This window comes from Vitis riparia, chromosome 17, assembly GCF_004353265.1.
Source record: "Vitis riparia cultivar Riparia Gloire de Montpellier isolate 1030 chromosome 17, EGFV_Vit.rip_1.0, whole genome shotgun sequence".
NCBI lineage: Eukaryota > Viridiplantae > Streptophyta > Magnoliopsida > Vitales > Vitaceae > Vitis > Vitis riparia.
This window is the reverse complement of record NC_048447.1, coordinates 9,813,368-9,885,456: the sequence shown is the minus strand read 5'-3', so window position 1 is coordinate 9,885,456 and position 72,089 is coordinate 9,813,368. Positions and strand designations below refer to the sequence as shown.

Sequence of the window (72,089 nt, the reverse complement as noted above, 5' to 3'; positions counted from 1 at the left end):
ATAAGCATTTCTTATCCATGACCCCTTCTTTCCGTATTGATTTTCGTTTGCATGCCCATGTATCTTTACTTTAATATAGCAGATCATTAAAAGTGTTGGCCTTTAGAAGGAGTTTGACACATATTTCTGAAAGATATTCATATATTATCTCTTCATGGACCCAATGAGTGAAAAATAATAATAGATCAAATTATAGCCAAGAATTGAAAAGGGTTTTGGCATAGCCAAGTTCTCATTATTCAAATTACCTTTGGTCATTTTTTGTCTTCATGGGAAATTTATTAGCTCATGATGTCGTGGCAAGTTTAATTTTATTTCTGTTTTATTTATAAATTATTTATTTTATAAATCTAAAAGATATATGTGTTTATGTAATGTAAGGAAATGCTCAAGTTTTAGACGAAAAGTTAAATGTTCTTTCGTCTGGTTTTCTTGGGATGGTTTTCCATAGTTTACTAGTATTTATTTAGTTAATATTTCCTATTCGGTGATATGTTTAAAGCTATTCAATACTTGGTATCATGAAAAAAAGTTGGACAATAGATTTTGTATGGATAATGTAGCAGTGATGAACGGTGCAGGAAAAATCACAAGATTTTGTGATGACAATATGAGACTAGATATTTAGTTTATCAAGAAAAATATTGCAAAAGTGTTACACGACATTTTGAACAACTGTTATGCGCTCAAAATGAATGAAACTAATGATTTCAGATTGCATATTGATGTTTTAAGGGATCCACGAGCATTTTATGAGTAAGATTATTCATATATTAATTTTTATTTATTGTTTTAATTTATATTAATTATTAATTGTTGGTTTCATTTGTTGTACAGTGATGTTTTCACAACCATACATAAGCATCCTTTATTTATAACATCTTCTTGTCGTACCGCTTTTCATTTGCACGCCCACGTATCTCTATTTCAATATAACAGATCATTAAAAGTGTTAGCCTTTAGGAGGACTTTGGCACATATTTTTGAAAGATATCCATGTATTAGCTCTTCATGGACCCAATGGGTGAAAAATAATAATAGACCAAATTATAGCCAAGAATTGAAAGGGGTTTTAGCATGGCTAAGTTCTAATTATTCAAATTACCCTTGGTCATTTTTGGTCTTCATGGGAAAATCTTGTAGCTCATGATGTCGTGGCAAGTTTAAATTATTTCTGTTTTATTTATAAATTAATTTTTTTTAGAAATCTAAAAGATATATGTGTTTATGTAATGTAGGGAAATGCTCAAGTTTTGGACGAAGAGTTAAACCTTCTTTGACCAGGTTTTATTGGGATGGTATTCCATATGCTACTAGTATTTCACATAAATTTTATTAATAGTAAAAGTTGAATACAACATACTTATGCCAATTTTTTTCTTTTTATTAACTTTTCTAACACTTTGAGAGTCTCAATGTGCAATGGATAGATTATGAAAAAAATTACTATATATTTTTTTACGAATGATTGATATTAATGACAGGTTTAACGTTTATAGCACTATCAGCTACTATAATGTCAAACATATTAAAGACAATATATATGAAGCAAAAGAAAAAGGAAATTATTTTAGATTGGTGACTTTGAAAACAGTGCATCCAAATGATAAAGAATTTTGTTCCCATGATATTGCGGAAACTTTGGATGAGCAGTATGTGTTGGCTGACTATCATAGTTATGTTGAATATGGACAACATATAATTGTTTTTGAACACCACATTAGCCTACAAGATTGGATCCAAGAACACCAACTTGTAATCGAATATAGACTTATCCAAGAATTGATATCAATTCTGCGGTATTTTTCTAATAGGAATTTTGTTTACTTTTTAATGTTTTTTTATTTATTTTATACATATTTATTTAGTTAATATTTGCTATGCAGTGACATGTGCAAAGCTATTCAATACTTGGTATCATGAAAGAAGCTGGACGATGGATTTGGTACGGATAATGTAGAAGTGATGAACGATGCAGGGATAATCACATGATTTTGTGATGACAATATGAAACTAGATATTTAGTTTATCAAGAAAAATATTGCACGTGTGTTATAGGACATTTTGAAAAACTATTATGGGCTCGAAATGAATGAAACTAATTATTTCAGATTGCATATTGATGTTTTAAAGGATCCACGAGCATTTCATGAGTAAGATTATTCATATATTAATTTTTATTTATTGTTTGAATTTATATTAATTATTAATTTTTGGTTTCATTTGTTTTATAGTGATGTTTTCATGACCATACATAAGCATCCCTTATTTATGACCCCTTCTTGCCGTACTGTTTTTCGTTTGCATGCCCACGTATCTCTACTTCAATATAGCAGATCATTAAAAGTGTTGGTCGTTAGGAGAACTTTGGCACTTATTTCTGAAAGATATCCATGTATTAGCTCTTCATGGATCCAATGAGTCAAAAATAATAATAGACTAAATTATAACCAAGAATTGAAAAGAGTTTTGGCATAGCCAAGTTCTCATTATTCAAATTACCTTTGGTCATTTTTTGTCTTCATGGGAAATTTATTAGCTCATGATGTCGTGACAAGTTTAATTTTATTTCTGTTTTATTTATAAATTATTTATTTTATAAATCTAAAAGATATATGTGTTTATGTAATGTAAGAAAATGTTCAAGTTTTAGACGAAGAGTTAAACCTTCTTTGGCCTGATTTTCTTGGGATGGTATTCCATATGCTACTAATATTTCACATAAATTTTATTAATAGTAAGAGTTACATACAACATACTTATGCCAAAAAAAAATTATTAACTTTTCTAACACTTTGAGAGTCTCAATGTGTAATGGATAGATTGTGAAAAAAATAACACTATATTTTTTTACGAATAATTGATATTAATGACAAGTTTAACATCAATAGCACTACCAATTACTATAATGTCAGACATATTAAAGCCAATATATATGAAGCAAAAGCAAAAGGAAACTATTTTAGATTGGTGACTTTGAAAACAATGAATCCAATTGACGAAGAATTTAATTTCTATGATATTGCGAAAACTTTGAATAATCAGTATGTGTTGGCTGACTATTATAGTTAAGTAGAATCTAGACCACGTTTAATTTTTTTTTTTAACACCACATCAGCCTACAAGATTGGATCCAACAACACAAACTTGTAATCGGACATAGACTTAACCAATAATTGATATCAATTCTACGATATTTATGTAATAAACATTTTATTTACTTTTTAATGTTTTTTTTTATATATATATTTTTATTTAGTTAATATTTCCTATTCGGTGACATGTTTGAAGCTATTCAATATTTGGTATCATCAAAGAAGCTAGAAGATGGATATGGTATGGATAATGTAGTAGTGGTGAACGATAGAGGGAAAATCACTAGATCATGTGATTACAATATGAGACTAGATCTTTAGTTTATTCAAAATAATATTGCACGTGTATTATACGACATTTTGAACAACTGCTATGGGCTCAAAATCAATCAAACTAATGATTTCAGATTGCTTATTGATGTTATAAGGGATCCATGAGCATTTCATGAGTAAGATTATTGATATATTAATTTTTATTTATTGTTTTAATTTATATTAATTATTAATTGGTTGTTTCATTTGTTGTACAGTGATATTTTCACGATCATACATAAGCGTCCCTTATTTATGACCTCTTCTTACCGTACTGTTTTTCGTTTGCTCGCCCACATATCTCTGCTTCAATATAGCAGATCATCAAAAGTGTTGGCCTTTAGGAAGACTTTGACACATATTTCTGCAAGATATACATGTATTAGCTCTTCATGGTACCAATGGGTGAAAAATAATAATAGACCAAATTATAGCCAAGAATTGAGAAGGGTTTTGGAATGGCCAAGTTCTCTTTATTCAAATTACCCTTGGTCATTTTTTGTCTTCATGGGAAATTTTGTAACTCATGATGCCGTGGAAAGTTTAATTTATTTCTATTTTATTTATACATTTTTTTTATATAAATTTAAAAGATATATGCGTTTATTTAATGTAGGAAAATGCTCGAGTTTTAAACGAAGAGTTAAACCTTCTTTGACTTGGTTTTCTTGGGATGGTATTTCATATGCTACTAGCACTTCACATAAATTTGATTAATAGTAAGTATTACATACAACATACTTATGCTAATTTTTTTTTAAAAAAAAAATTATTAACTTTTCTAACACATTGAGAGTCTTAATGTGTAGTGGATAGATTGTGAAAAAAAAAAGTTACTATATATTTTTTTTTTTTATGAATGATTGATATTAATGACAGGTTTAACGTTCGTAACACTATCAGCTACTATAATGTCAGACATATTAAAGACAATATATATAAAGCTGAAGTAAAAGGAAACTATTCTAGGTTGGTGACTTTGATAACAGTGCATCCAAATGATAGAGAATTTCGTTCCTATGATATTGCGGAAACTTTGGATAAAAAAGTATGTGTTTGCTGGATATCATAGTTAAGTAGAATTTGGACAATGTATAATTATTTTTGAACACCACATCAACCTATAAGATTAAATCCAACAACACCAACTTGTAATCGAACATAAACTTAACCAAGAATTGATATCAATTTTATGATATTTTTGTAATAAACATTTTATTTACTTTTTAATGTTTTTTTATTTTATATATTTTTATTTAGTTAATATTTCCTATTTGGTAACATGTTTGAAGCTATTCAATACTTGGTATCATCAAAGAAGCTGGAAGATGAATTTGGTATGGATAATGTAGCAGTGATGAACGGTACAGGGAAAATCACAAGATTTTGTGATGACAATATGAGACTAGATATTCAGTTTATCAAGAAAAATAATGTGTTACACGACATTTTGAACAACTACTATGGGCTCGAAATGAATGAAACTAATGATTTCATATTACATATTGATGTTTTAAGGAATCCACGAGCATTTCATGAGTAAGATTATTCCTATGTTAATTTTTATTTATTGTTTTAATTTATATTAATTATTAATTGTTGGTTTCATTTGTTGTACAGTGATGTTTTCACGATCATACATAAGCATCCCTTATTTATGACCCCTTCTTGCCGTACTGTTTTTCGTTTGCACGCCCACATATCTCTGCTTCAATATAGCAGATCATTAAAAGTGTTGGCCTTTAAGAGGACTTTGGCACATATTTCTGCAAGATATCCATGTGCTCTTCATGGACCCAATGGGTCAAAAATAATAATAGACCAAATTATAGTCAAGAATTGAAAAGGGTTTTGACATGACCAAGTTCTCATTATTCAAATTACCCTTGGTCATTTTTTTGTTTTCATGAGAAATCTTGTAGCTCATGATGCCTTGACAAGTTTAATTTATTTCTATTTTATTTATACATTATTATTTTTTATAAATCTAAAAGATATATGTGTTTATGTAATGTAAGGAAATGTTCAAGTTTTAAACGAAGAGTTAAACCTTCTTTGGCCTGGTTTTCTTGGGATGATATTCCATATGCTATAGCATTTCACATAAATTTGATTAATAGTAAGTGTTGCATACAACATACTTATGCCAATTTTTATTTTTTTTATTAACTTTTCTAACACTTTGAGAGTCTCTATGTGTAGTGGATAGATTGTGAAAAAAATTACTACATATTTTTTTTACAAATGATTGATATTAATAATAGGTTTAACGTCAATAGCACTATTAGCTACTATAATGTTAGACATATTAAAGATAATATACATGAAGCAAAAGCAAAAGCAAACTATTTTAGTTTGGTGACTTTGAAAATAGTGCATCCAATTGATGAAGAATTTCATTCATATGATATTGCGAAAACTTTGGATAAGCAGTATGTGTTGGCTGGCTATCATAGTTAAATAGAATTTGGACAACATATAATATTTTTTTGAACACCACATCAACTTGCAAGATTGGATTCAACAACACCAACTTGTAATCGGATATAGACTTAACCAAGAATTGATATCAATTCTACGATATTTATGTAATAAACATTTTATTTACTTTTTAATGTTTTATTTTATTTTATATATTTGTATTTAGTTAGTATTTGCTATCTGGTGACATGTTTGAAGCTATTTAATACTTGGTATCATCAAAGAAGCTGTAAGATGGATTTGGTATGGATAATGTAGTAATGGTGAACGATAGAGGGAAAATCACAAGATCATGTGATTACAATATGAGACTAGATCTTCAGTTTATCCAAAATAATATTGCACGTGTATTACACGACATTTTGAACAACTGTTATGGCTCGAAATGAATCAAACTAATGATTTCAGATTGTTTATTGATGTTGTTAGGAACTTGAGACTAATCCAACCTATAGTAATCACCTTAGAGGGGGGGGTTAGCCTCAAATTTCTAACAATTGGTATCAGAGCAAGGCTTCTTATTTAAGACTTAACCGTCTAAGAAGTAATGGCTAATCCATCGAGCTCATCCCACATTGAAAGTTTTTCAACCAACCGACCTCCACTTTTTACGGGAACCGATTATCCCTATTGGAAAACCAAAATGACTTGGTTTCTCCACTTTATTAATCTTGATTTATGGGATGTCATTGAAGATGGTCCCCACATTCCTTCAAAATTAGAAAATGGAGTGATGGTTCCAAAACCTAAGCATGAATGGGATGAACTTGATAGAAAGAAATTTCAATTAAATGCTAAAACCGTTTTTATCTTACATTGTGCTATTGATAGAAATGAATTTAATCGTATTTGACATTGTAAGTTGGCTAAAGAAATTTGGAGACTATTAGAAAACACTTATGAGGGAAACAACTAAGTTAAAGAGTCTAGAATCAATATCCTTGTGCATGATTATGAATTATTTTCTATAAAGGATTTTGAATCTGTTGTTGAGATGTTTTCCAGGTTTCTTGTGATTGTGAATGAACTTGAAGCCTTGGAAAGACCTACACCGAAGTAGAGAAATTCATGAAGATCTTAAGGTCTCTACCAAAGAAATGGGAAACAAAAGTGACGGCTATTCAAGAAGCAAAGGATCTCACCAAACTTTCACTTGAAGAACTCATTGGCTCACTCATGACTTATGAGATAGAATTGTACAATCATCAAATAGTTGAAGAAAATAAGAGAAGTATAGCCTTCATGGCTTTAACAAATGATGATGAAGATGAAGAAAGTGAAAGTGAAAGTGATGAAGACTCTATGGAAGAAGAATGCACAAATGAGGATGCCAACATGTGCTTTATGACTTTGGAAGAACATCAAGATGAGGTAAATTCCAACTCTAACCATTTTGAATTTTAAGATGCACTTCAAGAATTATATTTTGATCTTGAAAAACTTGTTTTCAAAAATATTTCTCTCAAGAAAAAGAATTCTTGTCTTCAAAATGAGCTCAATGAGCATGAAAATTTTGAAAATATTGAGAAGGCAAAAATCTCTTTTGAAAAGGAAAATGAGGAGTTAAAAATTCTCAAATGGCCAAAAGACTTTTGATATGATTTTGACAAATCAAAAAATGCATTTTTGATAAAAAGAGGCTAGCCTACAAGTCTTTCAAAAATCAATTTTTTTTTTTTTTTTTAAAAAGAAAGCCTCTAGTTTTTCACCTTCAACTATTTGCAATTTTTGTGAAAAATGAGGTCACATTAGTAATATTTGTCCCTTAAGAAAATCTCCCCATGTTCTTCAAAACTCTAAATTATTTTGGATTCCAAAGGGAAGAAAGACTAACCCTCTAGGACCCAAAAGGATATGGGTACCAAAGGTTACTAAATTTGTTTTGTAGGGGTCCATACAAGAAGGAAGATATGCTTACCTTGGAAAGAATGCATTGATGATATTGGTAATGGTATCCTTTCTAAAGCTTAATTTGAAATATCATTTTTGCTAACACTTGGTATATTTTGGCATATTAATAATATATCATTTGGTATCACTTTGATAAAATTAGTATATTTGTTAAACCAAGGTTTGGATTAAAAAGAAGATTTTTTACACCTAGGTAAAACTAAATGATCATATGCTTGTATGCCCTAAAAGTGTTATTCAATGCATGTTATATATCTTTTTAAATGCATATGTTCTCCCATATATTTTTTCCAAATCATGTTTTAAATTGGGAATGCTCTAAAGATGAGCAATCTTTTATTTGGAAACTATTCTCAAATGAAAAAGGGGAAGATTCATTTTCATGAGAAATCATATCATGCTTATTGTTTATTTTTTAAAACTCTTGATAACATGTGATTCCTCTTATATACTTTATTGAAACTTTTTGTTGATGACAAAAAGGGAGAGAAGTAATGGTAGGTTGCTAACTTGGGAAGATATTTCAATATTGTTTTAGCAATCCTATTCATATTGATGTTATGTGCTTTATTGGTTATATATGTATGCATCATTTTTAATAATAATGTTTTGCCAAATTGCTAAATGCTCTTTATGCTATTTATGTTTGATTATATCATTTTGAGCATCCTTAATATACTCCTTGAAGTTTCTAAACTTGAAAATTTTCTAAATTCATAGGAGCGTATACTAAGGGGGAGCTTTTTAGCAACCTTGGTTTTGTCATCATAAAAAAGGGGGAGATTGTGAAACCAAAGTTTGGTTAATCTTGATTTTGATGATAACAAAATAAGGTTTATAACTAATGATCATATTTCAAGTGTGATTAGGCAAGACGATTTCCAAGGTGGCAACCATAAAAACAAATCAAGCCAAGGAGAAATCATGAAGAAGAAGATCACCTCAAAGAAAAGAGTTTTTCAAGACCCAAGCTTCATAAGATCTCTTTGTAAGGTTGTTGGTGCACTAGGACTTTCATGCATTTCATTCTTTATTTATGCACCAAAATCATCCAAGAGTAATATTGTTTTAAATATCTTTAGAATTGGATGATTTCATGTTTTCAATTAAAACCTTGTGTTAAATGTTTTTCAAACTTGTGTTTAAAAGGTTTTATGTTGAAAAAGATTGGGTGTTGAGTCAAAAATGGCTCAGCCGGTTGACCGGTTGAGGAATCGGTTGATCGATTGTGCTCATCCAGTTGAGGACCGGTTGAAGGAGGCCAAAAAGTTTCTCTCTCTCCCAATGGCCTTCTCTTTCCGGTCAAGGTAATTCTCTTCCTGGTCGAGGTAATTCTCTTCTCGGTTGAGGACCGATCAAGGTCCGGTTAAGGCCAACGGTCACTTGCCAAGCATTTAATGCTAACGGCTAGTCAACCGGTCGACCCCTAGCTCGACCGGTCGAACCCCTAAATGGCTAGTTTGGTTTTTCTCTTCTATAAAAAGGCTCCAAACTTCATTGTTTAAATAACTTAACCTTCCCAAATCTTTCTTGATTATATTTGAGCCTTGGAAGAGTATTTTTTAGTACACCATTATTTCAAAATTTGCATATCTTTAGTGCACCATTCAATCCTAGTTTTTCTTATATCATTTGAGCTTAAAGTTCTTATGCTAGGATTTTTGAGAGATCATTCATTTTTAAATCTTTGAGAGGAAGTTTCTCAAGTGTGGGGTATCACTTGAGGGGTTGTTCAAGAGTGGGATATTTCTTGAGAAGTGTAAAGGGTGCTTGGAGCCAAAAGTCCAAGATGGTGAATTGAAACCATAATCCAATTGTATTGCTTGAAGGCTTGGTTTGGAAGCCTTGGATTAGTGGAACCTCAAGCTCGGGATTGAAACTAAAGGAGAGTGGATGTAGGTCGGGTTGCGCCGAACCACTATAAACTCTTGTGTTTGCATTCTCTCTTCCCTACTCTTTAATTTATATACAATTGTCTATATATTGATTATTATATACTTGCATATAATTGTCTCTTGCATTCACTTGTTTAAATTTGCGAAAAAAGACCATCACCCTATTCACCCCCCCCCCCCCCCCCCCCCCCCCCCTCCCTCTAGGGTGATTACCATAGGTTGGATTAGTGTCAAATTCCTAACAAATGTTTTAAGGGATCTATGAGCATTTCATGAGTAAGATTATTCATATATTAATTTTCATTTATTGTTTTAATTTATATTAATTATTAATTGTTGGTTTCATTTGTTGTATAATGATGTTTTCACGACCATACATAAGCGTCCCTTATTTATGACCTTTTCTTGCCGTACTGTTTTTCATTTGCTCGCCCACATATCCCTGCTTCAATATAGCAGATCATTAAAAGTGTTGGCCTTTAGGAGGACTTTGACACATATTTCTGCAAGATATACATGTATTAGCTCTTCATGGACCCAATGGGTGAAAAATAATAATAGACCAAATTATAACCAAGAATCAAGAAGGGTTTTAGCATGACTAAGTTCTCATTATTCAAATTACCCTTGGTCATTTTTTGTATTTATGGGAAATCTTGTAGCTCATGATGCCGTGACAAGTTTAATTTATTTCTATTTTATTTTATAAATCTAAAAGATATATGTGTTTATGTAATGTAGGGAAATGCTCAAGTTTTATATGAAAAGTTAAACCTTCTTTATCCGGGTTTTCTTGGAATGGTATTTAATATGCTACTAGCATTTCACATAAATTTGATTAATAGTAAGTGTTGCATACAACATACTTATGCCATTTTTTTTTATTATTATTAATTTTTCTAACACTTTGAGAGTCTCAATGTGCAATGGATAGATTGTGAAAAAAATTACTCTATTTTTTTTACGAATGATTGATATTAATGACAGGTTTAATGTCCGTAACACTATCGGCTATTATAATATTAGACATATTTAAGACAATATCTATGAAGTAGAAGCAAAAATAAAGTAAAACAACTTATTTGATTGAGACTATTGAGACATTTGTGACCAATGAGTCAATTGATTTTGATTAACGTAAGAATCAATCCGTTATTATGATATCTTTTAACACCAATAAGACATTAAAAATGCACCCTCCCAATGTATTTCAATATCGAGGGGCTATCTTTGCTATTTTTTTTTTACTAATAATGATAAGATTAAAGAACTAGAAGTTAAAATGTTGATTAATCATACTTTTCATGCAATTTCCTTGTTATTTTAAAGGATTTTTCACATTTGAATAACTTCAATTAAAATCTAATAGAAATTTTTGGAAAAAAAAAACAAAAAATTTTCAAAGAAGTAATAAATATTTGAAGTTTTGTTTAATAAAATGGACAAATAAACTCACAATAAAATTGTGAAAAGTTGGACAACTACGAGACTCTTCTTATCAGAATGATAAAAGAACACACATGATACCCCAAATGACGAGATACAGAATGATAAATAGTATATAGAATAATAGGAAATAGATGTATAAAATTAAACACACAATAATAAGAATTCATTTTGCCTAAATATATCAAAGAAAATGATTTTCTCATAATCGATTATATTATAAAAATATATATATGAAAAAAAGAAATTAAATATAATTAAAATTAATTAAAAACTTTAGCACTTTTAAATTATTTAATGTTAGAAATAAAATAAGTGAAATGATTTTGAAATAATATATAAAAATAATTTATTAATTTTAAAATTTATTTTTAGTTTTCTTTCACTTTACTTTTTCTTTTTATTTTCTCCCAAATTTTCTGAAAACCAAAAATAGGCTAAGCAAATCCTAGTGTAGCTAAAATGCATAATTTTCTAAGAAAAGGCTCGCGAAAGGGCCATAAACATCATAACTATATAGAGGTGCAAGTGAGGTTGGCCTCCAGCAGGCCCGTTCGTCCAAAACTGAAACCAACCCATGGCCCATCCAAGCCTGATGGTAGCCCACCATTTAATGGGCTTGTCCTGGCCCGCAACAAATGGCCCACTCTTGGGAATCATAGAGCAGTTCAAAAGTTTAACTTCAAGTCCAATTGGGCTGGTTACAAACTTAATCTTCCAAATTTTGGGCATGAGTGATTGGTCTCCCGGGAACCAGCCCAATTACAGGCTCCAAGCTCGAATAAACCAACAAAATGGTTGTAGCCGTTTTACAAAGGGTCTTTAATGGAGGTTTTGGGCACCTCCACCACATTTTAGCCTAGGAGATATTTCAAAATTAAGTGGGTATCCAACTTAATAACAGTGATTTAATAACTTAATTTAAGTCATTAAATAAATTAAATATATTTGGTAAAATAATATAATGATATGACTTAAAATTAAAAACAATTTTAAGTAATAAATAAAAACAATTAACTTATTCTTATATCTATATTTTTATTTTACTTTTTTATCTACATTTACTCTAATTACCTTCACGATCTCTTTTGTTATTCCATGATCTCCGTTGTTATTCAACCTCCCTAGTTATATAATTTATGATGATAAATATGTCAATTTGATGATTTAAAATAAGTTTTAAGTTAATTTTACTAAACAAACTTAATACTTAAAGTAAAAATTAAGTAATAAGTTTTAAATTAATAACTTAAGTATAATTTAACTTAAAGTCAATATAAGTCATTAAATAATAAATATTAAGTTTTACTAAACACCCCTTAATTATCATATTTAGAAATCAATAGTTAAAATTGAGATTTAAGCACATGAATGTTGAGATTCTAAAGGTAGTGTAAATATAGACAATAGTTCTTTTGCGTCATGCTAGGTTGATTTTTATTTTTATTTTTTTTATCTTTTATTTTTTATTCTTGTGTGGCCACCATATAGAATTTGTCTTAACCTTTAGAAAAACATCCTATTTGAATGATTCGAAGAACAATAAATTTCATTTTAAAAGGAAGGATATGATTCCTTCTATCCTTTTTAACCTTATATTGGAAGTTTTCCACCAACTTTTAGGGCATATTTAATACGTATAAATAAGAAGAAGTTAAAATAAGAATAAAGGAGTTTTGGTTTTGGATATAATAAATCTTTGATTCTAATTCTATAAATAGAAAATATAGTAGATTTTTTTATTCTCATTCTCTATTCCCGTAGTCAAAATGTAATCCTTCTAGAACCCAAAATTCATATTTTGAGTGAAGTTAGAAAATTAGAGCCCATCTCCTATTTGCCCACAATGAAATTGAAATTTCAACACATTAATGGCCAATAGATTTCATTACTTCATAAGTTCTTAGTTGTTTCCTCACTGCCCTCCATGTGGGACAGTGAACTTTGAAAATCAAATCATCACCACCCAACTTATATAATTGATTCATCTCTTGATCACTAGTCAAGTTTAAAAAATAAAATCCATTCAACTAGAGAAAATATATATACTAGCTATGGAAGAGGTGTATTTCCTTAGGCTTGCCATGGAAGAATATGACTCAAAATGGTTGATGGGTTTTCATCGTGGGTTCACTTATTATACCATAATATATTTTTTTGATGGGTATCGGAAAATATCACTTATAGGTTGTGTCATGTATATATTTTTTATATTCTAATTTTATCTATTTGTATTTTTATATCTTGATCTTATTTATCCGTATTCTCATTAGATTTCTTTGTATATATTAAACGATCTTGATTTTGAGTTCAATTATTATGGCTTTAATACCTTATCTTTTTCTTTCATTAATTATTTGATAAAATTCTTTGTATATGGAACTTTGTTTTTGAGAGGGATGCTTTTGCATTATTGCTAGTGTCACACCCACATCATATTCCAACTTTGGCTGCTGCCTTCTCAATCATAGGTTATGTAGTTGACTTCCTAGCTTCTAGCTGTTACTGGCTAGCATACCTTGTCCTGTTATCACCCTTTCGGTTGTCTAGCGAGAGTAGGATGTAAAGGGTTGTTAGCCCTCATACAAATCTTTCTTTTTTTAGTCTTAAAAAACCACAATTTTCTTATGTAGTAGCAACTTGATCATCACTCCATCACCCACTCCAAGGACTTTGAGTTTCCATTGCTTGCTCATGTAATTGACCAATGAAGCTTTTGGTATAAATCAATATTAATTTAGCTTTGGTTTTAAAGTAGGGTTGCAAAAATGTTACTCATAATTAATACAAGTATAATGTCGAATGCCATAAAATGATTAATCCTTTCTCACTAATCGACTTTAGAAAAATGAAATTCCACTAATGGAAATGGAGACAACCCACTTAACTTCTTTTGGTGAATCAACATACTCAAGCTCTTTATAAGGTGGGGTTTTAGAAGAGCTAATTATCAAGCAATAACCTCTTAGCTGACAGAGAAAACAGAAGTGCTTCAACCCTTTTATAATGGCAAGGAGAAACATAGACAGCCAAGGAAAGCAACAAAGCCCTCCGCCCACAAAGAAAAGAGGAAACCACAAGCGAAATTCTCCACCATTTCGATAATAGAAACAAATGATTGAAACGGGTTTTGTCGTTTGGTTGTACATGAAAAGGGGAAAAGAAGTTATCTTTGGTGCCTAAGAAATGTGTTTTTCTCTTGTTGGGTTCCTGCTTGGAATTTTCCAGGCCTTTCACTTCCAACAGTCACCCACCATTTGATAACGTCAAGTACTACATGCAAAGACAAACAGCCCTTATGCCTTTTCCCCCATCCTTCTCCATTGATAATATTTCACAATTTGTTTGGATGCTCAAGATGTTTTTAAGAGCATAATTAAGAGTATGCATGCATGAATGCCTTAAAAAGTAGCCAATCAAAGAGTCTACCCTGCCGGCTATAACATATTAGCAATCATATCAAAGGGGTAACAATGATTGATTTTGCTATTATTATTATTATCACTAGCCAATGACTAGTACTATACGCGCGTTCTCTTGAGAATCTATCTTTTCAGCTGAATTATTGACAGAACCACCTCCACTGCATGATGCCTATGCCTATGCCTACCTTCACTCTCTTTGTTCACTTCATCTTCCTTAGTTGACCCGCAAATAATGACTCTGTGAAGTGACGGCCAGCGTATAGTTCTGTTCGAGAAGGACTTCACTGGTTGGATCCATCACAGAATTTTACTAGTAGAAGACAACACAATGAGTGAAAAGTGCTCCATTCAATTTAATCTTATCCATCTACGGAAAGCAATGTTGTTTTTCATTACTTTTGATTCTTTCCAACCTAAACTTCTGTTAGTTGTCCCATGCCCTGGCAGTGATCAACAGCCAGTTGATTTGCTGATTGGGGTATTAGAAAACTCTAAGTTCCAGACAGACGGAGATCTTACCTTCCATCAAAACATGCCTACTTCAATGCATGATTAGGTTTATAAGTAACTGTGGCCTGAATCATAACCGTCCACCTTCCATAGTGTAATTGTTTCTCAGCTTAATAAACCCTAGTAACTTTAAAATATTTCCACCTAAATGAGAGAAACATTGTACCATGCATATATAATATTAATAATTTTTTTCTTTGTCTAACGTGGGATATCATAAACGTCTTCAATGCAAACATGACATTCTCATCATGTCCAATAGGATTATTGGTTCAAACAAACAAACATTTTATGTGGGATCAAACATACTCTCACATCAAAATTGAAAATCGACTCTAATATTATTTATAAAATATGTTTCAATAAATTCTTATGACTTTAAAACGTATATATATAGTTAATAAAAACTCATATATATATAATGTTAGATTTTTCTTTTCCCTATAATATGAGATATCATATAACCTATATAATTAATTCAAAAAACCTCTTTGGTACATTATATGTAGTGAAAACTTTGACAAGTGGCTAACTAATGGCACATGATTCTTGTCTCCAAAGCTCAACCAAAATGAAGGCATTTAAGGCAATTCATTATCAAGGGTGTTGGTGCAAAAGCAATGTCTCGTACCATAATATGGATTCCAAACATTTATGATCTAGTACTATGAGAGAGAACTTAACTGGGTCAACCTTTTGTTATGGCACATAGCTGGTTTACAAGTCAATACTCCTTTGCTGACCTTAAACTCTAGTATTAAATATTTGATTTCAATAGTAGTGATGAAGGTGTAGCTTTCCAACAGCACATGTGGGGTCAAGAAAAAGACTTTATTAGCGAACCTAAACATTGACCTAATATCCACCACTATACTCCAATTTTTTAAGATGTCATCCTTCATAATTTATAATTATATGCACAATCCCCCTACTCAGTACTCCCATGCTTGGTTTCTTGAATGGGTTTCATTGTTTATTGTGCTGCCTCCACTCCCATACTTGTATCTTAAATGGGTTTCATAAAATCACAAAACTTCACAAAAAGTGATGAGGGGACCTTCTTCTCCACCAGCATATATGTATATATAAATAAGAAGTTTGAAAATTAAAGCCACCTATCCCATACACAATCATACAAAGAATAATTACCAACCCTCTCCCACGTTGGGTGTATTAGGTATATATCTATCTTTTTACTTTTTTAGGCTAAGAAAAAGCTCCATTTGCTTGATACGCATGCTGGTTTATCCAAGGATTGGAGCTTACTTTTTAGGGAAGATATGGATTTTCGAACTGATCCCTTCATTACTATAAGTGTCTTTAAAGTTTCTCTCTCTCTATATGACTTGTAGTTGGAAGAATAAGATACTGTAAATCTTTCAAATATCTTGGGAAAGAGTTGAAATCAATACTCCAAGATTGATGAGTTTACCCATATATGAATATATATATATATATATTTCAAGGCCCTTTTTTTCAGGGAGTGCAAGCATTTTATATGGAATGCAGCTCTGTCAACTACCCTGGAAAGACCTAGCTCTTGATCATGGAAAATTTCCATTGAATAATCACAATCATATGAAGGAAAAAGATAATATAATTTAAGTAATTTCTCCATATGAATTATGATCAGAAGCTCTAAGCATAAAATAATCCATGGATATATATATTCTTTAACCCAGCAATTAGCATATGCTCTGAGTGGTGGGGGCATGACCACGAATCCACCATGATCATGCGCATATAAGATGATATCATCTTCCTGTTCCATCTCCTTCATTTGCAGCCACAAATTAAGAGAGGTTGGTTGCTTCTCAAGCATTAATCAGATGCATGTATCAGTGGGGTAAATGTATATATAAATAAAAGTCCAGCATTTAATTCATATATATTATTGGTTTTTTTTTTGCATGTTTCTGTCATCACTTGCAGGCATCCATGAATGTCAACCAGGTTGATTGAAGATATTTTAAGAGAAAAAAAGACTTTGCAGAAGGTGGGTGAATGCCCCATCTCTTTGAAAACTAATATAAGAGTCTCAATCCACTGCCTCCCTTTTAATCAACTCTCTTGACTTTGTTATCAAGGCTAGGGTTCTTTCTCTTAGTTTTGCTCATCTTCAAAGGTCAACGAGGATAAATATAGTTTTTTTTTTTTTTTTAATTGTTCATTATTGCACAGCCCATAACAAGAAATTGAAAGATGACAATGGCTTAAATTCAGGGCAAGAACTCTTATATCTTTCCTCCTATATATATATATATATATATAACGAAACTTTTAAATCTTGTGAATATGTTTTAAAATCGTGAAAACTTATCGAACCAAAATAGATAATATCTACATAATTAGTTAAGAGTGATCCTTACCAATGATATCAAAGTTAATTATCAATCTTGATGTGAGAGTTTGTTTAATTTCACGAGAAATATTTGATTGTTTACTCATACAATCTTATGAGACAAGATAAAAACATTGTATTTGTATAAGATGTGATTGTGATATTTCATATTGACACATTAGATAGACAAAAAAGAAAAAATTGAATCCAAATCAAGAAGGTCATATATCGTAATGACGAGAGGTTATGATATCTCACATCAAATAGAAGAAAAAAGATTTAGATTCAAAGTGAACATTTATAAAATTAAAAGCAAATAAATGAAAAAAATTTAAACCTAAAATGGATAATATCTACACGATTAAGAATGGATCATTTAATATTATAAATGTAAAAGATATATTAAATCAAAACTTCATATCTACACAGTTAAAAATAGATTGTTTAATATTATAAATGTAAAAGATATGTTAAATCAAAACTTCGAGTAACAACCACCCCACATAAATTGAATATGTATCGTGTTTTTATAAATTCAATAATGAGGTAAGGATATTCTTTGTCGGTCGGAAACCTAGTTGCTTTAATAGAATATCTCTTCATTATATTATCTTTTATTTGCCAATCATCACCTTTTGCTTTTCACCACCATTAACTTATCTATCTACCATATAAAAAAACAAATACGACCCAATATTCAAAAGTAAACACATTAGGTTTGATGCATTCATCATTCATTCATATAATAAATGATCTTCAATAGTCAAGGTTGGATCGATCTCTCAAAGATAGAAATGTAATTTAATTTTTTTTGTTCTTTTTAAATGTCTAAGCATGTATTCCCTACTATTCAAGCACGTCATGACATAAGATTTTCTTTTCTTTTTACCTCCAAAATTAAAGATGATGGTGGGAAAAAAATATCCAATGTTTCACCTCTTGAATGCCAGCTCTTCATGACACGTGTCTATTATTAATAAAGATATGTTGTAGAATTAACAATAAGTGCATCATTGTCTGGAATATTTCATGCCTAAGCATGCGTGACTTAATGGATGTAACTTTTTTGAATACATTATGAGATGAAATTTTCCTTTCTTTTTTATCTTTTGAAATTAAAAATTGAAGAGAGTTTAGTTTCGTCACGCTAAGTTATTCTTAAGTTTTTAAGAATAAAAAAAATAGTTTTTTTAACTTAAACTAACATGATTAATTATTTTAAAGTTAATTAAAAAAATCTGATTCCAATTTTGAAAATATAAGTCACAATTAATATATTTTAATGTGGTCTGCACCTCTAATCCATGTCAATCCTAATATTTTTCGATTGGGTTGGTATTTTTCTAATTGAAACCTAACTATAATCCATTCAACTTGAAAAATGGGGTTTGTTATTTTAATTACTTGAAAATATATTATTAAAGTCATTAATGGTATTTCAATCTATTGGTTGTGTTCATAAGTGGTACATATAATTTTGGGTTTTTAAATACTTGAAAGTATAATATTGAATACGTCAACCGTCCTCCAATCTATTGGTTGTACTAGATTAATATTTTAATTACTTGAAAGTATAATATTACAATCGTTAACCGTCTTACGTTGCGTCTTAGTGGCTTTGTTGATATAAAAATGAAGTCACTAAAGAAAAAGAGACACTAACCAATTTAAGTTAGTCAGCTTCCTTACCCATTCTAACTAACAATCATTGAAAATTTCTTTGAGGTAACAAAACCAAAGAAAAAAATTAAATTAAATTAAATTAATGTGGGTGCAATCAGCTCAAACATTAGCTTTAAGCTACCCATATCAGGATTAGTAAAATGAAGATGAATGATATAAGCACTTATAGAGCTAGCTTTATGTTAAAGTTATGGCATCCCAATTTTTATAACTTACCTTTTCAAATACCCCTTTCTCTTTTTATAATAAGCCAAATGATAATTTTTAGTAATAACAATCCACTCACATGTGTGCTCCATTTTTCTATACTAATTACCAAAAGTATGGCACATATCAATGTCATATTACATCCCTCTAAACCCAAATTATATAAAAATATAACCTTTTTTTTTCAATTAACTAAAGTTTGCTACTTTGACATGTTTTTTTTTTAAAGGATTACCTAAAAACTTAAAGTTTTAATTTAAGTTGCCAAATTATAAGTTATGGAGAAAAGTGTGTTCTCAATAGGAACCACACTTTATAAAATTCAAACTTTATACATCTATTTATTTAAAAGTAATTATGATTTTTTTTTTGTGCAGATCAAAGGTAATGTTTGATCATTTGGAAACTAGTTTTTAATAATAGAAAATTATAAATGCATTCAACAAAACTTTATTTGCATCTACCTAAAAGTTAAAATCCTATTAACACATCTAATCCATAATTTTAAAAAATACCCAAAACATTGCTCTTATTATTCTTGCCCTACATTCTTCTCAAACACACTTCCATGTTTTACAAATAATATAGGTGGAAATCTTTTAGGGCTTATTCATATATAATTTTTGACAAAAAAAAAAAAAACTAAAAATGAACTAAAAACATTAAGAAGAATATAGATGTGTTTTAAAAGTGAGAAATCATGAAAAGTTATAATGCAAATGGGGGAGGAATTGGAACCTGTGGTGTCTAATCTTGGAAGATCGGACATATCAACTATGTCTTGGAAAGCCAAATGTAATTGAGAATGTCCTAAGGTTTAGGGTTAAACACCCTTAAGAATGTTTGAAAGTATTGGTTCACACACCCTTAAAAGTGTTTGGAGGTATAAGATCGGACATTCTTAAGAGTTTTCATAGGTATGAGCCTAGACAACTATAAAATGTTGGGTCTTGCGATTCCAAACAATAATCACGAGACCTCTTTTTTCTAACTTGAAAAATGCAATAAAAATATATTAAAAAAATGTATAAAAGTCAAATTTGTGTATTTATAATATCATTAGATATGATTATTTACTTATTCATTAGTGAAAAACACAATCCTCTTACTAAATTTTAAAAGAGTTATGAAAAGATAAGAAGAGAATGACTCAAAAAGAGAAAGTATATGTATTTTTGTGTTGAATGATATTTTAGGAATTTCAATAAAGGTTATTTCTTAAAAAATTTAATTAAAAATATAGATGTAAAGAGACTTGATGAACTTATTTATAATTTTCCTTTAATAATATAAATATTATCTTCGATCATCTTTGATATTAATTTTGACCCATAATTATATAAAATTTGAATTAGTTTTTGAGGCTTCTATTTTGTGATTTGTTTGAAATGAGGGTGTAGAAAGACACTTTTCCCAAAAGTTATACACATGCAGTGTAGTATTTTTTAAATTTCTTTTTAATATTTACAAATGTATGAGAAGTGGGGATTTGGGCGTGAGGCTTTGGATTACAATAGAATAAGGGAGATATGAGATGACACAGAAGCTCCAATCACAAGAAGACAGAATGGATGGCTAGGGTAGGTACTTTGACAAAGGCCAGGCCACTTAGTTTATCTCTCTTCAAAGTAATGTTTTTTCCCAATTTTTTTTCTCTCTCTCTCCACCCCTCTCTTTTTCATTTTTTTTGAGTGTTGGCCAACTTGGGTATATTTTATTTCCAAAAATAAACCATCCACAAACATTTTAATGCAAAAATCTACTTGAAAGGGAAAGTACGGAAAGTGGGATTAGGGTTTAATTCTTACTATAGGATGGAGAATATGCATGCCCATGAGGATGTTCAACATGAAAGTTCGAGATTTTGAGGTTTTTCCTTTCTTTTTTCTTAAGCAATCCAAAAGATTTGGTTAGCTTTTGGTTGAAGACAATTGGGATCTCAAAAGCTTGATCTTTTATTATCTTATGCAATAATGTCAAGCATTAAATACAAAAAAGGAAAGCTTGTTATTGACCTAGCTAGATAATAATATTATCTGTCATTGGCCTCATAATTCATGTTGCTGGCATGAGCCGTTTGATTAGGTTGAGTTGTCCATTGAAGCTCCATGTATTGCTTTCACTTGCAGGCAAAACCTTCTGAATTTGACATAATTACATGAAAAAACCTACTATTGAAAAGGATAGGATGACAGATTTATGTAAGTTATTTGAAAAAAAAAAAAAAAAAACATATTTAACAAATTTTTAATAGAAAATAGTTTTTTAAGAATTTGTTCTGTTTTTTAAAATAAATTTTAGAAAATTTTAATTATTTTGATAATATTTTGAATAACAATTAAATAATAATAATTTTAATATTTTAAACTTTAATTTTGAAAATTATTTTTAAATATCCTTTTGTTTCAAATAAATCCTAGTCTAATCTAAATCTGGTACCTCAGCTGCAATAAAAAGATCTAAAAAAGATCTGCTTAAATTTTCAATTTGTTGCTAACCACCTCATTATTAGGTTTTTGAAATGCTTCTCCTCCAAGTTGAGGAGGGTATGCTGCCCTTTGGAGTACCCAAACAGTGTATAAACTACCCAGTCATTTATAATTTACTTGCAAGAACTGTTGTTTTCCTTTCCATCAAACAAGTAATCACTAGTTCCATGAATTTCATATTCAAAAGGTAAAAATAGATTCAAATCAGTGCCCAAACCCACATAACAGATGTCCTTAAATTCCAAAAATTCATTACCCCATGTCACTGTATTTATAAAAAAAATTATGACCCATATCATTGAATTTATTGTAGATTTAGATTTGAAGAAACTCAATCAATTTTTCTATGCCCCCCTCAATACTTGCTTTTTTAAAGTTGTAGTCCTTTTAACTGTGGAAATTTGCTTTAAATCACCTAAAGGCTAAAACTCAAACCAGATGATGGGTATACAAAGAATGCTGGTGGTTTCGGATTAAGCCTTGGGGTGAGGTGTAGAGTGTAGAAGACATGAGCGGTAATGTAGATGATGAAGTTATTCAAGTATATTTTCCTGAATTTGAGTCATTTTCAGGGCTTTTTTTTTGGTTGAAAATATTGGCCACCTGATTTTCTATCCCATTCAGTTGCATCACTGTTTTTGTCTCTCTCTCTCTCTCTCTCTCTCTCTCTCTCACTCTCCCTCCCTCTGCAACTCCAGCATAGGTAACTGGTAAGTGGTAACAAAGTATACCGAACTCCAAATAATCATCAAGCCAATCACATTTTCACCATTTTCACTATTTTATTTAAATTTCTCCTCTCTCTCTCTCTCTCTCTCTCTCTCTCTCTCACTCTCACTCTCACACACTTGTGGGTTCTTTTTTCTCTTCTTTTCAACCGCAGAGAAAGAGTTATATATGCCTCGTCACCACACACTATCTCATCCACGCGAACAAGCCTTCCATTGCCAGAGTTTGTTTTCGTTAAGATATCAAAAATATCTCTGAATCTCTTGCTTTCATCATTTCTACAGCCTCACAGCCTTTTCTGGGTACATCTTAATCTTCTTGGCCTCTGTGTCTCCTTAGATTTCTGTGCTTTTCTTTAGTCTTTCAGGTCATGTAACTGCTGACTGTTGAACACCTCTGTTCTCTGTGAGCTCTCCAAACTGTTTGTGTTTTTCCTCAAAAGGGTCTTCACTGAATAATGTAATATTGAACAAGCTGTTTTGGTTGGTTTTTTATGTCTTTTTCTGATGCCCATGTGTTCTAAGCTGTTCTAGATCATTCCTATTGAGATTTCAGTCATGGGTTCCCGCTAATTTTGCTGTTCTGAATCTGTGCACTTTGATTTTCAAGGTTTAGGTTGCGTTCAGGTAATGCCCATTTGCTTCAAATTGTTATAGACAATCCTAAATTCAGTTTGTGATAATGGGTCTTCGTTAATTTTTGTGGCTATTACTCTCTGAACCTCACAGCTCTCCCCTTTATCCCCTTTATCGAGGATCTTTATGAGTGATAGCATGTAAAATTAGATCATGTAACTGATCTTGAGGGTTCTGCTGCATTTTATTTTGGCTAGAATAGTCTTGGTAGGAGTTAATTGATGAACAGGAGGCTTTCATGATAGTTTACTAAGAGGGGAAGTGATGGATCTGTGCTTTTTCCAAGTCAACCGCTAGCTGAGATCTGAGGAAATGGGGAATGTCTGTTTATTTCGTTAATCTTGAGGGTGCCAATTCCAAATGAATTCCTTTCGCTAGTACTATTGATTTTTACTCAGATATGGAGTTCAGGTAACTGAGAAAGAATCAGTAGTGCCACACAATTTTGAGTCACATTCATTACTCATTGATTCTTTTGTTCGTTATATCAATACATCCAAAATCATTCTTTATATCTTCCTTTGAAATGTAAAGTTCTTGAATTGTATACATTTATTCATGGACCTCATCAGGGGTCGCTTATACATTGAAAAATAATGAATCAGCATTATTTCTTTCCCGCTTCTCCTTCCAATTCATTGCTGATGAAGAAGTCCTTGTCTTTCTGCCCATAATTTCTGATCACTATCCTCACTGATGCAAATTTAGTTATGGTGTTGGCCTCTCGAGTCTCTTAAATCTGTGTTCAATAGTGTTTTTCGTATCACTTCTCTTGTACCTATCAGTTGTTTGTCAAAGAAAAAAAAATTGTATTCCCTTCCTCACAAGAAAAAAAAATACAAGTGGTCATGGAAGAAACATTTGTTCCCTTCCGTGGAATCAAGAATGATCTCAAAGGAAGAATTTTATGCTACAAGCAAGACTGGACTGGTGGTGTTCGAGCAGGTATCAGGTGGGTGATCCTTCCATTCCTCTTCTCTAATAAGAAATATGGTATTGTCTTGTTGTTATATATTTTGATTCATGGCATGGGATTTGGGATTTACTTATATGAGTTCACTATTACATGGACAATCATCTGAGTCTTAAGAACGGCACTGCTCTATGTCTTTTGCATAATAAAACTATTACAAATATTTAAGTGTTATATTTTCTTTTTCTTGGGGATGTCTTATAAAATCCAGTGTCATTGTTTTTGTATTACTCAGGATTCTGGCTCCAACGACATACATATTCTTTGCTTCAGCAATTCCAGTCATATCTTTTGGGGAGCAGTTGGAAAGATACACAAGTTCGATACCCTTTTAATCACCAATGTTCTCTTACCTTTGCCACTTTGGTTGCATATTTGCTCATATAGGCTTTTCTTTTGGTGATTTGTTACAGATGGAACCTTAACTGCAGTGCAAACCCTTGCATCAACAGCCCTCTGTGGGATCATCCACTCAATTGTTGGAGGACAGCCACTGCTTATACTTGGAGTGGCGGAGCCAACAGTGTTGATGTACACATTTATGTTTAACTTTGCTAAGGACCGGAAGGATTTGGGGCAGGAACTCTTCTTGGCCTGGACAGGATGGTACATGCTGAAACTCGTGGTATTTTGATAAGATTGGGATTATTTTTTTGGTGATGTGGAATAAATTTCTTGACTCTGTTGGCATTCAGGGTTTGTGTATGGACAGCCCTATTGCTCTTTTTGCTGGCCATTCTGGGAGCATGCTCTATAATCAATAGATTCACACGCATTGCTGGTGAATTATTTGGTCTGCTTATTGCAATGCTCTTTATGCAGCAGGCTATTCGGGTGAGTGTGCTTTTATGAGCTTTCATTGTTAGGTTGTAGGATGATTTTGATTGCGGGGAGGACTTGATGCTTCTCAAACAGAACTGAACACTAAATTGACCTCACCATGGGGAAACATTCAGTCCAAGGAGTTTTTTGAGTCATTTTTTTGTGGTGCTAGATTTGAGAACTATATTTTTTCTCCCCTAGAACACATATGAGAAAATTAAATAATATCACAACATACTGCTTTTATAGTACCTTCAATTCTGAATTTCATCCTATAGGGAGTTGTGGAGGAATTTGGAATACCCCAGAGAGAAGATCGTAATCAAACTGCATTCCTGCCCTCTTGGCGCTTTGGCAATGGAATGTTTGCATTGGTTTTGTCCTTTGGCTTACTTCTTACTGCATTAAGGAGCCGTAAGGCTAGATCCTGGCGCTATGGTACAGGTATTTGTTTTTGCATTAAAAACTTTTGAATACTGAGTTAAAAGAATAATTCTCCTTAGTGGCATGTGAAGGATTATGATTTCTAGTTTCTAGCTCACCTCTTGTAATCATAAACTCTTTGTTTTGGGGACTACTTGCTTGTTTCAATCAATTGGGTATCCACTTTCTTGATGCACTCAAGTTTTTGTGGTTGGGAGAACAAATATTCTCTTGTATGTTGGAAGTGTATACTATCAACTGTTCATGTTATTAACTTTTGTCTGTTAAATTTAATTTCAAAATTTTAGGCTGGTTACGGGGGCTTATTGCGGATTATGGAGTCCCATTTATGGTGGTTGTGTGGACTGCTGTATCTTATATACCGGTTAATGATGTTCCAAAAGGGATCCCACGGCGGCTTTTCAGCCCAAATCCATGGTCTCCTGGTGCATACTCAAATTGGACTGTTATCAAGGTGCTTCCAATAGTTAGACTTCCTTCTGAAAAAGAGAGCCTCTTGTTTCTTTCTTTATCACCTTTAAAGACAATTCAGAAGCTCATGCTTGGATAACTTTACAGGAAATGTTGGATGTCCCCCCACTCTACATTGTTGGGGCATTTATTCCAGCAACTATGATTGCTGTGCTGTACTACTTTGATCACAGTGTTGCGTCTCAACTTGCACAGCAAAAGGAGTTCAATCTGAAGAAACCAGCTTCATATCACTATGATCTTCTTCTTTTGGGTTTCTTGGTAGGCTGCTGGTCTGGGAATCTCTGTTTGTCTCCTGTGTAACGTAGTTGAAAGGGCCTTATTCATATTGAACTAGAGCTTTTGACTTTATACTAGTGGAGTTTTTACCTTTTATCTACCTTTCTTTCTCTGATCAGGTCATATTGTGTGGTCTTATTGGCATTCCTCCTTCCAATGGAGTTATTCCACAATCTCCAATGCATACAAAAAGCTTAGCCACTCTGAAACATCAGGTAAATTCTTGTCACACTAGGCACTGAAAGTTTTTCTGCTCAAGTCTTAGTTAGTCAGAATGCTTTTATTCCTAATTTCAAGTTATTCAAGATATAAGATTTTGATTTCTACCAATTCCTTTTTGTCTTGTAACTAAAAGGATTTTGATTTCCACTGATCCCTTTTTGTTTTATAACTAAAACTAAATTTACATCAAAGGACCCAGAGAAGATATCTTGCCCTCTCTATGCTGCACTCTTGTCACATGAGCAGGAACAAGTTCAAGCTAGTCTAAATGAAATTCTTACTCAATGACCCCCTAGCTATCAAGCAATTGCTATACTTCTTTACTGTGCTGTTGTAGGTACAACTGTCAGGCTTTTCTTATATGACCCTGTTTTTGTTTAAAAACTACTCTGCTTTCATCAATGGAGGATATCTTCCTGCCATCTTTATTTCCTGCTTTGAGTATTCCCTTCCCTTTAAGTCTCCTGATTCAATTAGACAAGTACCTTTTATATATCTACTTTTGTTCCATCTGTTTTGATATCTAAAGAGCTAGTACAATTTTTTTCCCCACTGAAATATCAGCTTTTGCGGAATAAGCTCGTATCGACTGTCCGAAAAAGTATGCGTAAAAATGCAAACCTGGGTCAACTGTACAGTAGCATGCAAGAAGCATACAATGAAATGCAGACTCCACTTGTTTATCAAACTCCCCCTGCTCTGGTAAGTTAACCACAAATGACCTTTTATTGTTCCAAATAGCATCTGCTATGTTTTCCCTGGTCGCCTTAACTCTGTGCTTTAAAAGGGACTGAAAGAGTTGAAAGAGTCCACAATCCAACTGGCCTCAAGTACAGGCTTCATTGATGCCCCAGTTGATGAGACGGTCTTTGATGTGGATAAAGATGTAGATGATCTTTTACCGGTTGAAGTCAAAGAACAACGCCTTAGCAATCTGCTTCAGGCAATGATGGTTGGTGCATGCGTTGGTGCCATGCCTGTTCTGAAGAAGATACCAACTTCAGTTCTTTGGGGCTATTTTGCTTTCATGGCGATTGAAAGCTTGCCTGGAAATCAGTTCTGGGAGAGAATTCTGTTACTTTTCACTGCTCCAAGTCGAAGATACAAGTAAGTGTTTGCTGGCATTCATTCAAATGCTGTTATTTCTGTGGTTTCTAGGGCCTGAACTCTTTCCATCCTGTGATCTATACCCGTACTCAAATGCCTCTGCTGTTATCAGGCTTTTTAACTAAAAAAGTAAACTTGTAGTACTGAATCCATGTGATGCATTAGAAAAGAACATACAATGTTCCATACAGGAATTGGATCCTCAGCTCCATGAGCTTCTACCTAATGTTTCTCTTTATTGTTCCCTAGTTTTGTCGGTAACCTAAAATTCAGTTGGAATGAATTTATAATAATATACACCCAATACTTGATTTCTGATTTGAGCATATATAAATTTTATGTTTTACTTAATTCTTAAGAGACTATATTTTTATAAATGACTAAAAATGTTATCACCTTGTATAATTATCATTTTTAGAAGAACTAGACAATCTAATCCCTCTTTATCATACCTGACAGGGTGTTGGAGGAGTGTCATGCAACATTTGTTGAGACTGTGCCATTTAAAGCAATTGCCACCTTCACCTTGTTCCAGACGGCCTACTTGCTTGTGTGTTTTGGTATAACATGGATCCCAATAGCTGGGGTCCTTTTCCCAATGATGATCATGCTTCTCGTTCCAGTACGGCAATATTTGCTCCCCAAGTTTTTCAAAGGAGTCCATCTTCAAGAACTGGATGCAGCGGAATATGAAGAAGCCCCTGCCATGACTTTCAACATGTCATGTGAAGTAAGTCTCTGAACCCTTCATTTCTGCTTGGCACCTAGCAATGTTTTAGGTATTTCTATTTAATTGTAGAACTGGTGAACTTGGGTGTAAAAGAAGTTAACTAGTGAGCATCGCCAAATTCAGCTCTAATTTAGGTATTATTTGGGTGTAAATTAATTTATGCATGTCTTAACATTCTTATTAGATTAGATATCCAAATTTGGTTTGATGACAGAACACATTCATGGGACTTGAATATTTGTGATCTTTGCAAAAATTTTAAGAATTGTAGTTGCCAACATGGCTCAGAATACCCCTGGGCCTTGGCTCAGGTGTCAAGGAATGGGGTGGGATTTGCCTAAGTACAAGGTTTGAATCTCTTGATATTCTTGTATGTGTACAGATAGGAGAAAAAAAAAACAAAAAAAGAAAAAAGTAAAGGCAGAAAGAAAAAAGAACAACTCAGATCATAGCCTTAATCGGTAGCTAAGCCAATTTGTGCTTGTTTTCTGAAGCTTCTCTTATAATGTTTTATATACTTGACAGGATCAGGATCCTCAAGCAAGAACTACCCACATTGATAGTGGGGAAATTCTTGATGAACTGATCACAAGAAGCCGTGGTGAGATCCGTCATACACAGAGCCCAAAAGTAACAAGCTCGTCCCCTGCCTCACTAGGGGATATGAAACCTGCATATAGCCCTAGGCTATCACAGAGGGCATACAGCCCACGCTTGAATGAGTTGAGGGCAGAACAGAGCCCCAGATTGACTGGAAAGGGAGTCGAGCTGAAAGAAACTCCCAGTCCTAGGCCATCTATCCTTGGGAAAAGTCCTCATGGTTCGTCTTCAAGCTAAAACTGTAAATTTATTATTCTGGTGAGTCTACTTATCAGTGGTGCTCGAGAGGTCTTTGTTTTAAGTTCATGTAACCAAGTGTGTTTCTTTCTGCTTCTAACCTGTCATGATAATGTGGATTGTTTGTCAGTAACGCTTTCCTGTATCTCCTAAAGAGACTGGGCAGAGGACACGATTATGATAGTGGAAAATGTGTTTATTATACTTAACATATTCCCATGATCTTTTTATTTCTACTTAAGTTTGTGATTTTAGAATAATGGCTAAGAAAAAACTGAAGAGAAAATCAATGCGAGCATGCTAGTTCAAATATGCAATAAACAACTACTTCTATTGTATTACATGTTATTTTTTATCTTGAGTTTGAGTAAGATGACATCATGGTAGTAAGAAAGCGACCAGTAGGTAGACCGTTCTTGGTTGTTTACCATTATATCCTCCGTGAACTGATGGATTCTTTTGCTTCTATGAAAAGTGGCATATGTTGTTTGCACCTAAGTTTGAGTGACATATGTTGTTTACACCTAAGTTTGAGTGAATAAACAGGGTATGCATACTAGGAGTTGGTGTGTACTTTTTGTCTCTGGTTTAGATTCTTTTGTTCGTGCCATTATCGAGCCTTTCTTTCTTGATTGGGGTGAAAGATGTTAAGCTCATGGGTTAGATTGCAGTCTTGAAATTGAAGAATAATTGGACCCTACATATGCTTGTACTTTTCCATGTCTGATCTGCACCCTCCTGTTGAAGATAGACCCCAACCCCTTTACCTGAATCTCCCTGCAGCAACTTTTGGAAGGCTCATGGTTTTAGGATGTAAGTGGAGAATCCCTCCTTTTTCTGATACACAGCATTAGCAAAGGGACTAGTGAACTTTTCCTTATGATGCTCTTTCTTGCTTGCTTACCCATAAAATGGTGGGACTCTGTCAAAACTCTTTATTTCTCATTGTCAACAATGTCTAATCCCATGTCAGGTAGCTGGAAACTGTTTCCAAACCATTCCCACAGAATCACCCTCAAGATTGTTCCATTGTGGGTTCATTTCCTAATTAGATAAACTAGTAGTTTGATATTTAGGATTCCTTATGAACCTGATTATGAAGTATATCACCATGGTTGGAGCTCAGAGAGATAGACCTTCACTGTAAAAAGAAAAGGGTGATTCAGATGGAGAGAGAGTAGTGGAAAAGGGGTGATTCACAGGGATGGAAGAGGGCTGGTAGGACTCAATACAATTGTGAGTCATCTCATAACTCATAAGCAAGGGGTGCAGAAACTAGTGGAATTCATACAATTGCTTCCACTATTATCTTTTAGATTCTAGTACCATGGGGCCCAAGTGGTGGCACTCTTGTATATTTTCAGAAGAGGATCAAAATATTTGGTGGCCTCTTTGGTTTTTAAAGGTGGGGTGTTGATTGAGATTGGCAACCACTTTGGGACCCAATGCTCCAATTTTGTTCTACCTAAATCCCCAATCCAATTAAACATAATGCTCCTAGTGGGTACTTTGGATTGTGATGGTGCCCTTGTCATCATTTTTTATTGCTTCATACTTTGAGCATTAAAATTAGGGGTAGAGTGTATAAACATTTTTTCTAAAAGCAAATACACAATAATTTTTATTAAGGAAAACATATAAGAAACTACATTCCTTGTATATCATCTTAGTTCATTTAAAAAAAAAACACTATATTAATGAAAAACAAATGAGATACAAAATTTTCACCATGAAAAAAAAAGGATAAAAAGACAAATAAAGAAACTTTTAAAGAGTAAGAGGTCAAAATTTAAGGTATCTTTGGAATTTGTTTTTCAAAATAGTTTTTTGCTTGTGAAAATTAAAAAATTATAAAAACATATTCAATAACCAAAAATAGAAAATAGTGTAGGCATAAATTTCGTGAAGTCTTGCAATGTAAGCAAAACAATAGAAGAATATGCGGAACAAACATTTATTAAAATTAATAATTGTGGGAAATAATCTCAATGTTAATATTTTTTAGAAAAAAATATTTTTCTTTTGATTCTTTCGCTTTGATCACGATTTGAAAGTAGACAACAAAAGTGTTTTCTTGATTTTGAAAGTCAATTGAGGGTTTATAATGACTTATTCTTGAATAATTTTGTTAAAAAATGAAGAATATATGTATAATTTTTTTGCGATTTCTCAGATTTGTAAAGAGATTTTATGAAGTCTTTTCTTCTTTATGAAGTCTATTTTCCCATGCATAATTGTTTTTGCCGATTCCTAGAAGTTCCCTTAGGAAGTTACCCTTAGATGAAATTAGATAATTAAATTTGGAATCTCCTAAAATTTAGTTGTTTAATTCAAAGAATTTGGTTTCTTGATTTTAGTAACATGTCTTTTTCATTAAGAAAATTTATTAACAAGAGGATATTTAATTCATAAAAAATTTATTTTTAATTCTCTTTTGATTTCAATTAGAAAATTTTATTTTATTTGCAAGATCAAATTTTGTAACCTTCTCAATTTTGCCACCGGTCACTTTTTAAATATATGTCATATATGGAATGTGTGTGACTCACTACTTGGCGAGCCCAAATTTTGTTGAATTGGGAACCACAATTTTGAAGACCATTTTAGTAATAATTTAATTCACTAAAAATTTTGATGTCTACAAATAACATTGAAAATCATATATGTTTTTAAAAAGATAAAATAAAATATTTTTCAAGGACATATTTAGTTGTTTTCAAACTCTTTTCAAAAAGGGTTTTTAAAGAATATATAGAAGATAATTGAAAATAAAATATTGTAAATAAAAGTATTTTTGATAAATATTTAAAAATATGGAAAACAAATTTAAAATATTTTAAGCTCCTAAATTGATTTTTTTGTTCTAAAAGAAGTAAAAAAAAAACAATTTTCAAAAACATCTCCATAAAATCATTCATTAGTACTATTTTAAAAAATACTTCCAAAATAGTGTTTAAGTATTTTCAATGGTTCTTTTTTCAAATCGAAAAAATAAATATCAGTTATTTTTTTTATGAAGTAATTTTGAATAACCATTTAAATATATTTTTAATTTTTATTTTTAAGATGATTTTTTCTCTATAAAAGTAGAAAAAAGGGGTAAATTTATCTTATATCTTTAAAAATTAGTTTAAAAAATTTTAAAATTTGAAATAATATTTTCTTTTTGATTCTCAAATTTTCTAAATAGTTTTTATAACTCTTATTATTTCATGTCAACCTTTAAGAATTCTTTATACATCTTACTATTTTTCGATTTTAAAACTAAAAATTAGAAATTGTGTGTAAAAGAAAAATCAAGTAACAAATACTTTAAATAGTATAAATACTCCCAAATAGGTTTGGTTTTGCGGGTTTTGTTTGATAACTATTTTTGAAAACGATATTATGTTTTCTAGAAAAAAGGAAAATACACTTGATAAAAAAAGAAAAAAAAAACATTTTCTTTTCTTAAAAATAGAGATAATATGACATTTTCATAAAACATTTTTTTATTGTTTATTGTTGTTTTTACTTATTTTTTGAGGACGACTTTTTGAGCACAATTTAAAAAAAAAACCTAAAAATATAAAAATTGATTAAAAATAAAGAAAAGTATGTTTTCATAGGCTCATTTTAGAAAAACCACAAAATTAGAAATGCTTTAAGTTTCATACATTTACCCGTAAAAGGTAATAATTAAGGGAATGTTTGGTAAAACTTAGTACTTATTACTTAATGACTTAAATTGATTTTAAGTTAAATTATTCTTTCGTTGTTGGCTTAAAACTTATTATTCAATTCTTATTTGAAGTGTTAAAGTTGTTTAATAAAATTAACTTAAAATTTGTTTTAAATTATCGAATTGATATATTTATCCCTATAAATTATAATTAGGGTAAATAAGATCGAGTAACAATGAAAGTTGTAGAGTAACAATAGTAATCATAAAGATAATTATGATAAATGGGGATAAAAAAAGTAAAATGAATATGTGAACTTAAGAATAAGTTAATTGTTTTTACTTATTACTTAAAATAATTTTTTATTTTAAGTTATACAATTAGGTAATTTTATCAAATATATTAAATTTACTTAATGACTTAAATTAAGTTATTAAGTTACTCTAAGTTATTAAGTCACTCTAAGTTATTAAGTTGGTTTACCAAACACCCGTGAAGATAGTTAAAGATATTACTATTATCATTAAAAGGTAGAAATGGTATTGTGGACCCCACATTTCAGCTTGTACGTTTCCCACTCGACAGCGAGCTCAATTTTTATTTGAAAAATGATTTATTAATTAAGAAAAATGACTTGGAGTCGCCACATATTTTTGTTTTATTTTTAAAGGGTAAACAAAATAAGAAAGAAAACCCTAAGTGTGACTCCTTATTTTGGAAAAGGTGGTCTATGAAAAACCGGATCGGGTTCGGGGGTCAGGTTACTTATTGAGAAGGTACGATAAAGACCGTAGCACCCCTCTAAGTCCCTAAAGTCGGGTCTCTACTAATAAAATGAAGCTAACATGACAATCAATGAAAAAATCAATGGATACTCAAAACGATCATGCACGTGTGAGAATCAATACATGTATATAGAGTGACCAGAGTGAGAATAGGTGCGTACCTGAGCAATGATCCATAAAGCGCTGAAAATGATTGCCTCCAACAAGATCGACCAGAACTTAGCAAAACACTTTTCTTATTCCTTGCCTCTCTCTCTAGAAAATGCTCTGTTTTCTTTAGTTTGCTTCTCAAGAATATTTCCCCAAGCTCTTCAAGATTCACCTCTTTGCAACTCCTCACAAAATCCCTCACCTTCAACCCCTCCCATCGTTCCTTCTGTTTTTTCCCTTAAACTCAGCCCAAGACCCTCTGTCATCAGCCAAAAGCTGAATACCTCCTTATCCTGCCTAAAGGAATCCCCTAAAAAAATCTCTTAACCTCTCTGAAAAGCACCCTTTCTGCCAACCTCGTCCCTCTCTCATCTGCTTCTTCTCTGAAAAAATCAGTAACCAAATCACCACCCTCCTCCACTCACTAACGGCCTATAACTTTTAGAATCCTCTTGACAGGTGTCCAACCCTGATTTGTTCTTCAATTCCACTACTATGATTCTATAACAACCATCCACGAGCTGACAAGTGGCTCATAGAGAGGCCTCCACCTGGTAAGAATGAGTTGTTGGGATATGAAAAAAACCGAGCCCCATATGGGGGTCTACAAATATAGCCCTCTTCGGTAGAGTTCACGAGTGTAAGGAATATGAACATCGGAATGAAAAGAAAGTGTGAATAGTGAGTGGAATGAAGTGAACTCTACCGAAGAACAAAGAAGACCCCCAATGGGACACTAGTGAAACACAAACTCACTCAGGCCAACGGATGAACACAAAGACTCTAATCCTAAGATAAAATGATGTCTCAAACTGCCTCTGAAGCCACACTAAGGATCCGGGCTCCCTCTAAGACGTCTTCAAAGTGACTCAAAATATCAATGTCAAAGGTGAGTAACGATCGAACCACCCTAGAGTACGGACAAAACGCGTCTAAAGGAAACTGCCCTATGTGGACTCTTGATGAATATGCGATAAGCACAAGGTAACAAAGTGAGGAAAATCGAGAAAGAATGCAAAACCATGAAGGTAAGATGTACAATGCCAATGGATATGAATGCCAAGAACTGTGACTCTGAATGATATCGCTAAGGAGAAATGACTCTGAACGTAAAAAACACGTAAATATGGTGACTCAAAATCAAACAAGACTCAACTATGCAGGCGTGACTCGGAGGTGAACAAGACTCAACTCAATCTGACAAAACAATGACCGATCGATATAGGTGTGGTCCCGAAACTCTAACTGAACTCGAACTAACAAGATGATGACCGATTGATATAGGTGTGTTCCTAACTCAAACTCAAACAGAAAAGATGATAAGACGATGGTTGATCGATATAGGTGCGGTCTCGACTCAAACTGAACACAAAAAGTGATAGGATTATGGCCGATCGATATAGGTGTGGCCCCAACTCAAGCTGACATGAAAAATAACCGATTAATATAGGTGCGACCCTGAAAACTCAAACTGACACGACGAATGACCGATTGATATAGGTGCGGTCCCAATTCAAAAACTAAACTAAAATTGATAGGATGAATGACCGATCGATATAGGTGCGGTCCCAAAAACTGAACTGAACTGAAATTGACAAGATGAATGACTGATTGATATAGGTGCGATCTTAACTCAAACTGAACGTGAAAAAGTGATAGGAACATGGTCGATCAATATAGGTGCGACCCCGACTCAAACTAAACTGAAACTGATAGGATGAATGACCGATCGATATAGGTGCGACCCCGAACTCTAACTGACATAACGAATGACCGATCGATATAGGTGCGGTTTTGACTCAAACTGATACTGACAAATGAATGACCGATTGATATAGGTGCGGTCCCAACTCAAACTGAACATGAAAAGTGATAGGAATATGGTCGATCGATATAGGTACGACCCCAAATTCATACTAACATGGAAAATGACCGATCGATATAGGTGCGGCCCCGACTCAAATTAAACTGAAACTTACAAGATGAATGACCGATCGATATAGGTGCGGTCCCAACTCAAACTCAAAAACTAACAAGACAAGGATCTGATCAAGTGGCCCAAAGCCAGAGGATAACTCATATAATGATGTAAGCAAACTTTGTTGGAGGGGATATGCCCCAGTATGACAACTCATGAGGATTGACAACTAGATCTGAAGGTGAATGAAAGTCTACTGAAAGGTCCGATGCTCTCGGAGAAGGGGGGTAGGGTGCCCCAGTATGACCACTCGGAGGGGTCAACAACTAGATCAGAAAGTGAATGAAGCATGTGGAAGGCTCGATGCTCTCACGGAAGGAGGTATGCCCCAGTATGCAATGATGAACAGATAGAGATGCAAAATGCCTCAAAACTACTATACTCTTAAATATGCTCATTCGTCATGTAATGAAAATGTCTAACCTTAGATAGGTAATGCCAAACAGGACCATGTACCGTGACACCATGCTGATAAAACAAAACTAACTAGTAAATAACAATAATAATGATCAGTGCTCAAAATGCAAAGAGTAAGCAAAACAACACTCAACATGCCAACTGTCAAAGTGAAAACATCATCACTAATAAGTCAACAATCTGTCAGGCCCTGCCATCATGGAATATGTTGAACCTAAAGTCCGAAAGATGTATGAAAGCATAACCAAGGTGATCAAGGACTGATCTACATCTCCTCCTAAACGAGATAGGGGTGTGGTCATGTGTCACGGTGGAATGTGTAGTATAAAATAAGGTGATGATCAGGCTCTGGTATGATAGGAGGCATGAAAGTATCCAGAGTGAAATGTTTGAGTACGAAATGAAAGGTATGTAAGTATCCGAGATCATTCAAGGATGCCGAGAAGACTAAACCCAAGGTGTCGATGGCTCCATAACCCATCATAAGCAGCAATCACAAACAGGAAGTCAAATCTCGATGTCAAAACATCCAACTAGGTGGCTATGCTCCAGTATGCAATGAGGACAACATGAAACAATCCAATGATCTCCATATCACTCGTCAGATGCTTCAACGTCAAGAATCAATCTGATCTCCCTCCAAAAGATGGATATGCCCTAGTGTAAATCAGTGCATCCGAGTCAACAACTGCTGAAGAGGATCATGCTAGTGTATGTCAGCAAATCGATGAATCTCTACTCCTGGTGCCCAAACAGAAACATCTCAACATAATCCATATGAATCAGAATCCCCGAGCCCTATAAATGTGAATGAACTGACTATGCCCCAGTATAAACCACCTGAAGTGACTATGCTCCAAGATAAATCAAAGTCCATCACCGATGAGAGGGTTATGCCTCAAAATAAATCGTCATCTAAAAAAAAACAACTATCAATGAGTGGAACGTGTTCCAATGCAGAATATCGAGTAGAGTGACTGTATCTCTAATAAAAGCGCTCTTTGAAATGGTTATGCCCCAGTGTAGGGTCATCCAACAACTCATAATCCATCATAATCCAAGTAAAGAAGCGAATTGACTATGCCTTAGTGCAAAACATCATCTTGAAAGAAAACGTCATCGATGAGCGGGGTATGCCCCAGTATAGATAACGTCGCCTCTGAAAATCCATCACTGATAAGAGGGGTATGCCCCAGTGTAAATCATCATCTCAACTCCTCATCTATCATGCTCTGAGAAATAATCTCTAACTAAGCTCGAGTATTGCCCACGTGCGAACTATCAAACACAATGTGAAGTCGCAGCCTCAGGGTGGCCTTCAGACACGGGACGTAACGTAGGCTAAGGTAATAGGGTGAAAGAAACGAAAGGAAACTAGGCTCGAAGATCCCAATGATAATAATCCTCATACCCCTCATGCATGAGATGCAATGCATAGAAAACGTCATGAGTCCCGGACCTAGGGGTCCCCACACAAAAAGTGATGATAAATGAATGGTCACATCGAAAAAGCAAGAATAAAGTGTGGATGTTGAACCCATGTCAAACATCAAGCAGGATGAGAAAATAATGAAATCAGGTGAGGTAGGGTGAAACGGAGGAATAAAATAAAGATAGAAGAAGACGAAAAGATAGAAAAATGAGTGATAGTCAACTTGCATCAAAGCATGGAAAATAGTCACATCCGAAATAGATGGGATGATGGATAGAACAAAGATCCAGAGATACTCAAGAAAGGTTGCTCGTATTTTTCACAAAAAACGAATGGGCGACTCATACTCTGACCCAAAATATACATCAAGATGAAACTCAGAAAGAAGCTCTCATACGAACTCTCTCTAACACATGAACTCAATGAAGCAAACTAGCACGTCCATACACATGCCCAATGGAGAATAAGAAAATGAACAATGCGCTATCTTTTTTTTTCTTTTTTTTTTTTAATATTTTTATTTTTATTTTTTTGTGCATACTCTGATCAATAGTGAATGATCTCCCATGAAATACATAGCTAAATGAATAAATTCTCCCCATGTACTGATGTAACATGAATCCTCACTAACAAGACAACCTCTCAAAAATAAAATCTCTGAACCATTGCTCATAAGGCGAATAAGGAAGGAAGAATGTGGCAATCCTCCATGCAATGACGTGTGAGAAACCACCACTCAAGGTGAAACAAGGATAATGTCGAGTAAGCAATGATCAAAGAAAAAGACGGAGAATGAATATCACAAGTGGTGATATGTGATATCGGAAAATAGTGATGAAATGATGTCCAAGTGACAAATATCACAATGAAGAATGAGGAATGAGGCCCGAATATGTATGTCAGGTTTGGAACTCATGACGCATCTAATCATAACATGCAAACACTGCAGGGTCCCCAACCCAATGAAATAGATAAATGAGATGATGAAAGAACGGACTACGTACTCATGTGAGACTCAAAGGGCTAGCAACAGGTAACTCTATATGCGAGGGTGATAAAGTAAATAGGTTTATGAAATGATGGCCACCCATCATTTAACCACAACCTCGAACATCGTGCTTTCAAGATCTCACATGGTCAATACTAACAACTGGCATCCATCCAACAAAGTCATGACGACTCCTCTGAAATCGTGCGAAAGCTCTCACTGATGCTCTATGATAACTATCAATGTCCTCTGAAAATCAACTCACTCTATCATCACAAGTCACTCATCATCATCTCATAAAATCATTGTCTCTAATCATCCTGACTCTCTGAAGTCATATGTAATGGCTCAAATCTGAATGCTCCATGATAACCCCTCTATCTCAACAATATCATTAAACAGTCAAGCCACTCTCTCATCATGATCCATTGATCATCGTGCAAAGCTCACCTCAAGTCGAATCATCTCGGACTATACCCGATCATATCAAGGAAATGATGGAAAGAATAGGTAATGGTATTGTGGTATACCAAGGCAAATAGGGATGGTAAGGTCGCATAATGGTACCAAGGGGTGGTGTCATGTCAGGGTCAAAATGAGTAGGTCATCAAGTCCACAAAGTCAGGGTATGGATATAGATATGGTACCGTTTTGATCAAAAGGTGAAATGGGTCACAGTCTCGAACTCCCTAGGTCAATCTCCCGATCCTAGGTCAATAGGCTCAATATCCTCCATGATAGGTTAGGCCAAAGTGATCATGATATATAAGTGAAAAGACGTCTCATATCGAAAACATAACACACATCAACACAAGATACGTAAAACACACTCACGAGAAAAATGCCACATACTCAGATAAAGTATCATATCACTAGATGAGCCAACGAGTACACATGTGTGAAACGATAAAGGACTACAAATGACTAGACTCTTAACATGAAATTAAAAACAATGACTCTAAACCAAATTGGATTCAACAAAACAAAGATGACTCTAACGAACTAAAAAAAACAGGACTCAACAAAATGGCAACGACTCTGACGATGACCATAATCAGAATGAAAAGTGCTCTGAGCTAAACTGCTACCAAATGATGTACCCATGTCGACTGATCCAAGCCCTCAACTCGGAAGATCCCGAAATACCATATGCCAACAGTACTATCAACATCCAAATCAATCTACTGAAGACTAAGAGGATGAGGAACTACATATGTAGAATGCGTAGGCAGAGGATTGGTGGTCACACTTGGCCCAGCCAAGTTGACCAACCCCGAATCCAAGTCCTGTATCGCATGATGGAGTGTCGAACAACACTCAGTATCGTGCCCCTGCATCTGATGATATAAGCAATGCTCATGGGAGCGAAAATGTGGAGGAATATGATGTGGTAAAGGGTGTGGCGCCAAAGGAACGATCAAACCACCATCTCTGAGCTTCTCAAAAGCTCTAGTCAAAGTCATACCCAAGGGAGTGAACTGTCTCGGGGGCCTATATGCATATGGTCTAGGTGGCGGGTGAGTAGTGGCTCTTGGATGCGAAGGTCATGGCTGCATGCTGGTCTGAGCAATGTAAGGCTCCTAAACATAAACCGACTGATACTGATACTGCAGATGAGGGAAATGAGCTCTGATTGTAGGAGGCTTATAAAGTGAGTGATACGCAGGCCTCCGATGTTGATAGCTAATAGCGCCAACCTCTCCGGGTCTACTAGATGATCCAAACGGATTTTCCCCCTTACTATCAGGGGAATGAGTAGTATCTGTCCATAATCCTCGAGCAATGACCTCTTCAACACTAAAAGCTGCCTAAACCAGACTCTTGAGATCCTGAAATGGGATGCCCACAAGACGTCTCGCAAATCTCGGTTGTAGGTTCCGAAGAACCATATCAATCTGATCCTGCTCCTTAGGCCGATCTATCATACCAGCCACCTTTGCCCTCCAACGAGTGACAAAGGAAGAAATAAACTCCTCTGACCTCTGTCTGGTGGCCTCCAACTCTCGTTTGGACACATCAATGTCAGCACTGAAAACGAATTGAGTCAGGAACTCATGAGCCACGTTCTCCCAGGTGCGAAGTCTCGAAGGCTCAACTAAAGCAAACCATCTCTAAGCTGCTCCACTAAGTGACATGGGGAAGAGGGCCACCAACTGCACATCATCTATCCCATGTGCTCTCATGACTGTGCTGTATAGTCTCAAGTGGATCTTGGGACAACCAATCCCACTGTAACGCTCAATGTCTGGCATGCGAAACTTGGCGGGCAAGCTAGCCGCTAGTATGCCATCTCTATCATCCCAAGTCAAACCTCCATCCTGCAATCTGATCTATCTCATCCTGGACTCGAGCCTCTCAACCTTGGCCTCCTGCTCGGCCAATCTAGTATCCTCAATAGTAGGAATCACGGGAGGCGCCACTATGACAGTAGGTGGCGGAACGGTCTCGTAATGATCTGTTAGATGGAATGGAGTATCAAGTGAAACCCCAGGTGGACGAGCCTGTGCTGTCTGAGATGCATGAGGAACCGTCTCATTAGTGACCATGTCAGCTGGATGAGGATCCTAGCGAGAACTCTCTATTTGATCCAAGCGTCTACTGACTCCTGCCATGAACTCCTGAATGGAAGCAAGTGTGGAAGCTAGCTCGTCCGACATCTCAACTGAACTGTATGAACTCGGATATGAATTTGCTCTGATCAATCGTCCTCCAACTCTCCTCCAAGAATGTGACTCCAGACTCAACCAACTCCTAAATTGACTCCCTACAATGCAAACAAAATGAATGAAGGACACGAGATAAAACTCTAAAAGACGACAATACAACATGCAAACACATGGTCCTAGGGTGGCAATCCGAAATCTGGATGTATGATGAGAACTCTAGAGTCATAAAGGTGTCCACTGTGAGATGGCTACAAATGTGACTAGAAAATTCCTATCAATGATCCAAGATGAAAGACGTGTGAAAAACACGCTATCACGAGATCAATACTCCATCTACAACCACATATCATTGACTCAATCTTCAACTCGAGCTCCATAAGAGAAAAAAATGGTAAGTTGATCAAGGCGAATCTCTCGAAAAAAATGTGAATGTGAAAATGTGCTTTTCACCTTTCTGTAATGAAAATATGAGCATCGAGTTGAAAATTGAATCAAGGATCAAACAAAGAATGAGGTATTGGGCTCGTGATAGGTGTACAGTGTAAAAGGATGATCATGATCGATGAACATATCCCGAAACATCAAGTAAGTGATAGCAAAGTGAAATGATGCGTTGAGCTAAGAAAGAAAAACGAAAGCCCTAGGGAGAAAGCATGACAAACTCATCGAGTGAAAAACAAACTAAGGTGACATGACAAAGGTGATCCAACCGATACTCAAACCCATACCAATCTCTGAGCACTCTCAATTGGAGACTAAAAGGAAGGAGTTTCGAATCCGAACTATGACTATAGAGGCTCTGAAGACCCTCAGATGCACCCACATGTAAGAAGGGAGTCCTAATCGAAAAATCTACGGCTCAACCTACGAAGTCAAGGTGGCTCTAAATAGTAAAGTGGTGGATTTTAAAGGATCCCTAGCGAAAGCGATCGTACCCTCCAGTGGTACGCAACCCTCTGCGCACCTCCGAAGAGATGGGGCGCTTCCATGCAAGGTGGTCATCACCTCCACACATGCACTACCTCGACATCCCAGGGGGTTCCTATGGTGAAAGCTCTCAAAACACTTAGCGTTCGATGATCAACTAGAGTGCACAGTAAATGGTGTGGGTGCATCCGAAAATCCTATGAAACTAAAAGAAAACACATTGGCCACACAAATATCCTGAAATCTAGCTTTGGGCTATACAAGTCTTCAAAGTTCGGACTCCAATCAGCATCAATATGTTGATCACCTCCAAAATGCTCCCAAACATAGATATAGCTCATCGCTAGACCCTACTCCTAATCACTAGCTCGGTCGAAGAGCAAACAAAGCAACAAGTCTCGTATCAAATACGAGACCAAGGGAAATAATGTCGACTGAGACTAGGGACTTGGAAATAAGGGGATAAGCGTGTGTCCCACATAGATAAGCAATTCATGCAGTCACATGGAATGAGAGAAGTTATGCAACAAACAGTCATGCAAAACAGATATATATCATCTAAATTTACACACAAACTAATCGAGAAGAATATCTGGCAGTGATAGCATGCTCTATGACAATCAAGATAATATACAAACAAGAGAATCAATCATGTCAAAGTGAATGAGATACAATGGTGAGTCTATACATGTGAGGTGATCAGAACAAAACATGGCAAAATCAGAGTCACTATGCTAGGCAAGGTAAGATGAACAATCAACATAATCAGCATATCAATGTCTCAAACAAATATAGCAATGAAGCATGGGAAAAAATCACCACAATCGGAATCCTCAATCAAGATAAACAATCATCATAATCAACATGTCAATGTCCCAAGTAAAAACAAACACCCAAGCATGCATCCAATGGTATCGGGAGCTCTCAATGTGTAATCAAGAAATAGGTACTCACTGATCGACTTATCAAACGCCACATTTGCTTCATCTTAAGTTCAAGCTTGACACTCTAGTGATCCCCAGCAGATTCGCCATTTTATGGACCCCGCATTTCGGCTCATGAGTTTCCCACTCGACAGCGAGCTTGATTTTTATTTGAAAAATGATTTATTATTTAAGAAAAATGACTTGGAGTCGCTACTTATTTTTGTTTTATTTTTAAAGGGTAAACAAAATAAGAAAGAAAACCCTAAGTGTGGCTCCTTATTTTGGAAAAGGTGGTCTGTGAAAAACCGGATTGGGTTCGGGGGTCAGGTTACTTATCGGGAAGGTACAGTAAAGACCGTATCACCCCTCTAAGTCCCTAAAGTCGGGTTTCTACTAATAAAATGAAGCTAACATGACAATCAATGAGAAAATCAATGGATACTCAAAACGATCATGCACATGTGAGAATCAATACATGTATATAGAGTGACCAGAGTGAGAATAGGTGCGTACCTGGGCAATGATTTATAAAGCGCTAAAAATGATTGCCTCCAACAAGATCGACCAGAACTTAGCAAAACACTTTTCTTCTTCCTTGACTTTCTCTCTAGAAAATGCTATGTTTTCTTTAGCTTGCTTCTCAAGAATATCTTCCCCAAGGTCTCCAAGATTCACCTCTCTGCAACTCCTCACAAAATCCCTCACCTCCAACCCCTCCCATCGTTCCCTCTGTTTTTCCCCTTAAACTCAGCCTAAGACCCTCTGTCCTCAGCCAAAAGCTGAATACCTCCTCCTCTTGCCTAAAGGAATCCTCTCAAAAAATCTCCTAACCTCTCTGAAAAGCACCCTTTCAACCAACCTTGTCCCTCTCTCATCTGCTCCTCCTCTGAAAAAATCAGCAACTAAATCACCACCCCCCTCCACTCATTAACGGTCTGTAGCTTATAGAATCCTCTTAACAGATGTCCAACCCTGATTTGTTCTTCAATTCCACTACTATGATTCTATAGCAGCCATCCACGAGCCGACAAGTGGCTCATTGAGAGGCCTCCGCCTGGTAAGAATGAGTTGTTGGGATATGACAAAAACCGAGCCCCATATGGGGGTCTACATGTATATTTGACTTAAAAAAATGTATCAAATTTCAATTATTTTTAAATAGGTATATGAATTTTGAATTTTATAAACTTGAATTCTTATTTTGTGGGTTTTTTTAAAATAAATATATGATAACACATTTAAAAAAAAAAATTATTATAGATAAAAGTTATTTTTAAAATATATTAAAAACATTAAAAATTTTAAGAATATTTTAGGTTACAAATATATTTTTGTTTTATAAAATATCATAAAACAACTTTTAAAAGATATTCTCATAAACTATATTTTAGAATTGTTTTTGAAAACATTTCCTAAACAAAACCTTAATTTTTTATTTCAAAACGCAGCGTTTTAAAATGATAAATGAAAAACACGTTCGTTTTTGCGTGGGAGGAGAGACTTCAAAACGCTGCGTTTTGGCTGCGACCGCAGAGACATCACAAAACGGTGCGTTTTGAATTTTCTCACCAGTTCCCTTTTTTATTCTCTCTCTAGGAGCTACCTCACAATGAGGCCTCAAATCGTGCTGTTTGGGGATTCGATCACAGAGCAATCATTCAGATCAGGTGGATGGGGTGCGGCTCTCGCCGACACCTACTCTCGCAAGGTTTTCCCGTAGTTTCTCCCTCTGTTTGGTTGCCGAGAAAAATAAAGTGAAAGACGTGAATTTGGAATTTTGTATCTTATGCTTTCTGTTTAATTGCTGAGAAAATGTGGGAAAGGAGAAGAAACAATGTTGCTTATCTACTTGATAGTGATTAATTTATTTTTATTTTTTGATTTTCTGCTTTTTGTGTAGGCTGATATAGTGTTGCGTGGATATGGTGGATACACCAGTAGACTGGCATTGTTCTTGTTACAATACCTTTTTCCTCTGGTAATGATTGACATCGTTTTTTTCCTTGTCTTCAAATCACTGCTCATAGTGTTCCTTTGTATATTTCAGTGTATACTTAAATTTCATTTCATTTATTGTAAGAAGCGAGTTTCTGTTTATTGTTGATGGGCATGGTTCCTTTTCATTGTTAAGGTGCTTCATTATGTATACAAAGTTAGATCGTGTGCCTCATGATGTAATGTTAGATCTTGTAGGAGAAACATATTAGGCGGAATCATAATTTTAGAACATCAATTTGGATGCCTAAAAAAATAATGGATTGATACTACTAAAATGAAAAACTGTGAAAGTGAAAATTAGTTCGTGCATCTATGACACCAAATAACTCATTTGAGAAAGATACCAGAACCATAATCAAGAACTTCAAATTACTACTTCACTATAATTTATGAGTGACAAGTGTGGTATGAATTGTTACAAAGTATGTATGTAAGTTTTTGTTTTCATTTTCCTTCATTATTACTATACATTGTGTAAATAAAAGTTTTTATACATGATTAGTCTTTCACATAACACCCATGGATGCTTTATGTTAATTGGTTCACCTTCCAATTGTTGTCCCAACTATTGACTAGTTGGTTTTCTGGGCTTGATCAAGGGTAGAGTTTGACTCTATATCCTTAAGACAAATTTTTCCTGCTCAAGTGCTTACAACACAAGTGATTGTCTCCCAGGATACAATGATCACTTTTTTTATGATAGTGGCACTCTAAATCACAAGAAATAGTGAATTACTTAGTGATTTATTCTCTTTTAAATACAAAAAAAAATTATTAGAAAAAAGAAAAGACTAAACCTGAAGCTAAGAAAGACTTGAAAGTTTAAGAGACTAGAAAGGAGAAAGAGTGGAGAGAATGAATGAAAGAGAGAGTGAATCCCAAAAAGACAAGGAGGGGACCTTATAGATTTTGTTGATGACTATTAGAAGAGATGTCTTTAAGACACTAGACATATCCCTTAAAGGGTTGTGTCTTAAGACACCAAACACATTCCTTGAAAGAGGTTGTGTTTTTAAAACACTAGACACATCCTTTGAAACAAGTTGTATCTGTTACGAAACGACATGTCTTCCAAGGGAAAAATAAATATGTCCTAATTTTCACCTATATATAAATTCCAACAATCCCCCACATGAATGGAAATTGACTTGGAAAAAGCAAATGACAAGTTAAACATTCTAGAAAGTACAACTTGGAAAGTAATTACATCAAGATAGGTAGCTTGTGACTTTGAACCTTCCTTAGTGAAATACTATCAAATTTACTTAGCTGATCAATGAACCTGATGTCTTGAATTGTTCAATTGTTGATGTAAATAAAGACTATAATATCCACACAATTCCCTTCCGAATCACCATTGATTCTCATGTTTGTGCTCATTTTGGCCTTGAACAAATCCTGGTTTTATGAGTGCTATAGAGAATTTCAGCCTTAAAATTCTCATAGAAACGACCCCATTTCACACCCACATAGGTGATTCCTATTAAGAGTATCCTATCATATCCCACTTGTTTTCCAAGCTATAAGACTCATTAAAAAGCAAAGCTTAACCTAGTTCACTCTGTAGAAAACACTAATTCATTGTAGGAATAGGTAAGAGAGATTATCTCTTTACTGTTTCTTTTAGTCATTCATAACTTAGTTGTCCCTTTGAACCTAGATGTTGGGATCTCTAGTTAACTAGGTTGGGTTACCATTATGAAGACTTTTTTATCATAGGCTTTAATCCCATTCCTCTCGATGAGTAGTTAACTTGGTCTCTTGACAAACCTTTAGTAAGAGGATCCGCAAGGTTGTCCTTTGATTTGATGTAATCAATGTAAATCACTCCATTTGAAAGTAACTATCTTATTATATTGTGTCTTCGACGTATATGTTGAGATTTCCCATTATATATGCTATATTGTGCTCTTCCAATAGCGGATTGATTATCACAATGTATGCTTATTATAGGCATAAGTTTTTGCTAACATAGTATATCCTCTAGAAAATTGCGAAGACATTCTGCTTTTCTCCTGCTTTATTTGGAGCTATAAATTTAGATTCCATTATGGATCAAGCAATACATGTTTGTTTTGAGGACTTCCATGATGTAACTCCTTTTGCTATTGTAAATATCTATCCACTAGTGGGTTTTGTGTCCTTTGTATAAGATATCTAGTTTGCATCACTAAACCTCCTTCAAGTACAACTGGCTATCTTATGTACTGCAATCCATAATTTAGACTGTATCTTAGGTATTTAAGAACCTTGATTATTGCCTTCCAATGATCTTTTCTTGGATTGTTTGTAAATCTACTCAATTTGTTATCATGCTATGTTTGGTTGTGTACAGTTCACGACTTACATTAAACTGCCAATTAGATGAGAATACTCTAATTAAGATATGGTTTGATTAGTATTTTTAGCAAGTGTAGATTTACATTTATTGGAATCTTTACTGGACTATCTTCATATTTATTAAACTTTCTAAGTATTGCTCAATGTAGTGTGATTGAGAAAATACTAGTCCATCAGACGTCTTAGAGATTTTAACTCCTAATATGATGTTTGCTATACCCATATCTTTCATATCAAAATGTTTGGTTAACATTTTCTTGGTAGCTCTAATGATATCATTATTACTTCCGAAAATTATCATATCATCCACGTACAAACATACTATTATGTGGGAAAACGTGAATTATGGTTGTAAATTAATGGCTTGTGTTTTGCTATGTATAGTAATTATGCTAGTTTAGGAGAGTTTGTTTGTAACAGCCAGAATTCCTAGAATTAGGTTAATTTAGTTAGTTTCCTATTTCGTTTATCCCATAAATCATGGGATTTGATATAGCCTAGTCATTCGTTTCCTTTTCTATAGCTAAGACTTTTCTGTATAAAGCTAGTATAGTTTTCTGAGAAGGAAGTAGAATAAAATTATTCCACAATTCTGCTCTCTCAATTTACGTCATGGTATCAGAGCTGAATTAGGATCCTTGGAAGTTATTTTGTTTCAGCCTTCATTGCTGAATACAGTGCCCAATTTTTCTTCTGTTTTTGAAACTCAAAACCGAGCATTTGTTTCCTTTCCTGGAATTTTCATTTTCTTCTTGGCCTTCATTGCCATTCATTTGCCTTTTTTTTGCCTTCATTGTCAATCTGATCTCTTGGCCTTCAACGTTGTCTATTGTTGACCCACGTGCTTTGCCTGAATCACCTAGAAATTGCCGTTTTTTTTTTTAAAAAAAAAAAAATGTCAGAGATTTCAGAAATAACCACTACAGTCCAATCAGAGGAGATTATTCGAACCCAACATTCCGGAGAATTGCAGAATATCCAGGCTGCATATAGGCTGGATGGAAAAAATTATCTGAAATGGTCCTAACTTGTTCGCACCGTGTTGAAAGGGAAAGGGAAGATCAGCCATCTCATGGGTACAGGGCCGAAACTAGGAGATCCTCATTTTGAAGCATGGGATGAAGAAGACTCCATGATTATGGCATGGTTGTGGAATTCTATGATTCCTGAAATCAGTGACACATGCATGTTCCTAGCTACTGCCAAGGACATTTGGGATGCAATCCAACAGACGTACTCTAAGGCGAGAGATGCGGCCCAAGTATACGAGGTCAAGGTGAAAACTGTTGCTGCTAAACAGGGAGATAAAACTGTTACTGAGTATGCTAATCAATTGAAATCTTTATGGCAAGAACTTGATCATTACAGGGTAATAAAGATCAAGTGTCCCGAAGATGCTGCTATTCTCAAGGATTTCATAGAACAAGATCGAGTCTATGATTTTCTTGTTGGACTCAATCCAGAATTTGACCAAGTGCGAATCCAGATTCTTGGCAAGCAAGAAGTTCCGTGCTTTAATGAGGTGGTGGCATTAATTTGAGGAGAGGAAAGCAGAAGATGCCTGATGCTTAATCCACAGAACACGGACAGCTCGGCTATGGTGGCTGGCAGTGGTAACAATTCAGCCACAAATATGGAAAGAGTACTAGTTTCTGGCAATGGAAGATCTAGTCAACCAAAGACTCAAAATCGTGACTACAAGGACAACTTATGGTGCACTTATTGTAAGAAGGCACGCCATACGCGTGAGCGGTGCTGGAAACTACATGGAAAACCACCAAGTCGAGAGTGGGGACAGAAGGGAGAACAACCAAGTAATAATGGTCAGACCCATGTTACAACAGTACAACAGAATGGAGCAACACTGCAAGAGATAGGCAGTCTTAATCAAGAAGAAGTTGAGAGGGTGGGGTCTCTTATTTGCAACCTTGACAAACCAGCAGGTACTGGTTCATTGGCGTATTCAGGTAAGTTTCCATTCTCTATCGGATTAAATGTCTCGGATATAACCTTTGCCAACTCCTGGGTCATTGACTCAGGTGCTACCGACCATATGACTCATTCACCAAACATTTTTTCCACATATTTCCCATGTTCAAGCAGTAGAAAAATAGCCACAACCGATGGCTCCTTGACCACTGTAGCAGGTATAGGAGATGTCAAAATAAGCCCATCACTGATGTTAAAAAATGTTCTTCATGTCCCTAGGTTAACCACGAACCTCATTTCTATCCAAAAACTCACTCAAGATTTACATTGCAATGTGGTTTTTTATCATAGTCATTGTGTATTTCAGGACGAGGATTCGGGGAGGATGATTGGACATGCTAGAGAACGGGATGGACTCTACTATCTCAAAGCACCAAGTCAATCAAACATTACCAAAGGCAAATCATCTCATTCTTGTCTCAGAAGTTTTTTCATTCAATAAAGAAAAAGTTTGGCTTCATCATCGCCGACTTGGACATCCATCATTTAGGGTTACTAAAATTCTGTTTCCTTCCTTATTTAAAGGTCTAGACGTCGAACATTTTCATTGTGAAGTGTGTGAACTTGCTAAACACAAACGTGTGTCTTTTCCAGTTAGCAATAAAAGAAGTTCTATTCCTTTTTATCTCATACACAGTGACATTTGGGGTCCTTCTCCTATTCCTAACATTACTGGGGCTAAATGGTTTGTTTCATTCATTGATGATTGTACTCGAGTCACTTGGATTTTTTTGCTCAAACATAAATTTGATGTCAGTACTGTCCTTCCAAATTTTTGTTCTATGATTAAGACTCAATTTGGAGTCAATATCAAAAGATTTAGGTCGGATAATGCTAAGGATTATTTCAATCAAGTCCTAACTCCATACTTTCAGAGGGAAGGAATCATACATGAGTCATCTTGTGTTAACACTCCACAGCAAAACGGAGTGGCAGAAAGAAAAAACGGTCACCTTCTTGACTCAACCCGATCCTTCATGTTTCAGAAAAATGTGCCTAAATCCTTTTGGGGAGAAGCAGTTCTTACAGCTGCTCATCTCATAAATAGATTGCCTTCTAGGATCTTGGGATTCAAAAGTCCAATGGACATACTTTCAACATTCTATCCAAACCTACACACTACAAACAATCTTGTTCCTAGGATATTTGGGTGTGTGGCATTTGTCCATGTTCATAATCAAAACAGGGGGAAGTTAGATCCACGGGCATTAAAATGTGTTTTTTTGGGTTATTCTTCAACTCAGAAAGGGTATAAGTGTTACCATCCTCCATCAAAAAGATTCTATGTCTCGGTAGATGTTACTTTCCATGAACAAGAATCTTATTTCACTATTCCTTATCTTCAGGGGGAGAATTCGGTAATGGAAGATAAGGATAGGGGGGATTTTTTATTCCTTGATCTGCCATCACTTCCCTTGTCAAAACAATCTCGTCCCACTAATCCTTTGATTGAAACCTTACCTAAATTGCCCGATCAGCCTGAACATGTGCCTGAAAATCCAAAATCTGCCCCTGAGAATGTGAGATTTGACAAAGTGTTTTCGAGGAAGAAGACAGTTGTCCCTGAATCTGTGCAAGTCCAAGACTTCAACCCAAATTCTGAGAATGAGGTAACAATTTCTAATCCTTCATTGCAATCTGAATTTCATGTGAACAATGATGACCAGGACCTCCCTATTGCTGTTAGGAAAGGGATTAGAGAATGCACAAATCGACCTCTATACCCTCTTACACACTTCCTATCCTTTAAAAAATTTTCACCAGCTCATAGAGCCTTCCTTGTTAGCCTAAACACTATTTCTATCCCTACCACCGTATCCGAGGCTTTGACCGATGAAAAATGGAAACAAGCTATGAATGTGGAGATGGAGGCATTAGAAAAAAACAAAACTTGGGAGTTGGTAAAATTGCCGACAGGAAAGAAACCCGTGGGGTGTAAATGGGTTTATACTGTGAAATACAGAGCAGATGGATCAATAGAAAGATACAAGGCTGGATTGATTACCAAGAAACTTTTGCTCCGGTCGCAAAGATGAACACTGTTAGAGTCTTGTTGTCATTAGCAGCTAATTACAATTGGGATTTGTAGCAATTTGATGTCAAGAATGCTTTTTTGCACGGAGAACTAGAGGAAGAAATTTATATGGAGGTCCCGCCAGGTTATGACAATAATTTAGCTGCTCAGACTGTATGTAAATTAAAAAAGGCCTTGTACGGACTTAAGCAATCACCACGAGCATGGTTTGGAAGATTCGCAAGAGCGATGATAACCATGGGATATAGGCAAAGTCAAGGAGATCATACGTTGTTCATTAAACACTCATCTTCGGGGAGACTCACAGCTCTCTTGGTGTATGTCGATGACATAATAGTGACAGGAAACGATGACAAGGAGAGACAGGTTCTAAATCAATGTTTGGCTAAGGAATTTGAAATCAAGGCATTAGGGAGGTTGAAATATTTTCTTGGTATTGAGGTGGCTCACTCTAAGCAAGGCATTTTTATCTCCCAACAGAAGTATGTTACAGATCTTCTCAAAGAAACTGGCAAGACCGCATGCAAACCAGCAAGTACTCCAATAGATCCGAATCTTAGACTCGGAGAGGCAGAAAATGATGCTACAGTAGATAAAGAAATGTATCAACGCTTGGTGGGAAGGCTCATTTATCTATCTCATACACGACCAGATATAACATATGCAGTGAGTGTTATTAGTCAATTCATGCATAGTCCAAAGGAAGCTCATCTGCAGGTAGCTTATCGAGTGTTACAATATCTCAAAGGGACACCAGATAAAGGTATTCTGTTCAAAAGGAATGGAGGGTTAGTACTTGAGGCATACACAGATGCTGACTATGCTGGCTCAATTATTGACAGAAGGTCAACTTCTGGATATTGCACCTTTCTTGGTGGAAATCTCGTGACATGGAGGAGTAAGAAACAGAATGTGGTAGCGCGGTCTAGTGCGGAGGCAGAATTCCGAGCAATGGCTCAGGGTGTGTGTGAACTACTATGGTTGAAGATCGTTTTAGAAGACTTAAAGATTAAATGGGATGGCCCAATGAGACTCTATTGTGATAATAAATCTGCAATCAGCATAGCTCACAACCCGGTACAACATGATCGAACGAAGCACATTGAAATTGACAGACACTTCATCAAAGAAAAGTTGGATAGTGGATTGATATGTACACCTTATGTGTCTACACATGATCAACTTGCCGATATACTTACCAAAGGGCTAAGTAGTTCAGTGTTTCAAAGCTTTGTATCCAAGCTGGGAATGGTGAATACCTATTCACCAGCTTGAGGGGGAGTGTGGGAAAACGTGAATTATGGTTGTAAATTAATGGCTTGTGTTTTGCTGTGTATAGTAATTATGCTAGTTTAGGAGAGTTTGTTTGTAACAGCCAGAATTCCTATAATTAGGTTAATTTAGTTAGTTTCCTATTTCGTTTATCCCATAAATCATGGGATTTGATATAGCCTAGTCATTCGTTTCCTTTTCTATAGCTAAGACTTTTCTGTATAAAGCTAGTATAGTTTTCTGAGAAGGAAGTAGAATAAAATTATTCCACAATTCTGCTCTCTCAATTTACGTCATATTACATAACCAATTGATGTGCTCTTAGCATAAACACATTTATCACATTCATTGATTTAAAGTCATTTGACATCATAATATTGTCAAATTTCTCATGTCATTGCTTTGTGCTTGCTTTAATCCATATAAAGATTTAACAAGCTTACATACCTTTTTCTCTCGTTTAGGAGCAATTAACCCTTCAGGTTGTTCCATATAGATCTCTTCTTGCAATTCACCATCAAATTCATCCATTTGATGAATTTCAAGATTATGTGATGCAACAATTGCAATCAACACTCTAATGGAAGTTATTCTTGTGATTGGTAAATATGTATAAAAAAAATCAAGGCCTTCTTTTTGTTTAAAACCTTTAGCTACGAGTCTAGCTTTATATTTATCAATTGATCCATCAACCTTCAATTTCCTTTCAAAGATTCATTTACAAGCTAAAGGCTTATTACCTAATGGAAGATCCACCAGTTCCCATGTGTGATTTTTCATGATGGATTCAATTTCATCATTAATAGCTTCTTTCCAAAATGGAGCTTCTGGAGTAGACATTGCTTCCTTAAATGTATGAGGTTCATTTTCTAACATATAAGTTAGATAATCAGGACCAAATGACTTAGATACTTTGACCCTTTTATTGTGTCTGAGTTCTTCAACATCTTGATGACTACTACTAGCATCATCATATGTTCTTTTTTGAGATCTTTTCTCTGGTGTACTTTTTCAAGGTGCTCTCAAAAAATGAGGCATTTCTTGACTCAATGATTGTATTTTTATGAATATCAAGAATGTCTGATTTATATACAAGGAACCAATATGCATTACTATTATTGGCATAACCAATAAAAACATAGTCAACTGTTTTAGGCCCTATCTTAACATTTTTAGGGTTAGGAACAACTACTTTTGCTAAACATCCCCACACTTTCAAATATTTATAAGATGATTTTCATTATTTCCATAATTCATGTGGAGTTACATCATTTTTCTTGTGTGGTATTTTGTTCAGAATATGGATTGCAGAAAGAATTGCTTCTCCTCAAACCAAAACTTATCAACATAGCATTCATCATTTCCTTTAATGTTCGGTCCTTGCATTTAGCAATACCATTTGATTGAGGTGAATGAGGAGCAGTGGTTTGATGAATAATATCATGTTCTAAACAAAACTCATCAAAAGGTGCTTCATATTCTCCACCTCTATCGTTTCTTATTATCTTTATCTTCTTGTTAAGTTGATTTTCAACCTTATTCTTATAGTGTTTAAACACTCCCAGGGCCTAATCTTTGCTTCTTAGCAAATATACATATCTGTATCTTGCGCAATCATCAATGAAAGTGATGAAAATATTTTTTCCCTCTTCTAATTTACACAAACTTTAAATCATAGATATCACTGTGAATTAATTCTAAAGGCTCAGTATTCCTTTCGATAGAATGAAAGGGTGCTTTATGTCACAAGCTGATTCAAATGAGCCTCCCCATGGGCTTATATAGAGTCAGGAAGCTTCTGGAGACTCCTAGAGTGGGAAGAGTGTGGAAGGTTCTAGAGAAGCCTGGAGGAATCCACACAATTTTACACTATGGTGGAAGGCATGAGAGGAGTCTAGGGCTTTCTAGATAATTCCAGAAGTCTCTTGTATATCCTTGTACATAGGCTTGTACCTAGAATGATGTAGGACATTCTAGAAGAGTCTTGAGTTGTAAGGAACCCTCCAAGGTTCCAGAGAGTTCCATTGGTGCCTATAAATAGGTAAGGGCCTCATTTGGCCAAGACACCAAGTAAGTGAGCTTCCAAGCACTTGTAAAGGTTTCCTTGAGTTAGTAAAAGCTTCCATTCTTTAAAGGGTTGCCTACTAAGCTTCCTAAGCTTTTGAGTCACGAGTGTTTTAGCCAAGCAAGCTAAGCATTGGGGGAGCAAGGCTGACTTAGCAAGATCAAGCGTCTTGACTTGCCTAAGTGCTGCACGAGCTTAGTGAACAACTAAGTTCGTGACATTTAGCTAGCTTAGCTTCTACACATGTCTTGCACTTATGATTAGGATCAATGTGAAAGTTAGGTAACAAATTTAAATTTCTTAATTTGCGCAAAGAATTAAAATTCACATGTCCTAATTTGTCATGTCATAAATTAAAAGACTCAAGCAAATAAGCAAAAGAACTAACTTTATTATCATTGAAATCTCATAGGATAGTCATTACATTTATCTTAAAAAGCCCATTTGTGAGATACCCTTTGCCCACATGCACCTCATTCTTGGTGAGTATAAAGTTATTGGATTCAAAAACCATTTTGAAGCCATTCTTACTCAATAATGAGTTAGACACTAAATTTTTTAGGATATCGGGCACATGCAATACATCATTGAGAGTGAGTTCCTTTCCTAAAGTCATCTTTAATATCAACTTTCCTATGCCTTCAATTTTAGAAGTAGTTGAATTACCCATGTATGGCTCCCTTCTATTTGAACATAAGAAGAGAACATCTTTCTATTTGAACATACATAATAAGTAGCTTCTGTGTCTATCGATCATTCCTTGGGGTTATCCCTTGTATTAGCTTCAAACACTATGGCAGAATGCATCATATCCGACACATCAGTTGCCGGCTTCTCTTCTTTGGTCATATGTACTTGATTTTTCTTGTCATGTCCTTTGGAGTGGCAATCCTTAGCTCAGTGGCATTGTTTGTTGTACACGTAACACTTTCCATTGAATTTTTTGAACTTGTCTTTCCTCTAATTAGGACCTTCACTAGAGACTTCCTTTTCTTGCCATTTTTTTGCTCTACCAAGTTTGCCTTGGACTCTATTGGAAGCTTTCTTGGTTTCTTGTTAGAAACTTGATTGTCTTCTTCAATCCTCAGTCTCACAATCAAGTCCTCAAGTCCCATTTCCTTGTGCTTATGCTTCAAGTAATCTTTCCAAGATGGTGGTAATTTTTCAATCATAGTTGCAACTTGGAAAGACTCGTTCAACACCATCTTTTTTGCATGTATCTCATGCAGAATGATTTGTAGTTCTGGACTTGACTCATAACTACCTTAGAGTCTATCATTTTGAGTTCTAGAAATCTGTTGACTACAAATTTCTTCAAGCCAACATCCTTTGTCTTGTATTTTTTCTCCAAGGACTCCCATAGTTCCTTAGCAGTTCTTATTGGATTATACACATTGTATAATGTGTTGTCCAAACTATTGAGGATGTAGTTCTTGCACAAGAAGTCAGAATGATTCCAAGTTTCCATGGTTGCTTGCACTTGTTTATCAATTTCACCCTCCTTTAAAAGAAGGGCATCCTCATATAGGACTGAGCAAGATTCAAAGTTGTAAGCTAGAACAATATTTTTTGTTGCCACCTCTTGAAGTCCATCCTATTGAAACCATGTGCAGCAACATGAGGTGTAAAAGAAGTAGAAGCCATCTTCACTAAAAATTAATTGTAATAAAATTAGCTACAAAAGAAAATTTGTCGAAAGTTCGTTGTCCCAACAATTGACTAGATAGTCTTTTGGGATTGATCAAAGGTAGAGTTTGACCCTATGTCCTTAAGACAAATTTCACCTTGCTCAGGTGCTTATAGTACAGGTGGTTGTCTTCTAGGATACAATGATAACTTTCTTGTGATGGTAGCATTCCAAATCACAAGAAATAGCAAATCACTTGGCGATTTGTACTCTCTTGAATGACAAAAAAATTTAGTAGAAAAAAGAAAATACAAAACTTAAAACTAAGGACTTGAAAATTTAAAAGACTAGAAAGGAGAAAGAGTAGAGAGAATGGATGAATGAGAGAGTAAATCCCAAATAGGCCGGGGGTGGGCTGGGGGGGGGGGGCGCGTTGGGCACTTATTTATAGATTTTGTTGGTGACTATTAGAATAGCTATGTCTTTAAGACACTAGATACATCTATTAAAAACACATCCTTTGGAAGAGGTTGTCTTTAAAACACTAGACACATCCTTTGAAACAAGTTGTATCTATTAATAAACAACATGCCTTCCAAGAGAAAAATAAATGTCCTAATTTTCATTCACTTATATATAAATTCCAAAGCCAATCATTTCATTATGCTCTTTTAATGGGATAAATCTAGTATTTAATTGTAAATATAATCATGCATAGTCGCATACCATAGGAAAATGCTAATATACTGAGAAGTGGGGAGATATTTTGGCGTTATGCTGATGTGAAGTGAATTGACTGTTTGCATAACAAGGTTAGGCCCCCTGGATATGTTACTTGAAGATTACATTATTTTGTTGGATGGGAGTGGTGAGGGCGGATGCCAATATAGAATTGGAAAAGATTTTAATTTTGGATTGGCTTTGTGATAAATATATTCGGCAATTGAATACAATGATGTTACAATGTCGAGATGATGAATAAGTAAAAAAAACTGGAATGATAAGCTAGAAATGGGAGCATTTGAAAAACTAGATACCTGATATAGTTAGGCAGTTTTAAATTGATATGGATTTAGCATGTACACAACTGTGCTGTTACATGTCTTGTCCTATTACATTATATGTTGGGTTGGATGATCTCGAAGAAAGGGATGTTCTTAGTCAAATCCTATTATGTGTCTTTGTGGTCTCATGAAGTGACATCCTTCCAAGTAAGAATATTTGGATCCCGAGGGCAACATCTAAGGTCAGTTTGTTTGTGTGGAAGGCAGCACGGCAGAAGATTCTGACAATCAACTAGCTTATGAAGAGAGAGTCTGGAGTCTGGTTAATTGGTGCTGTCTATGCAAACATGGTGAAACATATGTGGAGCACATCCTCATCCACTGTCATTGGGCTTCTAATAATTCATTGGCTGTGTAAAAATCTTCTATGAGATATTTTCTCATAAGGGACAAAAATTAAACTTTTAAGGGTGGACTTTTACTCTAAACAGATCTGTTTGCATAAGGAGAAAAAAGTAACTCTTGGATCTTTGGAAACTTGAGATAGTCAAGAAATCTCTTTACATAAGCCTTCAAACCAAAGAAGCTAGACACTTGAAAGATAGTCTAGAAGCTGTTCATCAAGCTTTCAAATTGAAGAAGCCAGAGACCCAAAAGATAATCCAAAGAGCTCTTCTTGACCCAGTCATACCTCTTTCAAACAAACTAGTTTCTGGGATAAATTTTATTAGCAGTTATTCTACCAGGGAGTTTAATTTCATGTTTCTGTCATAAGAGCATATGCTTGTATTTAATTCAGGTATAGCATTTTATATATATAATGTATTGAGTATTGCTTATATAAGGGGACATCTAAGTTTGCTGTAGAAAGATTTGACCAATCTCCTGGTTTGCCTGGCATTTTAGTGACAATGTATTTCATCTTTGTGTAACTCTTCAGTCTGAGCAGTTTTGTTTATATGACTTCTTTTCAGGGCTCTACAAAACCTCCTGTTGCAACAACAGTTTTCTTTGGGGCAAATGATGCAGCTCTTGCAGGGAGGACCAGTGAACGGCAGCATGTTCCTGTTGAAGAGTACAAGGAAAATCTCAGGAGAATAGTCCATCATTTGAAGGTTCAAATCCCACATTTCGTATGCTTATTGTATGCTAGATGCTATATGTTGAAATTCTCATGTCTAATATATGGTTTCAGTATTTCAAATTCCACATTTCACATGTTTGTTGCATGCTCAGATGCCCTTGGGTCCTGGCCCAAGTGAAGTGGCAAGGGGTTTGGATAGAAGTGTGAGAGGTTAGAAGTTTGATTCCCAAACACAGGAAAAAAAATCCTATCAAAAGAAAAAAAGAAAATTGCTCATTGTATGCTAGTTGCTATATGTTGGACTTCTTATGTCTAATAAGTGTATTTGGCCTGCCAAGCTTTTTCATTGACCACTCAGTTAATGTTTTTCCACTAATTTAAGAGAAATAACACACAAAAGCACAGGTTGCTCGATGGAACCTGCTGAAAAGGCCTGAAAATGAATTAGGGATTTCAGGACTCACTCACCGTGAAGAATTTTCTGGTGTTTTAACATTCAAGGACCAGCAATTGGTTGAATTATTTGGAGAGATTATATGTTGGATATTTCTCATCCTTCATCATTGACACCTTTGTTGAGTAGTTCAGGGATGCGTATAGATTTGGCAAGCACCTTCTTCTCTTTCAAGGAAAATGGAGGTGGATAATGATTGCTCCTACTAAATGTGTAAATCTTCCATTCCTTTGTGGGGTTGGGTCAGCAGTGTGAACCAAGGGCACCTAGCACTGGCTCTAAAAGGCGCCTCTTGAGCCTGTGCCAGCCTGATAGACATAACAAAAAATTGATAAAAGTCAATAAAACTAATGTTAATTGGACATATCTAGAATTGTTATATAAATCAAAATGTATATGAAATAATCATCAGCTCCATTTCTCACTGTCTAGAAACACTGATTGCAGGAGTGCTCTTCCACCATGCTTGTAGTGCTTGTAACTCCACCACCTGTTGATGAAGAAGGGCGTATGCAATATGCAAAGTATGATACTTTCTTCTTTATTTCAGTTGATTTTGTTTAGAATGAGGGGCAGCTGCAGGCGGAATCCATTTCTGAATCCACTGAATAATTAGTTGGAAGAGAACATGGTTTTTATAATGGGTGGTATTAAGATATTGATATTATAAAATGATAAATGTTTTATTGAATTGTGGAACATAATGGTAAGAGATATAATAGTGGTTATTCTATTGTTCTCATTGTTACCAAGCAATTCTCCCTTGAAGAAAGCGAGCTAAGATAATTTACAAGAATGCATTCCTCCTCAAATTGCTTAGGGGTCTTACCCTGGACTTGGGGTTGGAGCTGTTCCCATAACCCTCAAATGGCTCCCTTCTCTACACTCTTGGGACCTTAAAACCTCCTATTTTCCAATAGAAATGATGGCCTAACTTTTAACATGTGTAGTGGTCGAAGGTATTATATTTTGACACAACCAATTGCCACTACCATCACTTCCTATGCCATGCCATTGCTTCCTATGATATCCACCTTGAGACACTGCAATCCCCTCCATCTTCATGCTACCAGCTCCACAATTGCAATGCCAGCACACAACCATCCCATTGTCACTGCCAACTTTGCCACCTTGCCTCCACCCACTCCTGGCGTCAGCCTCTCCATGTTGACTTCACCCCTGCCTCTCCTCCATCTTGGCCCTGCTGCAGTGGCCATTTCTAGCTGCAAGCACACCACCATTCAAACCTACAGGAACACCAGCACCTTCATGGCAACTCACCTTCACCATCATTGCCACCTCTATCATCACATTCACTAACACCCCCATTGGTAGTTTGCTGTCTTCTTCATGGCTGCATTTGACCCTTTTATTCAGTCACCTAAGATTTTAGAATATTTTCTGTCTTACAATGTGAATCTTATTGGAATTTGAACATCTAATTAAAGGAACAAGAACTTAGAGAACATGCATATGAATGCTGCTTTTCCATTAAAATATGGTTACTTTTACTTTGGAAATAAGCTCCTCATTTGGCCTAGCAGATCTTTGTATGGTGAGAAAGCAATGGAGCTGCCTGAAAGAACAAATGATATGGCTGGAGTTTATGCAAGGCAGTGTGTCGAGTTAGCTAGGGAACTGGGTCTTCCTTCCATCAACCTATGGTCCAAGATGCAGGAAACAGAGGGTTGGCAGAAAAAATTCCTCAGGTTAGTAGTGATGCATAAAGCCTTCGTCTTTCAGGGAAATTTTGTGGCATGCTGCTTAATTAATCTGATTTGAGTGTAAATTTGATCCATGATTTTCCTTCAAGAGGAAAAAAAATAAAAATGTAACTGAACAACTCAACTCAGCCAAACCATATCCCAATTTTTTTATTTTTATTTTTTATACCTTTTTATGCTTTTGACCTTTGTTGTATCAGACCATCTTGACAACTTTTCCGTATTTTCGTTACCATCTATCCTAAATTGCACTATTGACTGTTGGTATCAAATTAGAGTTCATTTAAAGAGAAATAAACAGGGGACTAATCCCAACTGAGTTTTGACAAGTGCCTGAGTGACCCGATTTCTGAAAACAAATGCCAAACCTAAACTACTATTATTGTTAACTGAACTTCCATTGATGTCTTTTCAAGTTTACCAGATATACAAAAATATCTTAAATTTTATTTACAATTATATTTTTTCCATTCACAGTGATGGGCTGCATCTGACAGCAGAAGGCAATGCAGTGGTCTACCAAGAAGTTGAAAGAGTGTTGAGGGAAGCATGGCTTCCGGCTTCAGAAATGCCAAATGATTTTCCTCACCATTCACTAATAGATTGGAAGCACCCTGAGAAAACTTTCCAGCAACAATGCATCTGATTTCTACATGGCCTTTTGGTAGAATTGATTCTTAAACCCCTTCATTCTCTTGAAGGGCCTTTTTGGGTTTCTCCAATTCTATTCCAGATTACTTCTCCAGGTGATTCTACTATTCAGACATATTGTGTTTTTCCTTGCATTGGGTTCATTTCTTATGGAACAATCACAACCCCTAGAGCTTTCCTCTGAGATTTTAATGAAAATGGTGCAAGTACTTGATATTTGGTATTTCCAGTTTGTGAAATATGCCCCATTTCTTTGGGTTCAGCTCCAAATTTTCTCTAATTAAGGCACATCTATCTCTATCTGAATGGTCTAAGATTGAAGAGACCAAAAACCCCATGTCATTTTTCCTTGGAAACAAACAAATTTAAATTTATTTTATTTAAATTATAATTAAGAACATTTGCTGCAGAATTAAAGGATAAGAAATTTCTTAACGTTACCTTGACCTGTGTAATTACCAGTAGTAATTGATATCTAATAAAATTAACATGTCTTAATTGTGTTTCTCTAATTAGAACCAACTCTTAATTGCTTACTAAATATTTCATTATACCAAACTCTCTTTCGGTTACAATCCTCCATTCCCTCTTTTAATCTCTATAAATTTTTGGATGTGCTGAAAGTTTATTGGATAATTTATCCTTTAAAAAAAAAAAAGGTTAAGCATTTAAAAATTTTAATTGATTTTTATTTAAAATTTGAGAAAATAATAATTTAAATTGGACAGTGAAGGAACAAAATTCATATATATAAAGTAAGAAAATAAATTAAAAATAAAAATGCTGATGGGCATGTGGGACAATGGAGAAAGCTGAAGTATTTAGAACTTTTTTCAATAGAGTAAGGGTAAAACGGTCATTTTGCATAGATAGCTAGCTCACTGTCTTCCGTCATTTTTACCACGTGTTGAAAAAGTTTGACATGCATTTTCAGGCCTCAACAGAGTCCAGGGGTCTCAACAAACCTCCTACTTCTGTCTTTGCCAGTTGGCGCAATCTAATTGGATGGTTATTTTGAATTTTGAATCGAAATTACTAACATACCCTAAAACAAAACATGAAGTACGAATGGATTCCAGAACATTCCAATGGGACGATGCCACGTGAGCGAGTTGTAATAACTTTACCAATCTGGTCAGGCTGATCCTCTGCGGTTTTCTGAGACCAGAGTCCTCCCTTTGACCAATTTTTACCAAAAATGGAAAATTTAATAAGGGCGCTGTCCTACTAGCCATGGCCTCCGACAGTGAGAACTTAAGGGTCACAAGAGTGGAGCAATCCCGACCATTGGATCAATCTCAATCAACGGCCAGGACGAGCCCACTATTAGTAAATGCTTTCCCATTCATACCTATTAAGGAACACAAAGCTGATAGCTCCAAAAAGACACACAAATTTTCTCTCTCTTTCCCGTGCTTTCTCTCATGGATTTTGATAGAAAGTACAAGGAAAATCTTGGCTCTCAGCCAATGTTATTGCCTGAGAATTACTTGAAATCTTACATGGGAGATGGTGCGTTTTCCTTAGAAGCCTGTTCATCAAAAGCTTTCTTCCAAGATTTCCACCATCTCGATCATCAATTTCCCACCAATGCGTCATCAAAGACCCTCCAATTCGGGGTCCAAACTGCTTGTTTGGATCCCTTCGACAGTTTCACATATGGGTCCGGCATGAATCTCGATGTTTACGAATTGAAGCCTTACGCAGAAAACGTTGGAGTGATGGAGAATTTTCAGAGCAATAATGGAGGAGGATACCTGTTGCACCATCATCAGAGAGCCGCTGCTGCAGATATGATGGGGCTGGACCGCGGCCGAGTGGCCTTCAACTGTCAAGAAATCAAGCCTGTAAACTTTGTTATACCAGATGAAGTGTGCATCGCGGCAGAGAATAGTTTATACAAGAAAATCAGCATGAGTACTGCTAAGAATGGAGCTTCGCCGGCGGCCAAAAAGACTTACAAAGGTAGAAAGAAAACCCATGTGGTTAAGGGGCAATGGACAATTGAAGAAGACAGGTAGACAAAAGATCTAACTCTACTTTATGGGTATATAAATCTTTTTTGCAAAATTTCTTCTGGGTTTTTGTTATAATTTTCTGTTTCTAATCATGTGCCCATGCATGGGTATGAAGACTGTTGATTCAACTGGTGGAACAGTACGGGGTTAGAAAATGGAGCCTCATTGCTCAGATGCTGAATGGGAGGATAGGGAAGCAGTGCAGGGAGAGATGGCACAATCACCTGAGGCCTAACATTAAGGTTTTTGGTTTTTTTCTTCCTTTGAATTATTTTTTATGTTCACACCATCTGTTGATGAAGTCATCAATTGATTAATTTCATCATATCCTGGGAGATACTCAGATGCATACACACAGACACAAGCACACAGAGATATGGTTTCCTTTGATGCCCCCAAGCCAATGGAGCCTGCCACTGAATCAAAAACCTTGTGTCCATTACCCAAATGCCTTGATTGCTTCGCTCATCTGTTGTTTGTTAGCCATCCAATACGTCCAAATTCAGTAGGTTAGAAAAAATTATGCCCCCATTTCACTAACATACGAGTCATGCATACATCATACATAAAACATATACACATGAATAAGATACTGATACCCTCTAATGGTACATAAAATACTAGGGTTTGAAATTATGCCTCATTTTCTGTCATTTTCTTGTGGTAGAAAGGCGAGTATATACCACCACCACCACCACCATCATCATCATCATTGAGCTGGATGTATAGTTGATATTACGTACATAAATAACATACAGACATATTTATATGTAAAAGATATGAGGATGCCAGTTCAATTGTTGTACATATGTTTGGTTTGCAGAAGGATATATGGAGTGAAGAGGAGGACAAGATTCTTATTCAAGCCCATGCAGAAATAGGAAACAAATGGGCGGAAATCGCAAAGAGGCTGCCTGGAAGAACTGAAAACTCCATAAAGAACCATTGGAATGCTACCAAAAGAAGGCAGCTCTCGAGGCGAAAATGCCGCTCAAAGTATCCAAGACAAAGCACCCTCCTGCAGAACTATATCAAGAGCCTCAACTTGGACTCAAGGACAGTGGATTACCAGAAAAACCCTACTGCAAATAACCCCATGGCAGCTAATAATACTGTCCTCAGACCACCCATGAACAGGCCAGAGATCTCAGACTTCTGCCCTGGCGACGGCGTAGTTCCGAATTTCGATTATGAGGAGGTCCCAGATTTCTCCTTTGATGCAAACATCTTTCAAGAGAACTGCAGTATCGACTCTCTCCTCAATGAGATGTCTAGTGCTCCTACTGGTGATGAGAAAGGGATTGAGATGGAGAATATGCCATTGGACATGGCTTCATTGTTGCAGTGCGAAGTGAAGAAGGAGATGGATTTGGTGGAGATAATTTCTCAAGTCAATCTCTGATCAAGTCCTTGGGAATTAAGCCTATAGATCATAATAATCCTGTGGGCAGAAAAGTTTTTTAATTTCTTTTAACCATCTTAGGCAGGCCTTTAGGGTTCATCAAAGTGAATATGTAAGATGTAGAACAAGGCAAATAAAAATTGTTGAAACTGATCATTAGAAATGCTTTGACTTGTGCTTTCATCTTTTGTATGAAACAACTTGAACTAATCATAGATAGATGTTGTTATATTATTAATTTTTCTTTAAAAGCTTATTATATATGTATGTATGCATAAGTATGTATGTATCTACGTACATTTATATGTATACGTATAGGTAAGTGAATGACATGGGCCATATATTTTTTATTGTAACAGGATTTTCAAACTACAAATATTTGAATTAGGATTAGTACGTACAATTAAGTTAAAGTTGTATTTATTGGACTTTAATTGAATTTAAAGGGTGTTTAATTCCTTTTTTTTTTTTCAAAGGAATAAATGTGGTATTTTATGGTACTACTAAATTAATACATAGAGCAGAAACGGTATGGTATGATTGTACTGATATTAAGGCTTGTTTGAAGTAGGTTACTAGAACCATCTTGTCTTTGCCAAAAGGATCTTAAGAGGATTATATATATATCTATATCAAAGACCAAACACCCAAAATGAAATTGAAAACACTATCAAGGTGTGATGTAAAACATTGGAATAGGGGAGAAAATTTTTTACGCTATATAAGAATGAGTTTCTCTTAACCATGTATATGCGTTTTAAAGTCATGAATATCTCTTTGGGTTCAAAGTAGGTAATATTTATATGATTAAGTGTGAATCGTTACAAATGATATCAGAACTGATCTTTGACCTCGATATGAAGGTTTATTTGGCCTCGTGAAGGATATTTGTTTGTTTGACCACATAATCTTATAACTACAACGGGATATTGTTGTGTTTGCATGAGAAAGTGCTTGTGATATTCCACATCGAATAGGAGAGACAGTAATTGACACTAAATAAGTATAAACTCTTTTTAACCATGCGTTTTAAAGATGTGAGGACTCCTTTGAACTCAATGCGGCTAAACGGTTGAGTGTAGATCTTAAGGAATATCTTGAAATGCAATTTAACACAATTTTAAGAAAAAGATCCACAATTAATTATGTAAGGGCTACACAATTTTCCTAAGTTGGATGCATCTAAACATGATAAATTAAGAAGTCGTCAACTTATTGGGAGGAGTTATGCACTTTTAGCCTCTACTAGTAGGGATTTAAGTTTACACAAAAATAAGTGTTTCTAATAATATTTCTTTATAATGTATTGATAATAAAATAATTATTTTTGGAAGAAAGACTTACCATAGTCTAAGAATTATTAGACCTATTTGAAAATGATTCTCAAATAAGTACTTTTAGTCCACAACATTTTCGTTCAACTTTTATTGTAATTTGTGAAAAACCATATTTGAATATAAATTAAGAATGTGTTAGGTAGTATTTTTATTTGAAGTAATTTTAGTAAAAATATTTAAAAAAAAAAAACATTTTTAGGAAAATCATCCAAATACTTTTCCAAGAAACATTATAAGTTATTTTTAACTTTTTAAAAGTATTTTTCAATTTTTACCAATTGCCTTTTTTTTTTTTCAAAAATATTTTTTAGGCTAGAAGTACTTTTTTAAAGTATTATCAAATATACTTTAAAAATGTGTTTTGGATTGTTTCTATTTGAAGTGTTTTTAGTTGAAGTGTCTTTTTATAAGCGTATTTAAGAGTATTATGTGTAAATGTTTTTCCAAGAAGTACTACAAATAATCTTTCAATTTTTTCATGAGTACTTTGCAAATTTTATCAAACACTTCATTTTTTTTTAGTTGGAAGTATTTTTTAATAATATTGTCAAACAAACTTTAAGGCTATGTTTGGGCCTTAGAAAGTTGGTAGGAAAATGCGAGATAAAAAAAATAAAGAGAAAAAGTGGAAAGAAAGAAAAAGTGAAAGAAAGTAAAATTTTAATTTAAAATTAATAAATTATTTTTATATGTTATTTCAAATTCATTTCAACCTATTTTTCTTCTTCTATGTAAAAATTAAATAACATAAAAATATATAAAATTTTAATTAATTTTAATTATATTTGATTTTTTAAAATTTTATACTATGAAACCAAATATGAGAAAATTATTTTTCTTGACATTTTTTTTTTCTTTTCATAATAATTTCTAAGAACCAAACATAGTATTTATAATTAATTTTAATTATATTTTGATTTTTTAAAATTTTCTACTACGAAATCAAATATCAGAAAATCATTTTCCTTGACATTTTTTTTTCTTAGTAATTTATAGGAACCAAACATAGTATTTCTAATTAATTTTAATTAATCATTAGGCCATTAATCATCTTAAGTTATTTTTAAAATTATTATTTATTTTATAAAAGAAAAAAAAAACTTTTTTAAAATGACACATTCAGGCTTTCAGCCATGTTTGTATTCAATGGAAAAAGACATTTGCCTCTTATGTTAGGAGACTAGGATATAATGGTAATTTTAGGGGCAACGGGTTAAACTCAATGTCCAAGATCTACACAACGGTTTGAATTATCTTTGGTTTCAAAAATTTGATGAGAAAAAAAAATGGATTTTCATTTTAAGAAAACAAAATATAATTACAATTAATTAAAATTTTATTTATTTTAAAATTATTTAATTTTTCTATAAACCTTTTTTTTTCTAGGAAGCAAACATGGTCAGAACCTTTCTCCTTTTTCATTTTCATTTAAATTCAGATAAAAAGAGTTCAAATAAAATCCCCCAAAGACAAATTTTAATTTTGAAGTCAATATTAGAGGCTATTATTTTTACGATTTTACTCGCCTAAAAATGAAAAAAAAAAAAAAAAAAAAGAAGACTCCTTTTTAGTCTTTTCCACTTACCTTTGTCCACAGTGTCAGCCAGAAGGATATGCCTCATCTTCAATTTTCTTTTCCTAGTAAGCAGGGGATCATTGCAACCACCCACTTTGGTAAATGGTTCAACCCTAGAAACTGGGGCCCCATTCAACTGAAATTTGAATTGGGAAGTAGGAGTGGACCAAACCTAATTTACAACCACCCTTCCCCCCTTGGGAAACACCATCTGACTTTCAAATATGGACACTTGAACTTCCACCAACCATTTTAAGAATGATACTTAAAATAGATGAGACCACTCCTTTGAACTTTTCCCCAATTAACTATGGTAAATGTTTTGGGCTCATACATTCCTTTGCTAAATAGTAAATCAACTTTCACCTGGCTTAGGGTTGATGGTTGTGGACAAGGCACAAAATGCATAAAAGAAACTTTCCAACTACTACCTACAACCCTGATTAGCTTGAAGGTAGGAACATTCAAAGGAGGAAGGAGGCTTGCAGATTAGCGGAGAGTAGAGTATTTACAATAGCATATGAGTGACACAACCTCTAAAAATAATTCAAATTTCATTCACTTTCAAGTCAAAGGCAATACATATTCAAAGTCAACAACCGTACTTGTATCATCACAAATTAATACCCTGATAGTACCTTTTCCTATAGTAAAAGCATATAAAATCCTAATTGTTTTGAGTTGAATAAACTGAGTTTAGACTTTATAAATTAGCACACTTTTCCTTTTTAAAATTTCCATGTTCCTACATATATAGACAGTGGTTACATAGGGCAAAGATGCTTAGTGTTGGCTAGCATGTTCCTTTTAGCTTTCATTACTTATTTGAACTGCTTATAAAGTGTATTTTTGCAGTAGCTTGCCCTAAGGTAACATTGCTAAAGACTAAATTCTACATTCATGGCAAGAAATGAAAAATGGCAAAATGAAAAATCATCTGATATTGGCACATTTTGCCGTAGCAGAATTATGGCAAAAGAATAAAATTATCTCAAGAAAAAGAAAACACAAAACAAAAAGGAAAAATCAAAGGAGTAGATAAGTTCCCGCTTGGCCTACAACTAAATTTTTGAATCCCACAAAATATATTAACTTTGTCTAACCCAAGTTACCAACAAACTTTCGTCTGACGAACTTCAAGCTGTCTTTGGCTTGATGCGCTTCACTCTTGAATACAGGAACACTCCAGCAAGAGCCACGCCAGTGCCTACAGTGAAAGCCCGGGAAAAATATTTCTTATAACATGAAAATGATATTCGAAAAGATGGATGGAAAATCAGATGCAGTTAATTTTACCCAATGAGTTGACCGGTGAAACAGGGGTGCGGAAGAAGAGAACAGAAGTAACAATGACCACCACCCGCTTAACACAATTACCCACAGAGTGGGTAACTGGGGATACCCTTTGCAATATCATATAAGAAACCTGCATCAATCCAATTTCTAAATATTTAGCCAAATTTTTTCGGAATTGATGAATAATACAAAGACAGCAACAAATTTAGGAGTCAACTCTCACTAAAGAAGATCTTGGCAAGCTTTCACAGGCATTGACCATTTCTAACAAGACCTTGGTTTCCATACTTTCTCACCTTCGTACATGAATGTTGCCAGTCTTTTACAAAGACAACCTTTGGTGCAATTCATTATATTCTTACTAAAATGTCTAATTTCTTTCACAACACCCACCATAACATCACCAATTGTCTTCTCTCCCTCTCAAATTTTATTTATTATTTAAAATATCATTATATTAGATTTCATTAGGGGTTCACATCCAAAATTTTCATAGATATTAAGATCTCTTGTTCTCATAGTATGCTGTATATCTTATGAGCACTATAATCTCACTGATTATGTTCCATCTTGTCATCACCTATGAGTCAGTGACTTGTCAAAACTAACAGAGGAACTAAACATGTTCTCAAGATCTACTTCTATTGACTTAATGGGAGTCTCAGAACTTTGTGATGGGTAACTTTTGATAAATTTCTTTAATAGAGATATGATAATTATACATAATTAATATCAAACTATTGCCTTCATGAATTTTCCAAATGAAAATTAGGATCCAAAATATTTGTAAATAAAATGTGGTTGACTGGTAAGCTTAGGTACAGTCATAAACTTACCAACACACTTTGATAGCTATTAATATAAAACCTTATAAACTTCCAATTATACAAAGAAAAGAGCAGATAAAAGAATAAAAAGCATGGTAAAGAAGCATAAAAAATCCAAAAAATTATTTAATGCAATGTCATATTTATGCGTTACTATTCATATGGCATGATTGAGTCTGTTCTATCTAGTTCGATATAAAAAAAGTCATACATGGTGACCGTTCTGTTTTTTCCCATTCAAGTGCAATGATTAGTATGGAAAACCATAGCCATGAACTTAAGTAAGAAGCTTAATTGAATTCAATTATCTGCAGAACTTTAGCTTTTGTGATTAGTCAGTTTCATTTTTTCCCCCTTCTCTGTACCAGAAAAATCAATTGATGTAGGTAAAATCCATTCAGATATGGAATCATCAAAGCAGCTATCTATGCTCATGAGAAGTTAAGAGGTCCAACTTAGAATCAGCAAAATAGATTACTTTGTTAATGTTCAAGTTGGAAAAAAGCTATCAAACAGACGACTACAGCCACAAAAGTATAGTGCAGGCACTAGGAGAAATATAAGACATGACTTCAGGAAGCAGAAGAACAACAAAAACATATAACAGGCCTCACCTGCTGATATGCGTGGAAGCAGAGTGCGGCAATGAGAGACCTTTTGTAGATCTGTCCGATATTCAGTCCCTAATATGCAATAAATAACAAAAATCACAGACTCATTAATCACTGATGTTACTTTATGAATGACCAAAAATGAAAATGGAAATGTAGCAATATCAGACTCTTGAAATTTACTTACAGCAGACTGCAGATATGAAGGGGTAAAATTTATGCCTTCCATGAAAATAGACACAGGGGCTAACAAGATAAAGGACATAATTGTGATTATTGAGAAGAGGGTAATGTTATCCAATGAATCCTGTTGAGAACGAACTGCTGGTCAGATGCCAATTTCAAACAGAAAGAAACAGAAAAAAAATATTAAAATAAATTATAAAACAAAATATCACAATGAATTGAAGTATGATAATTATTTTAATTCGTTGAGGAACAGAAAAAAAAAAATCAAAACTTCCCATGACACTAGCACTCCAATAACAATTAATTGGAAACAGAAAAAAAATGTAAAATAAATTCTAAAACAAAAATATTACAATGAACTGAAGTATGATAATTATTCCAATTTGATCAAGGAATAAAAAAATAAAATATTCCCATGACACTAGCAGTTCAATAACTATCAACTTCCTTTCTCCTTTGTAAACTAAATAACTACCAAAAACAGGTTATTAAGATCTGGATCCTGTAGATTACCTCTTTCTTAATCATGAACTTCTTGCTAAGAACATTACGAGATTGGTTTGTCAAATTTGATGCCATTGCACTCCAAAACCCGGACCTGATTTAGGAACAAAATGATGAGATTATTTTGTCAGAATCTAAGATAGCCATTTTAATTACTTCTGAGCTAATAATTTTTCTGTAACTGAACTCAAACAAAACAAGTAAATTCCCTTATAAAAAAGGATAATAAATAACATATAATCATATTTATTTTCTCACCAATTGAAGGAGGCCTCAGTGGCTGATGCCAGCGCCACTCCACCAACAATAGGAAGAAGGGAGGAGAGCACCCAGATTGTAGGAAACTGTAAGGGCAGGATAACAAAGGCATAAAGTTATAAACAACTTTTAAGGATAACTCTTAAAAAATGTCAGAGCCATGAATTCCTCAATCATCTGCCCAAGAGGGCAACTTTGATGTACATCATAGGCATCTCAGTCTCATGTCATGAAATTGGAGTATAGAAACTAAATCTCAATTGAGGATTTCAGGTGATGCAACTAATTAGGAAAGGGAGGCAAGAAAGAAACATGAGAAATGCTCACCTCTCCTAGAAACATAGCAGAGAGGACAACTGAGAAAAAGGGCTCCATAGCTTTAATTGTGTGAGTGAATGAAACAGACACTTTCCCAAGACTCATATTAGTAAACAGGTTGCCTAACGTGTGCACCACAGCAAGTGGCAGGATTGCTACAAGCTGTAAAATGAATAGACACAATAAGAAGTGCAATGTAAATTCAATAATTTAAAAACAGGATTACCCCCAACAACATTGAAATACCTGCGAACTGCTAATTTTTGGTCTCTTATATAGATTAAGTCCCCACATAAGAATAACAAGTACAGTCCCTACTGCAAACTGAACCACAGTGACAGTTACAGGGTATGGGTAGACCTTCAGAACCTGTGAGCAAAAGGTATCGTTAATTATGCTGGAGTCTATGTCTGACAAATTCAACAATAAACTTTTTCACATATTCATATAACCAAAATTTTCAAATATCAAGATTAACTGTCAATAATTAAAAATTGATTCGCATAATCCATGTATTGCCACCATTAATTACTGT

General features: G+C 34.5%; 5 protein-coding genes across 5 annotated transcripts in view; 4 read left to right on the top strand and 1 right to left on the bottom strand.

Annotated features, from left to right (window-relative positions):
- Positions 1–22,436: 22,436 nt before the first annotated feature.
- On the top strand, positions 22,437–29,280 carry LOC117904618 (probable boron transporter 2). Its single transcript, XM_034817311.1, has 12 exons — positions 22,437–24,111; positions 24,368–24,450; positions 24,546–24,738; positions 24,828–24,966; positions 25,233–25,398; positions 25,686–25,852; positions 25,957–26,130; positions 26,268–26,363; positions 26,935–27,072; positions 27,158–27,477; positions 27,937–28,207; positions 28,733–29,280. Exons 1-12 carry the CDS (start codon positions 24,008–24,010, stop codon positions 29,042–29,044), a joined length of 2,163 nt encoding a protein of 720 aa, XP_034673202.1. The 5' UTR covers positions 22,437–24,007; the 3' UTR covers positions 29,045–29,280.
- A 15,284-nt stretch (positions 29,281–44,564) lies between these two features.
- LOC117905177 (GDSL esterase/lipase At5g62930) lies at positions 44,565–61,457 on the top strand. Its single transcript, XM_034818113.1, has 6 exons — positions 44,565–44,683; positions 44,876–44,953; positions 58,280–58,420; positions 59,291–59,367; positions 60,388–60,552; positions 61,045–61,457. The coding sequence occupies exons 1-6, from the start codon at positions 44,585–44,587 to the stop codon at positions 61,211–61,213; spliced, it is 729 nt and encodes a 242-aa protein (XP_034674004.1). The 5' UTR covers positions 44,565–44,584; the 3' UTR covers positions 61,214–61,457.
- LOC117905178 lies at positions 48,701–49,704 on the top strand. Its single transcript, XM_034818114.1, has 2 exons — positions 48,701–49,280; positions 49,610–49,704. Exons 1-2 carry the CDS (start codon positions 48,878–48,880, stop codon positions 49,642–49,644), a joined length of 438 nt encoding a protein of 145 aa, XP_034674005.1. The 5' UTR covers positions 48,701–48,877; the 3' UTR covers positions 49,645–49,704.
- A 1,185-nt stretch (positions 61,458–62,642) lies between the features above and the next one.
- On the top strand, positions 62,643–64,719 carry LOC117904074 (transcription factor MYB98-like). Its single transcript, XM_034816596.1, has 3 exons — positions 62,643–63,235; positions 63,352–63,478; positions 64,060–64,719. Exons 1-3 carry the CDS (start codon positions 62,643–62,645, stop codon positions 64,636–64,638), a joined length of 1,299 nt encoding a protein of 432 aa, XP_034672487.1. The 3' UTR covers positions 64,639–64,719.
- A 3,745-nt stretch (positions 64,720–68,464) lies between these two features.
- The window catches only part of LOC117905148 (triose phosphate/phosphate translocator, non-green plastid, chloroplastic-like), a 5,014-nt gene continuing 1,389 nt past the window's right edge, over positions 68,465–72,089 (bottom strand). Inside the window, exons 2-9 of the mRNA XM_034818063.1 lie at positions 71,801–71,923; positions 71,564–71,716; positions 71,237–71,322; positions 70,988–71,072; positions 70,473–70,592; positions 70,289–70,357; positions 68,848–68,977; positions 68,465–68,758 (exon numbers count right to left, since the gene is read on the bottom strand). Coding sequence (XP_034673954.1) covers positions 68,688–68,758; positions 68,848–68,977; positions 70,289–70,357; positions 70,473–70,592; positions 70,988–71,072; positions 71,237–71,322; positions 71,564–71,716; positions 71,801–71,923 — 837 coding nt within the window. The 3' untranslated portion in view covers positions 68,465–68,687. The remainder of the gene's footprint in view (positions 68,759–68,847; positions 68,978–70,288; positions 70,358–70,472; positions 70,593–70,987; positions 71,073–71,236; positions 71,323–71,563; positions 71,717–71,800; positions 71,924–72,089) is intronic.

Coding starts and splice junctions, on each gene's coding strand:
- LOC117905178 (XM_034818114.1), top strand. CDS start 48,878: ATGCTTAATCCACAGAACACGGACAGCTCGGCTATGGTGGCTGGCAGT. Junction 49,281..49,609: donor TGGTTCATTGGCGTATTCAG/GTAAGTTTCCAT, acceptor TGTGTATTTCAG/GACGAGGATTCGGGGAGGAT.
- LOC117904618 (XM_034817311.1), top strand. CDS start 24,008: ATGGAAGAAACATTTGTTCCCTTCCGTGGAATCAAGAATGATCTCAAA. Junction 24,112..24,367: donor GGTGTTCGAGCAGGTATCAG/GTGGGTGATCCT, acceptor TGTATTACTCAG/GATTCTGGCTCCAACGACAT. Junction 24,451..24,545: donor GCAGTTGGAAAGATACACAA/GTTCGATACCCT, acceptor GATTTGTTACAG/ATGGAACCTTAACTGCAGTG.
- LOC117904074 (XM_034816596.1), top strand. CDS start 62,643: ATGGATTTTGATAGAAAGTACAAGGAAAATCTTGGCTCTCAGCCAATG. Junction 63,236..63,351: donor TGGACAATTGAAGAAGACAG/GTAGACAAAAGA, acceptor ATGGGTATGAAG/ACTGTTGATTCAACTGGTGG. Junction 63,479..64,059: donor ACCTGAGGCCTAACATTAAG/GTTTTTGGTTTT, acceptor TTTGGTTTGCAG/AAGGATATATGGAGTGAAGA.
- LOC117905177 (XM_034818113.1), top strand. CDS start 44,585: ATGAGGCCTCAAATCGTGCTGTTTGGGGATTCGATCACAGAGCAATCA. Junction 44,684..44,875: donor CCGACACCTACTCTCGCAAG/GTTTTCCCGTAG, acceptor CTTTTTGTGTAG/GCTGATATAGTGTTGCGTGG. Junction 44,954..58,279: donor TACAATACCTTTTTCCTCTG/GTAATGATTGAC, acceptor ACTTCTTTTCAG/GGCTCTACAAAACCTCCTGT.